This window comes from Triticum aestivum, chromosome 2A (assembly GCF_018294505.1).
Source record: "Triticum aestivum cultivar Chinese Spring chromosome 2A, IWGSC CS RefSeq v2.1, whole genome shotgun sequence".
In the NCBI taxonomy this organism is placed as follows: Eukaryota; Viridiplantae; Streptophyta; class Magnoliopsida; order Poales; family Poaceae; genus Triticum; species Triticum aestivum.
The window spans coordinates 209,681,278-209,752,919 of NC_057797.1; the positions used below are offsets into that span (position 1 = coordinate 209,681,278).

General features: G+C 44.1%; 3 protein-coding genes and 1 long non-coding RNA gene across 15 annotated transcripts; 1 reads left to right on the top strand and 3 right to left on the bottom strand.

The window, feature by feature from the left end:
- Window positions 1-22,554: 22,554 nt before the first annotated feature.
- LOC123188392 (uncharacterized) lies at window positions 22,555-28,822 on the bottom strand. Of its 10 annotated transcripts, XR_006494610.1 has the most exons (7): window positions 28,415-28,818; window positions 27,765-27,949; window positions 27,139-27,224; window positions 26,913-26,987; window positions 26,221-26,327; window positions 26,036-26,114; window positions 22,557-24,105 (listed from the first exon to the last, which is right to left on the bottom strand). It is a non-coding gene; the product is annotated as an uncharacterized lncRNA (long non-coding RNA). The 10 variants fall into 10 exon arrangements; XR_006494613.1 differs by having other exon boundaries at window positions 22,555-24,105; window positions 26,202-26,987; window positions 28,415-28,822; XR_006494612.1 differs by having other exon boundaries at window positions 22,557-26,114; window positions 26,226-26,327.
- A 2,963-nt stretch (window positions 28,823-31,785) lies between these two features.
- Window positions 31,786-39,495, bottom strand: LOC123188393 (pre-rRNA-processing protein ESF1). Its single transcript, XM_044600478.1, has 7 exons — window positions 38,815-39,495; window positions 38,034-38,150; window positions 34,575-34,951; window positions 33,655-33,817; window positions 33,348-33,476; window positions 32,400-33,115; window positions 31,786-32,292 (listed from the first exon to the last, which is right to left on the bottom strand). The coding sequence occupies exons 1-7, from the start codon at window positions 39,427-39,429 to the stop codon at window positions 32,052-32,054; spliced, it is 2,358 nt and encodes a 785-aa protein (XP_044456413.1). The 5' UTR covers window positions 39,430-39,495; the 3' UTR covers window positions 31,786-32,051.
- A 165-nt stretch (window positions 39,496-39,660) lies between these two features.
- LOC123188394 (glycerol-3-phosphate acyltransferase 9) lies at window positions 39,661-48,722 on the top strand. Of its 3 annotated transcripts, none has more exons than XM_044600481.1 (13): window positions 39,661-39,885; window positions 39,992-40,049; window positions 42,827-42,945; window positions 44,864-44,963; window positions 45,718-45,813; window positions 46,177-46,273; window positions 46,365-46,452; window positions 46,522-46,618; window positions 46,978-47,063; window positions 47,156-47,275; window positions 47,365-47,463; window positions 47,593-47,670; window positions 48,507-48,722. In XM_044600481.1, exons 1-12 carry the CDS (start codon window positions 39,800-39,802, stop codon window positions 47,639-47,641), a joined length of 1,095 nt encoding a protein of 364 aa, XP_044456416.1. In that variant the 5' UTR covers window positions 39,661-39,799; the 3' UTR covers window positions 47,642-47,670; window positions 48,507-48,722. The 3 variants fall into 3 exon arrangements, with proteins under 3 accessions (XP_044456416.1, XP_044456415.1, XP_044456414.1); XM_044600480.1 differs by lacking the exon at window positions 48,507-48,722 and adding an exon at window positions 47,781-48,138; XM_044600479.1 differs by lacking the exon at window positions 48,507-48,722 and having other exon boundaries at window positions 47,593-48,138.
- A 108-nt stretch (window positions 48,723-48,830) lies between these two features.
- Window positions 48,831-49,713, bottom strand: LOC123188395 (NDR1/HIN1-like protein 26). Its single transcript, XM_044600482.1, has one exon. The coding sequence runs from the start codon at window positions 49,533-49,535 to the stop codon at window positions 48,831-48,833; it is 705 nt and encodes a 234-aa protein (XP_044456417.1). The 5' UTR covers window positions 49,536-49,713.
- Between the last annotated feature and the right edge of the window lie 21,929 nt (window positions 49,714-71,642).

Here is a 71,642-nt window from a genome sequence, read left to right on the forward strand (position 1 = left end):
TTCCTGCGAGGAGGGAAGTATGGTCAACCTCGAGATCATGTTTCCAAAATGAGGCTGGATTACACACAAGGTGCCAGTTCCCTAATGATGCTGGATTAGACACAAGGTGCAAATTCCCAGATGATGCTAGATTACACACAAGCCAGGTGGAGTCGTCAGTTGTTTGTGTCCTCGTGGCATTAGTAAAGGCTGAAAGAAAGCATGCAACAGCCCTTGAGAATGTAGCTGAGTTCCTGAAGAAGCGAAAAGAGCAATCAGATGCTCTCTTCACCCAAGCCAAAGAAGAGATGGAAGAAGCCAGAAATAAGCTAGCATAGGCAGAGCAGGCTAGGCGTCTCCTGCTATCTAAAACTATTGTCAATACAAAATTTCCTTCATAAAAGCTAGGTTCAAATGTTTATCCAATCAACATGCCTGTTGTGATGTCCGTGCATCTACTGATGTGGCACAAATGTTTTTTTTTGGGTCATGTAATAACAGCAATTACTTTCCAAACAATAACAGACGAAGCATTGGACATGGTATAGTTCACGCGCAAGCCCGACATTCCAAGTTCAACTTCCACATCAAACTCATGTTTACAGATATCTGCACATTCATACATAATGTCCACAACCATGATTCACTTCAAATCCAAAAAAATGTGAGGAGTTATAAATAAAGAAAATCCTTTACTACCTGCTACCTGTGCGAGCACAACAAGTCAAGACCATGCGTAAATTAATTATATTTTAGTCATTTTTTGTGTTCTAAAATGCCTGCCGGCTCGCGGAAGGATGTATTGCCGGCACACGCATGGATTCAATGAAGGCAGGCGGGGCAGTCTTAAGCTGGTTGCACGCGGCGAGGAGGCGTGCTCAGCCGGACCTGCAGCAAGTGCGGCCCTCTTGGCCGGCACGCCGGTTCAATGCCTGTGCTATGAGAGGTCACGTCCGTGTTAGAGCAATCACTCCCTCCAGTCCTTTTTGTTTGGGTATAACAAAATCTCGTTTTCCATTCACATTTTACAAGTAAAATTCGTGGACAAACTTTGACCCTAAGTACGATGGGGACTAGTAAACCAGAATGGAGGTAGTAGTTTTTTAATCAAAGAAGGGTTTCCCCTTCCGATTTTCATTACTGAAAACCAGCATCTAAATCTAAACCATAGTATTTTCCCTAGAACTAGCAGGTTCAACATCTCGCAACATACACCCATACAACCTCCATCGCAAAAAAAACATACAACCATACACCAAGGAGGTACGTAGTACTATGAATTCCATTTTCGCTCCATACCAATCGTTCTAAAAACTACTTACTACTTATAACGCGCCATTGAAAATCGGAACTCTTAACCCCGCTAAAAAACGATATTTTAAACATGGCTACTCGATCTATGGCAACTGGTGAGCCACCGCGCTCCAAGTCGTTCACCTGTGGTCCCGACCATCAACTCCTATGGATCAAATTATCACGCGAGCTGACTATTCCTACAAAGGTGATCCACCACGTACCTGGTACCCGCGAATGCAGCAATCGTGCACCTAGGGTTTTAGGGTTTATTTGTTAACGCCGCCTTTACGTAACACTCATGTGTGCGAGACAGCGAGAAGCTGACTGCATGCGTGCGCCTCTTCTCTTCGTATATGTACTCCACCGTTTGTCTAGTGTCCAAAAAATTATAATAACTACTAGCAATGTGCCAATGCGTTGCCACACGATCAAAGTAGATTAATACATATTCACCGATTTGATCGAAAAAAATTCTAGTTTTGAAATACGTATATCACTAAAAATATGTTATGTTTCACTCAAAATATATTCCTTGGCGGTTTTGATGAGATAAGGGAGGATGTTGGTTTCAAGATTCGATAAGTGATATATGTCTAATTTCTACTCTTACTAGCAAGATGCCCGTGCGTTGCACGGAACATCAAGATCTTGTGGGAGAAAAGGATGAATGAGGGAAGGCCTTATCTGCAAATGTGGTCAAGAGTGCGGGTAAATTGCCAAATTTTCCTTCCTATCCGTCAGATATAAATCGGACGACCTACATTGCAGGATGGCAGGCCCACCATCATCACCAACTCTATTTTTTATCCCTACTCTTATAAAAAGCATTGTCGGTGATGATCGTGTGCCTGCCATCCTGCAATATAGGCCGTCCGATCTATATCTGACGAATAGGAAGGAAACTATGGCAATTTTGCAAAAAGATACCCACACCCCTCTCCACATTTGCAAATAAGGCCTTCCCTCATTCATCCTTTTCCCCCACAAGATAAACTACTCATACAAATGCATCTTGATGTTCTGTGCAATGCATGGGCATCTTGCTAGTTGTTGCAAAAAGCCCATGTGTGTGTGAGAGAGAGGGAGAGTAGAGGAGGACGGAGTGCATGTGTGACAAAGACACAAGGAGTGTGTGTGCGATAGGTATCAGCTTAAAATGAGGCGATAGTGTGTGTGTGTGTGTGTGCACGATCGAGAGGGCGTGTCTTAAGAAGGGAAGAAAAATCTACATAGATACAAGGAGCGGGAGAGAGACATGTATGCGATGGTGGAAGCACGAGTGCGCGGGTGCATAAACCTATCTAGAGGCTAGCTAGTCGATAAATGTTTGTGAGAGGAATACGAGTCGGGGTGCAAAAGCGAGAGTTTTATGTGTGTGAGAGAGAGACGGTAGTTGGGAAGGGGAGTGGAAGCACGAGTTGTGTGTGTGTGTATGAGAGAGAGAGAGAGAGGAGACGGTAGTCGGGGTTGTCTGATCGGTAAACAAATGAATAATGTCAATCTGGGATGGAGACGAAAAGGAAACCGCAACAAATGTTGTGTCTACAGGAGAGAGAGAGAGAGAGAGTAATTTTAGTGGTATGAGTCATATGTAGAGACGTGAGAGATAATGAAAACCGTGTAATGTATAATGATAGGGAGAGTGTGACACTTCTCAAGGGAGACGTCGAGAGACCATGTTTGCGAGGATAGGAGAAACATGAAGTGAGCATGCGGGTGAGCTGGAGAAAAGAGAGTGATAGCTACCTGAAGGAGCATGCATGCGAGAGAGATGGGCGTGAAAGGAGTGAACAAAAAAGGGATTCAAATATTTGAATTCGAGATGATGATACATGTAATCCATACTCGAACCAAAATTGATCTATCAAACATGCATACTCATATGAATTCATGCACATCTATGTTATTTAATATGTAGATATTACTGATCCATACATTTTAGTAGAACATAATTTGGTTAAATTTTTTCGAACTCAACCTTAAGATTTTGAGATCGTTGTATTTGTAAATCATATTATACATATAAAGGAGCAGAATTCTTTGTTGTGCTTTTGAAAGTATATATAAAAATGATGTATATAGAATGTAATTCCAATTGAAAATGGATCACGTCCGAAAAAAATAGAATATAAACGGGATTCGAATTGAGTTGGCACGGTAAATGTGCACTCTGCAAAATTTGAACGAAGGGGGGAAAGTCGCAGTAACCGCCTGAAACCAAAATCTACGAGATGGAAATCACTACTACCTATCCCTGCCACGCAAAGCCTATCTGCTGGATTTCTATAGGTATCGATAGGGGTAGGTTTGTAATTTCACCCAAACGTGACATAACCGCCTCTCACACGGATTCATACACGGTGGGCGCCAAAACACAGTGTGTCCTTGGCCGAAATCGACTCCCTCCCCGATTCATATTCATACAAGGTGGGCTCCAAAAACAAACTCTCGTCGGCAAATATTCGGTGTATGCGAGATTACCGTCCTATCCCCAACAGACTAATGTTACTGTGATGTAGTAGAAATTTGAAACAGGGGCTAAGTTTGTAAATTTCTTCGCGTTTGAGACAAGCGCGTCCTGAATACATGGTTCCCCCTTCCTCTCTACCTCCCTTTTCCCCATTCGTACTCCGTGGGCGCCAAAACACCCTCTCCACCCCACCGTCCTCCGTCCGCCGCTGTCCGCCACCCCATCCACCGCCGTCCTCCTCCACCATGCCGGAGCTGATACCCCGACGTTGCCATCCATTACAAGAGATCGACCTCTCTCATCCACGGCTTCGGACCGGGATCCTTACATCTCGTCCTCTCGCTTCATCCCCATCGTCGTCCACCTTGCCGGTGCCGCTCCTACGACCGTCTCATCCACCACGCCCCGCCACCACCGTCTATCCTCCTAGATCTGCTTCCATGCCGCCAACAGCCATCGCTACCGCAGCACCATCAAATTCTCAGCAGATGCGTACACGGTGCCGCACCAGAGGCGGTACTCTTTTGTATCTGCTCAACTTATTTACCACAGCAAGAAAATAGATCACCACTGCTTTACTCTGATTTCTTGTCTTGGTTGCGAAGTTGCCTTTGTCCGGTTTGCACCTTCAGATCCGCCATGGCACGCTCAACACTATACTCCCAATGCTTATGGTTTTCCCCTTTTATATTCCACACTAGTTAAATCACGGTAGACTAAATTTCAAAATTGGCTCAGTCGATTTTTCAGAGCTCGCCGGAGTTTGCCGATGCGATCGAAGGGGCTCGGGTGGTTGTGGGGCCTCGCCGAACAAAGAAAACTTGACGCGGGTGGGGTTTGGGGCGGGGGTGGGGGTGGTGGAGGAACACAAGCGATGGGGGCCGGTGGTCCGGCCGGCGGCCCGTGCGGTGTTCTGTATGGGAAGAATCAGAGACGAGGAAGAAGAAGGGTTAGGAGACATAGGATCTTCATCCAACCGCCTGAAATGGTCGAGAGACAGCTGGGAGTTGCATTCTTAATGCGCTCTGGTTCATCATGTGTGGGCACTGCGCAACCAACATTTTATTATCGAAAATCTGCTTGCTCTTCTTTACCATGTTCCACTTCCGTTCTTCTTTAATATGTACTCTCTCTCTCCGTTCCTAAATATATGTCTTTGTATAGATTCCACCATGGACTACATATGGAGCAAAATGAGTGAATCTACACTCTAAAATGTATATGGATACATTTGTATGTGATCCATAGTGGAAATCTCTACCAAGACTTATATTTTGGAACGGAGGGAGTATGATAGTAGTACAGTATGCTCCTTGTACTGAAGATGAGCAGGGACATTTGCAGTGTAGAGGTCTATACGGTCGGTTGTGATGGACACTTTGAGCCTCTTTGATTCGTAGGATCTTGTAAACATAGGAATAGGATTTGTAGTGGCATGCCCACTTGAATCCTATAAGAATAGCAAGGAAATGTGGGGAGTTGTGTCGCCTTTGAGAGTTACACTGATATTAACAGTACCGCACCTTCACTTGAAGAGAGCTGGTATCCGAAGCCTTTCTAGCCGTACCGACAATACTAGCACATATATTTCAGCAAGTTCCACTTTGCTGATTTTACTCTGATGCTTAAGGTTTTCCCGTTATATCTACACTATGATCTGTGTAGCTGCTTTGTGTCGCACTAGCAGCAGTCCACTCTTGAAGCTAAACACTACAATGACTTACAAAATTGGCACCAAGGCATTGAGTGCCATTCTGGATGCAATGAAACTCATACGCTCCCCACCAGTTGATTCTTGTTCAGAATATGATCCTAATGACTATTCTAACCTTGAGGAGTCAAAGGCAGATGGCCTGTCCTGTTCACCCATCAAGGTGCATGTTCTAATTTAGCAATGTTTTATTGATTGCGGGTATCTTGCATTTGTTGTCTTGCATTTCTTCTACTTTGTTGCACCACCATCTGCTTAGTTTACTCATCATATATGTCGAGATGCCATGCCCATCCATTATCAATACATATTCCATCTGTCGGCATACCATGTTTTTCCACTCAAATGATATTCTTGTACATTAGATATCAAAAAGAAAGAGGGTGATTGCCGAACCTGAAGGAGCACCAGCAAAGTCCTTGAAAAACGTGGTGGTGCCGGAGAAATCAGACATCACCCCACTTATATTGGTTGTATAACCAGTGACATAAAATGTAGGACCGACTCCAGCAGACTGTACCCATACTTCACTGGCCACACGACTAGCCCCACCACACAGGACCTGCACTCCAGCAAAAGGTATACCGATTTCATTTGCCATAGCACCAGCTGTACCACAGAAAAATCCCACTCCAGCAAAAAGTACAGCAAGTCTACCGGCCGAAGACCTATCCCAACTGCAGAGACGGCCAATTCCTGCAGATTAGAACCCCATTCCATTTATTCCCAGTTTAAAAGACAATGCTTTCAATGTTGTTAGGGACTATGTGCATATATTCCCATCATGGGAAGATTATTGTGAAGACAAACACCATTTTTACATCTTCCTGTCCAACTTACGTGTAAGTGCTATTATTCATGGTTATTATTTTCCTATTTTCTGCTGATTGAACACATTAATGATTTACATTACATTGTTGTAACTAGGCGAGGGTCAATCTGGATAGTCATGACGAGCAAAGCTTACTTGTGCTTTTCAAGGAAGCATTGCAGCAGTATCGGTGTTACCTGAGGAAATCACACTTTGATGGCAAGTCTATAAACGAATTTCTGGTGAAGTCTCCTGTACTAAATTTAGAAGACATTGAATGGAAAAACCTTGTTATGCACTGGTCTCGTTCCCAGGATGAAGTACTGTCTATGAAATCACATGACAATTTGAACTTCTACTTTTCCGCATGTGCCTTACAGATCTTTTTTGCAGGAAGTCTGCTCGAAGAAGAATTCCGGTTTGACAAGAACGACAGGATATCGCAAATATGCTGCCCGCTGCTTTGCTCTTGTTAGTACGTGTTGTCATGTATCACTGTACTTGCATACATACCTAGTTCATTATGTGACAGCAGTATGCATGATAGCTTGCTTATCAATTGTTCACTCCAAATTATCTGATCTGTATGAATGGTTACATTAGTGTAGAATATATCCAATGCCAATGTTTTTTTAGCTCTGCATTGTTCTTGTAAGTACATGTTGTCCTTTATCAGTGTACTTATAATGACAGGTAGTTGTTCATGTACCATCACTCTGCAGCTTATTTTCCTTTTCCCTCCATTTTCTACACATCAGATCTATATTTACTCTTACCATAAGGTTGGTACTGAAGAAGTTTAGCTATGCATTGCTCTTGGCTGTACCTTTTGCCTGTATCGCTGCACTTACATTTATAGCTACTTGGTTATGTAGTATCACTCTTCATCTTATCTTAAATATTCTCCATTTTTTCGTATATTATCACATCTATATTTACTCTTAACAAAATGTAGAATAAAGGCAATGCTTTTGAAGAAGATTCCGTGGTAAACTTCTTGAATTGCCCCCCCATTAGCATGGACAAGGCCTTTATAGAGCATGTCTTCACCAATAATGTAAGTTTGTCCATCTCAAGCCTTCAAACTTTGTTGTATATATTTGGTTAGGCATGACTACAACAGGTGTTTATTTTTGGTGTTTGCATCAAATTGCTTGTTTAAAGTTTATTATGTAGTTCATAAACAAAATTTTGTCCTTTCTCAATTTAAGTTTTCAGTTGTACAACCAAGTTCCTTCTTCATACCATGTAAATTAAACTATACAGAGCAAGTGATCTTCTTTTGCACTGCATGTACGCTTCTGTTCTTCATCCGTAATCCAGTGGTGTGGTGAACCTACCCACTACAGCACAATGTCATATTCTGCAATGTCTTAACTATGAACAATGTCATATCATTCTACTATTATTTAAACCGTCTCTTTATTTGCCAATATGAAATGGTATAAATTGACAGCACACTAACCATTGATACTTATGAGTTCTTGATCTGTAATCCAGTGGTGTCATGAAGCTGCCAACTCCATCACAATGTCATTTCCTGCCATGTCTTGACCTGAACAATACCATATTGTGTTAATGCAATTTTAAACTATGTCACTTTATTCGTCAGTAAGAAATGTGATGAATTGTCAGCACTGATACTTTTATGTGCAAAACATGTCATCTGTCTGCTTGTTATCTTTTAGAGTGAGGAAGATATAAGTGTTGAACAAGCGCAGTCTCATCATCTTGCTCAGCTGCTTGCGCTGCAGCTCCCCAGCAGGGCTAACCTTTCTTGAACTCTATTGAAGTGATGTTGGTTTTGTATATTATTTTGTCAGCGTGTTTATTTGCACTGGTAGCGATCTTTGATGCCCAGTGTATGTAATCTGCTGTCTGCTTGTGCTTTATTATCATAGTGGCGAACTTTGATGCCCAGTTGATGTAACATGTCGTAATTTCTTTATTGTATAGTATAGGTTTTTTCTTATTCACGATGATGCACTTAGTTTACTGTATATATATCCTGTCTTCATAGTAAACCGGCCAAACCATAAAATTATGGTACATAATCGGGTCGTCATGCAATCACGATGTAGGTTGGGCCTAAAACGTGCCGAACAGCTCACGGGCCGGCAGTAGCCCGAAATGAACCCCGGCCCATGATTGTGTGAATCAAATCATGAGCTTTTAACAGGCCAAAATTGTCTCGGTCCTTATTTGGCCTAATCAGATATCGGCTGCGAGCAGGTCGGATACAAACCGGGCCGTAGTTAGGCCCAACTATATGACAGGCTTTTAACAGGCCGAAATTAATATAGGGCCGAAATGTTAAACGGGGCCTTAACAGGCCAAAACTAATATCAGGCAAATTTCTAAGTGGGCCTTTAGCAAGTGGGCCCAAAAGTATAGTGTCCAGTTGACGGGCCGAATCTCATATGGGCCATAATTGAGCCCAAAGCCTCTTAAAGGGCCGGACCTGATCTGGGCCGTAATTTGGCCCAGAACGTGGTAGGCTTTTAACGGGCCGGATCTCATATGGGCCACTATTAGGCCCGGAGCGTGGCAGGCATTAATGGACCGGATCAAATATGGGCCGACATTTGGCCCAAAACATGGCAGCCAGTTAATGGGCCGGCCTACTAGGGTCCTCAAAATCTTGTGGGCCTACAGCTGGGTCGGCCCATTAATGTCGGCGAAATCTCGTGGGCCTTTAGCTGGGCCGGCCCATTATGATCCACAAGAATCTTGTGGGCCTTTACCTGGGCCGGCCCATTATGGCACACAAAAATCTTGTGGGCCTTTAGCTGGGCCAGCCCATTATGGCCCCTAAAATCTTGTGGGCCTTTAGCTGGGCCAGCCCATTATGGTCCACAAAATCTCGTGGGCCTTTAGCTGGGCCAGCCCATTATGGTCTGCAAAATCTTGTGGGCCTTCAATTGGGCCGACCCATTTAAACTTGATGGGCCGGTCCACGTGTCAACATATCATAGGCGCGTCTCGTCCATTGGATGAGTGACACCTGTGCCAACGCGGACCTGACACGTGTCTCCTCCAGCCAATGATGATTTTACACGTGGAAAATCCCCATTGGTCGGGGCTATTAACGGGTTATCGGATCCAAAACCCGACCCAATAGCTTAGCGGTGTTCCGTTACGGTGGATGCCACGTGTCGGTCACCCTTGACGAAGGCACTTCTGTGACGCGCGATTTATCGTCATGGAAGTGGACACTTCCGTGATGATAATTTTGGTAATGTCATGGAACACTTCTACGACAACACAGGTATGACTATCTTGATTCCGTCAAAAAATCGTCATGGATGTACATGCATGACAGAAAACACGACCTACTATGACAAACACGTATCATCACGGAAGTGTATTTTTTTTGTAGTGTGATACACATATTCATAGTATTGAAGCCAAAAGATATAAGTTTAATAATGATAGTGCAACTTATTTGTGGCACTGCCATTTAGGTCATATTGGTGTAAAGCGCATGAAGAAACTCCATGCTGATGGACTTTTGAAATCACTTGATTATGATCACTTGATGCTTGCGAACCATGCCTCATGGGTAGGATAACTAAGACTCCGTTCTCTGGAACAATGGAACGAGCAACAAACTTATTGGAAATAATACATACTGATGTATGCTCTCCGATGAGTGTTGATGCTCATGGCTGGTATCGTTATTTTCTGACATACACTGATGATTTGAGCAGATATGGGTATATCTACTTAATGAAACATAAGTTTGAAACATTTGAAAAGTTCAAAAAAAATTCAAAGTGAAGTGGAAAATCATCGTAACAAGAAAATTAAGTTTCTACTATCTGATCGTGGAGGTGAATATTTGAGTTACGAGTTTGGTCTTCATTTGAAACAATGTGGAATAGTTTGGCAACTCAAACACCTAGAACACCACAGCGTAATGGTGTGTCCGAATGTCGTAATCGCACTTTATTAGATATGGTGCGATATATGACGTCTCTTACTGATTTACCGCTATCGTTGTGGGGTTATGCTTTAGAGACAGTTGCATTCACGTTACATAGGGCACCACCAAAATCCGTTGAGACGGCACCTTATGAACTGTGGTTTGGCAAGAAACCCAAGTTGTCGTTTCTTAAAGTTTGGGGTTGCGATGCTTATGTGAAAAAGCTTCAACCTGATAAGCTCAAACCCAAATCGGAGAAATGTGTCTTCATAGGATACCCAAAGGAGACTATTGGGTACACCTTCTACCACAGATCCGAAGGCAAGATATTCATTGCTAAGAATGGATCCTTTCTAGAGAAGGAGTTTCTCTCGAAAGAAGTGAGTGGAAGGAAAGTAGAACTTGATGAGGTAATTGTACCTGCTCCCTTATTGGAAAGTAGTTCATCACAGAAATCAGTTTCAGTGATTCCTACACCAGTAAGTGAGGAAGCTAATGATGATGATCATGAAACTTCTAATCAAGTTACTACCGAACCTCGTAGGTCAATCAGAGTAAGATCCGCACCAGAATGGTATGGTAATCCTGTTCTAGAGGCCATGTTACTTGACCATGACAAACCTACGAACTATGAGGAAGCGATGATGAGCCCAGATTCCGCAAAATGGCTTGAGGCCATGAAATCTGAGATGGGATCCATGTATGAGAACAAAGTGTGGACTTTGGTTGACTTGCCCGATGATCGGCAAGCCATAGAGAATAAATGTATCTTCAAGAAGAAGACTGACGCTGACAGTAATATTACTGTCTACAAAGCTCGACTTGTGGCGAAAGGTTTTCGACAAGTTCAAGGAGTTGACTATGATGAGACCTTCTCACCCGTAGCAATGCTTAAGTCCGTCCGAATCATGTTAGCAATTGTCGCATTTTATGATTATGAAATTTGGCAAATGGATGTCAAAACTGCATTCCTTAATGAATATCTTAAAGAAGAGTTGCATATGATGCAACCAGAAGGTTTTGTCAATCCAAAAGGTGCTACAAAGTGTGCAAGCTCCAGCGATCCATTTATGGACTGGTGCAAGCCTCTCGGAGTTGGAATATACGTTTTGATAGTGTAATCAAAGCATATGGTTTTATACAGACTTTTGGAGAAGCCTGTATTTACAAGAAAGTGAGTGAGAGCTTTGTAGCATTTCTGGTATTATATGTAGATGACATATTGTTGATCGGAAATGATACTGAATTTCTGAATAGCATAAAAGGATACTTGAATATGAATTTTCCAATGAAAGACCTCGGTGAAGCTGCTTATATATTGGGCATCAAGATCTATAGAGATAGATCAAGACGCTTAATTGGACTTTTACAAAGCACATACCTTGATAAAGTTTTGAAGAAGTTCAAAATGGATCAAGCAAAGAAAGGGTTCTTGCCTGTGTTACAAGGTGTGAAGTTGAGTCAGACTCAATGCCCGACCACTGCAGAAGATAGAGAGAAAATGAAAGTCATTCCCTATGCCTCAGCCATAGGTTCTATCATGTATGCAATGTTGTGTACCAGACCTGATGTGTGCCTTGCTATTAGTTTAGCAGGAAGGTACCAAAGTAATCCAGGAGTGGATCACTAGACAACGGTCAAGAATATCCTAAAATACCTAAAAAGGACTAAGGATATGTTTCTCGTTTATGGAGGTGACAAAGAGCTCGTCGTAAACGGTTACGTCGATGCAAGCTTTGACACTGATCTGTTTGACTCTAAGTCACAAACCGGATATGTATTTTTATTGAATGGTGGAGCTGTCAGTTGGTGCAGTTCCAAGCAGAGCATCGTGGTGGGATCTACATGTGAAGCGGAGTACATAGCTGCTTCGGAAGCAGCAAATGAAGGAGTCTGCATGATGGAGTTCATATCCGATCTAGGTGTCATACCTAGTGCATCGGGTCCAATGAAAATCTTTTGTGACAATACTGGTGCAATTGCCTTGGCAAAGGAATCCAGATTTCACAAGAGAAACAAGCACATCAAGAGACGCTTCAATTCCATCCGTGATCAAGTCAAGGAGGGAGACATAGGGATTTGCAAGATACGTATGGATATGAATGTTGCAGACCCGTTGACTAAGCCTCTCTCACGAGCAAAACATGATCAGCACCAAGACTCCATGGGTGTTAGAATCATTACTGTGTAATCTAGATTATTGACTCTAGTGCAAGTGGGAGACTGAAGGAAATATGCCCTAGAGGCAATAATAAAGTTGTTATTTATATTTTCTTATATCATGATAAATGTTTATTATTCATTCTAGAATTGTATTAACCGGAAACTTAGTACATGTGTGAATACATAGACAAACTGAGTGTCACTAGTATGCCTCTACTTGACTAGCTCGTTAATCAAAGATGGTTAAGTTTCCTAACCATTGACATGAGTTGTCATTTGATTAATGGGATCGCATCATTAGAGAATGATGTGATTGACTCGTTAGCTTAGCACGATGATCGTTTAGTTTGTTGCTATTGCTTTGTTCATAACTTATACATGTTCCTATGACTATGAGATTATGCAACTCCCGAATACCGAAGGAACACTTAGTGTGATATCAAACGTCACAACGTAATTGGGCGACTATAAAGATGCTCTACAGGTGTCTCAGATGGTGTTTGTTGAGTTGGCATAGATCGAGATTAGGATTTGTCACTCTGTGTATCGGAGAGGTATCTCTGGGCCCTCTCGGTAATGCACATCACTATAAGCCTTGCAAGAAAAGTGACTGATGGGTTAGTTACGGGATGTTGCATTACGGAACGAGTAAAGAGACTTGCCGGTAACAAGATTGAACTAGGTATTGAGATACCGACGATCGAATCTCGGACAAGTAACATACCGATGACAAAGGGAAGAATGTATGTTGTTATGCGGTTTGACCGATAAAGATCTTCATAGAATATGTAGGAACCAATATGAGCATCCAGGTTCCGCTATTGATTATTGACCGCAGATGAAGCTCAGTCATGTCTACATAGTTCTCGAACCCATAGGGTCCGCACGCTTAACGTTCAATGACGATCGGTATTATGAGTTTATGTGTTTTGATGTACCGAAGGTAGTTCGGAGTCCCGGATGTGATCATGGACATGACGAGGAGTCTCGAAATGGTCGAGACATAAAGATCGATATATTGAAAGGCTATGTTTGGACATCGAAACGGTTCCAGATGAGTTTGGGCATTTACCGGAGTACCGGGGGGTTACCAGAATCCCCCGGGGAGTCAATGTGCCTTATTGGGCCTTAGTGGGAGAGAGGAGGAGGCGGCCAAGGTGGAGGACGCCCCTCCCCCCAATCCCAATCCTAATTGGGTGGGGGGCGGCCCCCCTTTCCCTCCCTCTCTCTCACCCTTCCTTCCTCTCCTACTCCAACTAGGGAAGGGGTAATCCTACTCCCATCGGGAGTAGGACTCCCCCCTTGGGCTCGCCATGAGAGGGCCGGCCCTCTCCTCCTCCACTCCTTTATATACGGGGGAGGGGGGCACCCCATAGACACACAAGTTGATTGTTTAGCCGTGTGCGGTGCCCCCCTCCACAGATTTCCACCTCAGTCATACCGTTGTAGAGCTTAGGTGAAGCCCTGCATCGGTAACTTCATCATCACGCCGTCGTGCTGACGAAACTCTCTGCTACCTCTTGAACACTGCGTTGGTTTTCCCTTGAAGAGGAAAGGGTGGTGCAGTAAAGCAGCGTAAGTATTTCCCTCAGTTTTTGAGAACCAAGGTATTAATCCAGTAGGAGACCACACGCGAGTGACCTCGTACCTACACAAACAAATAAGAACCTCACAACCAACGCGATAAAGGGGTTGTCAATCCCTTCACGGCCATGTGCAAGAGTGAGATCTGATAGAGATGATAATAATAAGATAAGTATTTTTGGTATTTTTATGATATATATTGAAAGTAAAGATTGCAAAATAAAATAGATTGGAAACTTGTATGATGGAAAATAGACCCGGGGCCATAGGTTTCACTAGTGGCTTCTCCCAAGATAGCATAAGTATTACGGTGGGTGGACAAATTACTGTCGAGCAATTGATAGAAAAGCAAATAATTATGAGAATATCTAGGCATGATCATGTATATAGGCATCACGTCCGTGACAAGTAGACCGACTCTTGCCTGCATCTACTATTATCACTCCACACATCGACCGCTATCCAGCATGCATCTAGAGTATTAAGTTCATAAGAACATAGTAATGCCTTAAGCAAGATGACATGATGTAGAGGGATAAACTCATGCAATATGATATAAACCCCATCTTTTTATCCTCGATGGCAACAATACAATACATGTCATTTCCCTTTCTGTCACTGGGATCAAGCACCGCAAGATTGAACCCAAAGCTAAGCACTTCTCCCATTGCAAGAAAGATCAATCTAGTAGGCCAAACCAAACTGATAATTCGAAGAGACTTGCAAAGATAAACCAATCATACATAAAAGAATTCAGAGAAGATTCAAATATTGTTCATAGATAATCTGGAGCATAAACCCACAATTCATCGATCTCGACAAACACACTGCAAAAAGAAGAGTTACATCGAATAGATCTCCAAGAGAATCGAGGAGAACTTTGTATTGATATCCAAAGAGAGAGAAGAAGCCATCTAGCTAATAACTATGGACCCGTATGTCTGAAGTAAACTACTCACAGATCATCGGAGGGGCCATGGAGTTGATGTAGAGGCCCTCCGTGATCAATCCCCCCTCCGGCGGAGCTCCGGAAAAGGCCCCAAGATGGGATCTCTTGGGTACAGAAGGTTGCGGCGGTGGAAATAGGGTTTCGTGGTGCTCCTGGATGTTTGCGGGGTATGTGAACATATATAGGAGGAAGAAGTAGGTTGGTGATGCTACGAGGGGCCCATGAGGGGGAGGGCACGCCCAGGGGGGTAGACGCGCCCCCTGCCTCGTGGCCGCCTCGTTGATTGCTTGACGTCCACTCCAAGTCCCCTGGATCATGTTTGTCCAAAAATCACGTTCCCGAAGGTTTCATTCCGTTTGGACTCCGTTTGATATTCCTTTTCTGCGAAACACTGAATAGGCAAAAAACAATAATTTGGGCTGGGAATCCAGTTAATAGGTTAGTCCCAAAAATAATATAAAAGTGTAAAATAAACCCCATTAACATCCAAAACAGATAATATAATAACATGGAACAGTAAAAAATTATAGATACGTTGGAGACGTATCAGCATCCCCAAGCTTAATTCCTGCTCGTCCTCGAGTAGGTAAATGATAAAAATAGAATTTTTATTGTGGAATGATTTCTAGAATATTATTTAATGTATTTTTCTCTATTGTGGCATGAATGTTCAGATCCGAAAGATTCAAGATAAAAGTTTATTGTTGACATAAAAATAGTAATAGTCCAAGTATGCTAATCAAGCAATTATGTCTTATCAAAATACCATAGCCAAAGAAAACTTATCCCTACAAAGTCATATAGTTTGGCCATGCTTCATTTTCGTCACACAAAATGCTCTCATCATGCACAACCCTGATGACAAGCCAAGCAATTGTCTCATACTTAGCCTTTTCAAACTCTTTCAACTTTTACGCAATATATGAGCGTGAGCCATGGACATAGCACTATGGGTGGAATAGAATATGATGATTGAGGCTGTGTGAGAAGACAAAAAGGGAGAAAGTCTGACATTGACGCGGATAATCAATGGGCTATGGAGATGACCACCGAATGATGTCAATGCAAGGAGTAGGGATTGCCATGCAACGGATGCACTAGAGTTATAAATATATGAAAGCTCACCAAACAAACTAAGTGAGTGTGCATCCAACTCGCTTGCTCACGAAGACCTAGGGCATTTGAGAAAGCCCATCACTGGAATATACAAGCCAAGTTCTATAATGAAAAATTCCCACTAGTATATGAAAGTAACAAAATAAGAGACTCTCTATCATGAAGATCATGGTGCTACTTTGAAGCACAAGTGTGGAAAAAGGATAGTAACATTGTCCCTTCTCTATTTTTCTCTCATTTATTATTATTATTATTATTATTATTATTATTATTATTATTTATTTGGGCCTTCTTTTTTTGGCCTCTTTTCTTTCTTTTTTTCGTCCGGAGTCTCATCCCGACTTGTGGGGGAATCATAGTCTCCATCATCCTTTCCTTACATGGGACAATGCTCTAATGATGATCATCACACTTTTATTTTCTTACAACTCAAGAATTACAACTCGATACTTAGAACAAAATATGGCTCTATGTGAATGCCTCCGGCAGTGTACCGGGATTGCGATGAATCAAGAGTGACATGTATGAAAAAAATATGAATAGTGGCTTTGCCACAAATACGATGCCAACTACATGATCATGCAAAGCAATATGACAATGATGATGCGTGTCATAATAAATGGAACGGTGGAAAGTTGCATGGCAATATATCTCGGAATGGCTATGGAAATGCCATAATAGGTAGGTATGGTGGCTGTTTTGAGGAAGATATAAGGAGGCTTATGTGTGATAGAGTGTATCATATCACGGGGTTTGGATGCACCGGCGAAGTTTGCACCAACTCTCAAGGTGAGAAAGGGCAATGCACGGTACCGAAGAGGCTAGCAATGGTGGAATGGTGAGAGTGCGTATAATTCATGGACTCAACATTAGTCATAAAGAACTCACATACTTATTGAAAAAAATCTACAAGTCATCAAAACCAAGCACTATGCGCATGCTCCTAGGGGGATAGATTGGTAGGAAAAGACCATCGCTCGTCCCTGACCGCCACTCATAAGGAAAGCAATCAAAGAACACCCCATGCTTCAAATTTGTCACATAACGTTCACCATACGTGCAGACTTGCCAACTTCAACACAAGTATTCATCAATTTCACAATTACTCAACTAGCACACTTCTAATATTATCACCTTTATATCTCAAAACCATCTATCAAGCATCCAACTTCTCTTAGCATTTAAAATTTATAACCAAAGTGAATTACCATGTTGTTCTAAAGAACTCTCAAAATGATATAAGTGAATCATGAGAGATCAATTATTTCTATAAAGTAGAACCACCGCCGTGCTCTAAAAGATATAAGCGAAGCACTAGACCAAAAACTATATAGCTTAAAAGATATAAGTGAAGCACATAGAGTATTCTAATAAATTCCAATTCATGTGTGTCTCTCCCAAAAGGTGTGTACAGCAAGGATGATTGTGGTAAACTAGAAAGCAAAGACTCAAATCATACAAGACGCTCCAAGAGAAACACATATCATGTGGCGAATAAAAATATAGCTCCAAATAAAGTTACCGATAGACGAAGACGAAAGAGGGGATGCCTTCCGGGGCATCCCCAAGCTTAGGCTTTTTGGTGTCCTTGGATTTTGTGTTGGGATGCCTTGGACATCCCCAAGCTTAGGCTCTTGCCACTCCTTGTTCCATAATCCATCAAATCCTTACCCAAAACTTGAAAACTTCACAACACAAAACTTAAAAGAAAATCTTCGTGAGCTCCATTAGTAAAATAAAACAAACCACCACTTCAAGGTACTGTAATGAACTCATTTTTTTATATTGGTGTTAAACCTACCATATTCCAACTTTTTTATGGTTCATAAACTCTATTACTAGTCATAGATTCATCAAAATAAGCAAACAATGCACAAAAAACAGAATCTGTAAAAAACAGAACAGTGTGTAGTAATCTGTAGGTTTCGAATAATTCTAGAACCCAAAAATTCTAAAATAAATTTCTGGACGTGAGGAATTTATCGATTAACCATCTGCAAAAATAATTAACTAAATAGCACTCTCCAGTAAAAAATGGCAGCAATTCTCGCGAGCGCTAAAGTTTCTGTTTTTTACAGCAGGATCAAAAAGACTTTCCCCAAGTCTTCACAACGGTTCTACTTGGCACAAACACTAATTAAACATAAAAAACAAAACCAAAACATAGGCTAGATAAATTATTTATTACTAAACAGGAGCAAAAAGCAAGGAATAAAAATAAAATTGGGTTGCCTCCCAACAAGCACTATCGTTTAACGCCCTTATCTAGGCATAAAAGCATGGATAGATCTAGGTATTGTCATCTTTGGTATGCAATCCATAAGTGGCTCTCATAATAGATTCATAAGGTAATTTAATGTTCTTTCTATGAAAGTGTTCCATGCCCTTTCTTTACGAAAATTGGAATCTAATATTCCTTTCCTTCATATCAATAATTGCACCAATCGTTCTAAGGAAAGGTCTACCAAGGATAATAGGACATGAAGGATTGCAATCTATATCAAGAACAATGAAATCTACGGGCACATAGTTCCTATTTGCAACAATAAGAACATCATTAATTCTTCCCATATGTTTCTTAATGGTGGAATCCGCAAGGTGCAAGTTTAGAGAACAATCATCAAATTTACGGAAACCTAGCAAATCACACAAAGTTTTTGGAATCGTGGAAACACTAGCACCCAAATCACACAAAGCATAGCACTCATGATCTTTAATTTTAATTTTAATTGTAGGTTCCCATTCATCATAAAGTTTTCTAGGTATAGAAACTTCCAACTAAAGTTTTTCTTCATAAGATTGCATCAAAGCATCAACGATATGTTTAGTAAAAGCTTTATTTTGACTATAAGCATGAGGAGAATTTAGCACGGATTGCAACAAGGAAATACAATCTATCAAAGAGCAATTATCATAATTAAATTCCTTGAAATCCAAGATAGTGGGTTCATTGCTATCTAAAGTTTTGACCTCTTCAATCCCACTTTTACCAATTTTTGCATCAAGATCTAAAAACTCCGAATTTTTGGGACGACTTCTAACTAAAGTTGACTTATCTTCAGTCCCATCATTATCAAGATTCATATTGCAAAACAAAGATTTAATAAGGGACGCATCAATAACTTTTATATCTTCATCTTTATTATCTAACTCTTCTGGTTTAGCGGCCATCTTATTAACTAAAGTGGCCTGCTTATCAGAAATTTGGGCAATTAATTTTTCAAGATGAGCAAACTGAGGTTTCAAACCATAAATTTCTTAGACATATCATCGAGCTCTTTATTCAAGAAACCGATAAAACCTTTTTGTTCTTTAAGCTCATTTCTAAAGAAATTATTATGCTCAAACTGTAAGAACATAAAACTTCTAACGTTGTTTTCGATTTCTTCCAACCTTCTAAAGTGAGGATCAACACCTTTTGGTAAAGCCATAAGGGCAACAAGCAACAAGAGGCAAGCAAAAAAGAGGCGAACGGAAAAAAGGGGGCGAATAAAACGGTAAGGGTGAAGCGGGGGAGAGGAAAACGAGAGGCAAATGAAAAATAATGTAATGCGAAGGATAAGAATTGTGATGGGTACTTGGTATGTCTTGACTTGGCGTAGATCTGCCCGGCAACGGCGCCAGAAATTCTTCTTTCTATCTCTTGAGCACTGCGTTGGTTTTCCCTTGAAGAAGAAAGGATGGTGTAGTAAAGCAGCGTAAGTATTTTCCTCGGTTTTTTAGAACCAAGGTATCAATCCAGTAGGAGACCACGCGCGAGTCACCTTGTATCTACACAAACAAATAAGAACCTCGCAACCAACGCGATAAAGGGGTTGTCAATCCCTTCACGGCCACTTGCAAGAGTGAGATCTGATAGAGATGATAATAATAAGATAAGTATTATTCATATTTTTATGATATAGATTGAAAGTAAAGATTGCAAAATAAAATAGATTGGAAACTTGTATGATGGAAAATAGACCCGGGGCCATAGGTTTCACTAGTGGCTTCTCCCAAGATAGCATAAGTATTACGGTGGGTGAACAAATTACTGTCGAGCAATTGATAGAAAAGCGAATAATTATGAGAATATCTAGGCATGATCATGTATATAGGCATCACGTCTGTGACAAGTAGACCGACTCCTGCCTGCATCTACTACTATTACTCCACACATCGACCGCTATCCAGCATGCATCTAGAGTATTAAGTTCATAAGAACAGAGTAACGCCTTAAGCAAGATGACATGATGTAGAGGGATAAACTCATGCAATATGATATAAACCCCATCTTTTTATCCTCGATGGCAACAATACAATACATGTCGTTTCCCTTTCTGTCACTGGGATCGAGCACCGCAAAATTGAACCCAAAGCTAAGCACTTCTCCCATTGCAAGAAAGATCAATCTATTAGGCCAAACCAAACTGATAATTCGAAGAGACTTGCAAAGATAAACCAATCATACATAAAAGAATTCAGAGAAGATTCAAATATTGTTCATAGATAATCTGGATCATAAACCCACAATTCATCGGATCTCGACAAACACACCGCACAAAGAAGAGTTACATCGAATAGATCTCCAAGAGAATCGACGAGAACTTTGTATTGAGATCCAAAGAGAGAGAAGACGCCATCTAGCTAATAACTATGGACCCGTATGTCTGAAGTAAACTACTCACACATCATCAGAGGGGCCATGGAGTTGATGTAGAGGCCCTCCGTGATCAATGCCCCCTCCAGCGGAGCTCCGGAAAAGGCCCTAAGATAGGATCTCTTGGGTACAGAAGGTTGCGGCGGTGGAAACAGGGTTTCATGGTGCTCCTGGATGTTTGCGGGGTATGTGAACATATATAGAAGGAAGAAGTAGGTCGGTGGAGTTATGAGGGGCCCACGAGGGGGGAGGGCGCGCCCAGGGGGTTAGGCGCGCTCCCTTGCCTCGTGGCCACCTTATTGATTGCTTGACGTCCACTCCAAGTCCTCTGGATCACATTTGTTTTGCAAAAATCACGTTCCCGAAGGTTTCATTCCGTTTGGACTCCGTTTGATATTCCTTTTTTTACGAAACACTGAAATAGGCAAAAAAAAAATAGCAATTTGTGCTGGGCCTCCGGTTAATAGGTTAGTCCAAAAAATAATATAAAAGTGTAAAATAAAGCCCATTAACATCCAAAACAAATAATATAATAGCATGGAACAATCAAAAATTATAAATATGTTGGAGACATATCACTCTCCCTTGACCTCAGCTGGATCTAGAGTTCGTGGGACGTCACTGAGCTGAAAACGTGTGCAGATCGCGAAGGTGTCATACCTTCGGTGTTAGGATCGGTCGGATCGTGAAGACGTACGACTACATCAACCGCGTTTTCATAACGCTTTCGCTTACGGTCTACGAGGGTACGTGGAAAACACTCTCCCCTCTCGTTGCTATGCATCACCTAGATGGATCTTGCGTGTGCGTAGGATTTTTTTTTAAATTACTGCGTTCCCCAACAGCTACTTGTACGGGCTGCCCAATTTCTTCGAGGTGCGAAGATTTGTTACGATCGGATGGAAATCTTGCATGGCTTTTGCCGAGACGGCGGCGATGGCACCCGTGAGTGTCGTTTCCCTCCTTGGAGGCGTTGTCGAGGTGTGTTCGACATTTTCCTCGCTCGTGTGGAGTTGGTTGTTGTCTCTCGATAAAAGCCTCGATTCGGTAGGATCGACATGATGGCGGCGTCCTCGACGTCACTCCTCTGTTGGGAGCATCGTGTTTAGAGACACGACTTGGTTCCTCATTGCTTTCCTCTGGTGTTCGCCGTGGTCCTATTTTGATCTTCGGCGGTGCTGTGTACGACCATCGCCAGTGCGTCCAAGACAGTGTCTTCCTCGGAGCTGATCAAGTCTTGTCATTCACTTGCCATTTCTTCTTAGACATTTAGGGTGGATGGTGCGTTGACAAGTAAAGTTTAGTGAGAGCTGGTGGTCTTCGAAGGAGCGGTGTTGTTCTTAGTTAGAGTAGGCGCTTTTGCTTTTTAGTTTTGTTTAGTTGTTGGTGGTTGTATTGGTCTTAGCTGAGTGTGTTGTTTGCTCTACGCTCATCGTTCACAATGAGTGGTAGTATTCTTATACTTAAAATTTTGCCTTCTAGTACGCTAGACGTACTCTCTTAAAGAAGAAAATTCATCCAAAAGGTTAAGCTGATGAGAAAGGTGAACCATGCATTTATACGTCAACAATAAAAAAAATTCTTTTGTCGGACTCGACGAGTGCACGCAGATTTTTATGATGATTCAGAAAACTAATGCATTTGGAGCGCATAGGATATTCTGCAATGGCTTTGGCTTCAGAATTGGCGAACGTTGATTTGCGCTAGGGGCTGCTAGTGCTAAGAGCTACAAAGAGACAGACAATGGAGGCCGGTCGAGGACAGTGACCTCGCCGGGCCGTAGACGCAGGGTAGGAAAAAGGAGCCACGTCAAACGTCATAGGAGAACTTGTGCTGATAGATGGATGGGCGGCACAATAGCGTCAGCAGCCACGGGCATGGCAAGATGCCGGTGCTGGACGGCAAATGAAAGGTGGACTAGAAGCATACGCGGGCCTTGCTGCGTCGTTCTACTTTTCTATTGTTTAATTATTTGATTGTTAATTCACAAATATATTTCTTGCTACCCTATTTGCAGATCGGGGGTTGTTGTTCATTTCATGAGCCTTCTATGTTTTGGCTTTCATAATTTTAGAGTGAGAGCACCCTTTATTGCATTGCAGGATATGTTCAGAGTCTGAGACACATCATCATTTACTTGGTACTATATGACCCGTTGCGCCAATGGCGCAAAGAGCGAGAGCAAACAACTCTTTGTAGAATAGGGAAATAGATACACGTATAATGTTCCTACATAGTGTTATATATTACATTGAAGGTTGGTTCATAGCGACAAAATCCTCACCACAGCTTGAGTCTTAGTCTGGATCATAGGGGTATATACCTTTCTTCTGCTATGGGTATATACCTTCCTTCTGCAGTGAGAAACATGCCGTGCTTGTAACGCTCAGAAGTTCAACCACAACACCATGAATCTTTAGAAGAGCTTGTCTGATATTACAGATAGCCATTGAAGAAGTAGCTCCAGCAAGAACATGGATTTTGTTAGATGCAACACGCGCTTCATCCACATTGTCACACCCTTCCCTAGTCATAGTTGAAATGCGGAAATGCTTGATTTCTTTTCCTTTTAAGAGTAGCTTGTCTGTGACGCTTACATATGCCTTTTATTTCTTCTGCTCATAGTTGAAATCAACATGCACCTTGTGCTTTCTGCATTCCATGAACCTGATGGCTCGAACAGCCGCACGATTCATCGATGACACCCTATCCTTACATACGTGGCTTGACAGCGCAATTCATTCTACTGAAATGTGGAGATGCTCCTTTGTGGGGTAAAACTCAACTACATGCATATCCACCCTGCTCGAGCTACTTACGAAGTAGACTGGTTTAGGAGCAAGAGCTTTTCAAACATTACGTCAGCCAGAAACTTGTTGGATAGCTCAACCAACTCCATGAGGAGCACTTTGAAAAAAGATAAATCCAAAGGTTAGGCACAAGCTGTAAATGGAGTGTATATTAAGAATGATGATCGAAAAAGTTTTAGCATGCATGACCATCAAGAATCTAATAACCCCTGAGCAAACCGATGACATGAGATTACAAGATCATAAATATAACAGCAGAGACATGAAATCAAATGGATTCAGGAATACAATGATACCTATGTCTAGAGGAAATCAAACAGATTTCTATAGCTTAAGTAAATTGAAGGCATTAACTTTGCGATTGTAAGCACAGAATGGAAGAATTGTACATATATTTTAGTAACCAATCGAGGAGGAATCAAGGTCAGGAAATCATATAATCTAATCTGATTATGCAAATATAATTTCCGTTGGCACACACCAGTAGACTTGCGTATGGCGAATGAATATAGGCAAGACAGGCAATCATAAGCATAGTTAAAACCAGAACGAAAAGAGTTGGATCTGGAAGAGAGAAGGATGCTTCAGGGAGCAGGGCAACACATGTAGGAGATCATGGTCAGCTTCGTTGAAGAAGAATCGGATCGAAGACCTAAGAAAAGAAAGAATGGTCAACCAAAATGGAAAGAGAATGAGAGAGAGAGAGAGAGAGATCTACTGCAACCACTGTTAGGGTGTTGCTTCAGCATCTTATCTTCTCTCAGTTGTTTGCTTTTGAAACAGAAACTGTTTGAATGTACAAGGATCCAAATAAAAAAATTCAAATGCAACTAAAACCGACAGAGGCATTTTGGGAACTTCATTTAATTATCTTTGCACTAAATACTCGAATAAGTTCTCAAGTTTGAACTTCACTGGAAAATCAAATAAGATTATGTAATATAATCAATATATCCTTTCTTATTTGTTTTCGTTTGAATCAGAAACTGTCTGAACACATCTAAGGCCTTGTTCGGTTACACCTCTTCTTAAGAGGATTGGAGGGGATTTGGGTGGATTTTGACTTGTGGGAGATTATATCCACCTCAATCCCTGCCAAACCCCTCCTAAATCCCTGTCAACCGAACAAGGCCTAAAGCTTTTCTTAAAAATGGATAGGCCCATCCACTTGTTGATGCTCCTATAAGATGTGTGGGAGTCCCACAAGATTCAAATGCCTCAGGGATCTCCCCGAGTAGTGGGAAGCGGGTATATACCTTTGTATTTCTCCAGTAATGCCACAACAAAGAGCAATTGTTGTTCTTGGACTAATATGCAAATAACATCAGCTCACGATTAATGCGAAAAGGACAAATAATAAGAATAATAAGTGGACAAGATAATCTCCTTACAACAGATGGGTACAAATAAAGCGAGGATCCTATAACATATTCCCGTCTCAAAATAAGTGTCTCAACTTTGTACTAAAGTACTAAGGTTAAGACACTTATTTTGGGACGGGAGTACTACATATCTTTGAAGGATTGCGTCCTTTTCAACACCTTTTCATGTACTAAGGTTATCAGTCCAATATCAACATATGTGCCTTAATTTTGTCATAATACATATGTAAGAGAATCAACATATAGCGCACGATCAGATCTTATTTTTATTGATTAGAAGGTATCTCTAGACGCTATCAGCATACATATCTCACTCCCAAATAAACTACGGGTAAGAGTAACCATCTATTTGAAATTTCCAAGTCATTCTTCTTAAATATTACTCCCTCCGTAAATAAATATAAGAGCGTTTAGATCACTACTTTAGTGATCTAAAAGCTCTTAGATTTCTTTACGGAGGGAAGTGATCTAAACGCTCTTATATTTATTTACGGAGGGAGTATACCGCATGGTATATGTCCATGTCAAAAATGGAAATCAGATGAAAAGAGAGTGGACATTAACAATCTCTAAGATTAGCTTAATCACAGTGTCATTACACACTAAAAACTACAGGAAGGAAAACTCCCACCACATGGCTATGTATTTTCATCAGGTATGGCACACAGTTTATTTTACCATATTAAAATTGGGAGGGATGGCGATGATGAGATTGGTCAGTTCTCTAACCCAATCTATAACGAAAAATTTCTTATTTAGTTTTTTCAAAGTAAATATTGAAGACATGCTTGAAACATAGATTTTGTTAGAACAATAGTTGTTTAACAGCGGAAAATCACTTGAAATTCCCAATAAAATAGATATAGTAAATATGTCTGTTTTGTAGAAGAACTTACATGGCGGCCATATCCAGCACCATCACTAACTGATAGGCGAGCTTGACTATAAAGAGCGGAAAAACCTCTCCTAATCATTTTTGTAGTTCTCTTGAATTAATGGAACAAAGAAATAGGAAGAATAATGAATGGTTGTACACGAGCACTAAATTGGCAGCCTGCACGCTTGTGTTTCTCTAAATTTTATTCCTACTATTCTGAATACAAAACACCTCTGGATTTAGCTATGCCTATAAGAAAAATGGAAGTAGCACAAGCATTTAATGAAATGGTGCAAAGACAAGCAAAAGAACAGTCCATTTACCTGAGCTGACAAGGAGAAGCACACGAGCAAGGCAGGCAAGATCGAGAAGGAGACCAAGGTGGATGTTAGAAAAAACAGGCTGAAACCAAAAAAACAACATGGTCAGCACACAAACATTTCATCGAACGTGAAAACATGAAAACAACAATGATATCATTCGGCCAACCTTATAAAACAGAAGTTACCTTACCATGGCCAAAGGCCAGACCAATTGTTTAATACTTCGAATTTCCAAATCAATATTCTCATCTGCTTCTCCTCGCTATTTAGTCTCCATCTCTAGCATCTCTGGCTGTTGCAGTCCAATGAGCGAACATACATATTTTAGAAAATAAAAAGATTACTTGTGGAAGATCTAGAAGTGGGGAAGAACAAAATCTACAGCAGCCCAAGAGATTCAAATATAATATCAACTCATAAACCCGAGAGATTCCTTTTGGACTACATCACCTAGGCTGGCACCATACCAACTTTTACTTGTGGAAGATCTAGAAGTGGGGAAGAACAAAATCTACAACAGCCCAAGAGATTCAAATATACTATCAACTCATAAACTCGAGAGATTCCTTTTGGACTACATCACCTAGGCTGGCACCATACCAACTTTTACTTTGCGACACTCTGAAACATATCCGTACTCTCTGAAACATATCCGTACTTTCCACTTAGAGCGTCCTCCCAAATATAATAGCGTTACAACCCTGATACATAATATAGTGCAAGAGGGCTCACAGATCGATTGCTGGCTCACAGTACAGGGTGGTATGCCATCGACAAGCTAAGGTGATAAAAAAATTGGTGTATTTTCTCTTATGGGCAAGGAAGCAAGAGTTTCGCTATTACAAATTGTAAGAAACTGATAATTAGAGCAGATTACTTGTCCCCTGCCACTTGCCCTTCTCACCGGCCTACTCCTTCCCCCTGTAGCCGGCCTCCTCCCCCTCCCCTGCAGCTTGAATGGAGAAACAAATTTAACCAATGTATTATACAAAGTATGACAGCTGACAGAAGTGTTGTGACAGAATAATAACAAATAAAACAGCTCATATAAGTTGCCTTCAGATGTTATATAAGGTGTAATTGCTCTAAACCAAAATTCTTACTGCAGACTCATTCAAATTCTTTTTCAGAGTTTCGGTATACTGAGCTGCTGCTTCCTGATATTTTCTGTTGTAGAAGGGTTCATTGCCTGCAACATGCATAGTGGGGTACATTCAGATTCCAGAGAAGAGAGCCTTTGGATTAGCAGGGGACATATTTGCTAGCTAAAATCTGAATCTTGTTAGGCAATTGTTTGTGCAATGTGAATTCACTGTCTGAGTTGGTGTGCAGGTTTGCTATCATTTTTTGTAGCATAGGCATGGTGTTCTGATTGCAAGTGAACGTAGCTGCAAAAGTGAGTTGTAGCATTGTTTGCCTGGCTCAGCTGATGAATTTGTTGTAGCAGAAACGACAACAAAAAAAGCGGGGTTGAACTATCCATGTGTCTCGCTTTGAACAGAATTACCCCCTCTAATTCATCCATGTGTACAAGTGAACTGACACCAAATCCATCTGATTGGAATTCGTTACAGAAGAAACAAAATAAAGGGCATCCGTTTCCATCCATGTAAAGTGAATCCACCTCCAAGGGATCAGATGAGAGCACCCCCAAACCAAACCAATCTAGTGAGCCAGGTGAAAATTAAATCGTTGCAAGCAAGCAAGGAAGGGATGGTCGCCATCTTACCACCGCTGTTGAACTCGATGCTTCAACAGCCAGCGCGGTGCTGCTGTTGATGCAGGGGCGGAAGCTCGTCGGAGAAGGCCGACTGCACCATGTCGTGGTTGTATTGGTTGCTTGCGTACCCGGATGCCGGCACGTGTCCTTGGAGGTCGAAAACAACAGCATCGTTGTATGAGCTTGAACTTTTCCTGGAAGCATGACACATAACAAAATCATCTTGTGTAATGAAAAATGTGACTGGTGTCATCTTAAGTAGTCAATAATATATCTGAAGAAACAAAAGCATGTGCCTAGGCACCAAAATTCAGCAGGTATGTTTTTACTTGTCGGTTATAGCGAGACTGAATAGGATGAGGAGCTTCACTAATAAAAAGAGATGCTACAGCTAAATGGAAGTGAATGTATCGCAAGGAAGGAAGAGTTTTGCTATTACAAATTGTAAGAAACTGATAATTAGAGCAGATTACTTGTCCCCTGCCACTTGCCCGTCTCACAGGCCTGCTCCTTCCCCCTGTCGCCGGCCTCCTCCCCTGCAGCTCCACCCTATCCCTACGGGAGCGCCGCCTGTAGCTCTGCCCCCGCTGATGGACCAACACCAACCCACGAGCAATTACCAAAGGGGTTGAGAAGGGATGAGGCTAGCAGATGCTCACCTCGTGCTCCTCCTGCTTGGCGGAAGAGGCAGCAGTGCACGAACTCCAAACTCCAATCGCCAGGTCGCGCCCGACCTCTCCGGCGCAGGCCGACGCCAGCGGAGACCCTCCGAAGCCACACCTCCCTCTCTCTCCTGCAGATTGAATCCAGCACCGCCGCCGTCACCAGGAAGCTCGCCTCCGCACCGGCGGCGGACAAGATGCGATGGGGGGGAGACTGAGATGGGAGGAGGAGGAGGAGGAGGCGGCGGCTAGGGGAAGCCCGGGAGGCGACTGAGGTGGGAGGAGGAGGAGGGGGCGGCGATGGGAGGAGAAGGGGCGGCGGCTAGGGTTGTGAGGAAGGACGCAGGTACGCGGTGTGAGGAAGGACGCGGGGTCGTTCATTTTTCTTTCGCTCTTGCCCGCTCTCGCCCGAGTCGCTGAACTATTCACAGATGACGTGGATGGCGTGGTTGTGCCTAGCATATCCTTGACCTTTATATGTTTAATGATATTACTCGGTTTTTTATAACTATTGTTCTCCACAAAAATAATATGTTAGTAGCACTGCTAAAAACATATCCAAAGTAGTGGTTGGAGTCACGCATGTTCCAGACCTGCAGGGTTAAATCATACTACTGGATGGACATGATTATATCCATCCGCAAAACTAACTCAAAACTATGATATGCGTAACTGAGGCTTCTGATTTTAGTATTCATCTACAACAACTATACAACTCTATGAGCTAACCAATATTTCATAACTTACTTTGGTCACATACAAATAATACAAAACACCAACAATAATGATCTGCAATAACGGGAAAAGGGTAGTGGAGGTGAGAAATACTTGGAAGTTACAGCACTGCACCAAAGTATATGGCTTCTGATTTTCAATATCGATCATTTAGATGCATAAATAAAATCAAAATAGAAAGACCATATTTGAAATAAAAGCAATGCTTTGCACTGACTAACAACAGAAAAAGGAATGATGCATGTTTATAGCGGCCTCTAAGAGGAAGAGACGAAAATGGGAGGATCAAGAGATAATAGTACAAGTGATTGATCGAAGTTTTCATTTGAACATAACATTATTGATGCATTAATAAGGCAAATGTGTACATAAGCGACTCGGTGACAATTAACCAAATTATCTTCATGGAAAAGCCTAGTTATCACCTTGTCTTATTGTTTTAGTGCCAATTAAATTCAATTAGAGACCGTGCTCCTTAGGCGTGGAACCATATGCTAATTAATACTCCCTCTGTTCTAAAATATAGTACATACTTTGTTTGAAAAGTCAAACGTATCAATGTTTGATTAAGTTTTTAAAAAATCAACATCCATATGTACTTCTATAGTTTATTTATTTAGTACTTCAGATATTGATAGTTTATTCTAGAAACTTGGTCAAACATGGACATCTTTGACTTTTGAAAGACTCATATGCACTGCATTGTGGAACAGAAGCAGCATAAAGCATGTCGTGTATAAACTACCTGAGATTGTTAATCCACAAGCACGAACATGGTACTCAAGCAATGAAGCATGAGGCTTTCATATTGAAACCTTACACGGTATAGTCTGCTACTTGTTTAGCCCTCAAGTGAGCGGGGTTGAATTTGAATCAGCCTACCAAAGAAAGAATGGCAGAGGGAGAGGAATGGGGTATCAAGAGTTGTACTGGAGACCTTGTGGACCATGGCATGTCGATGAAGGTGACCAAGTTCCGAAGACGAGGTCGTCCCTGTCTAGCACCTTTGCTAGCTGAGGCGGCCTACGTTGTCGCCTGCTCCTCTAGGCCCCGAGCGTCGTCGTCGTTGGACGTTAATTACCACATAGAAGAAGAGGAGAAAGATGGAGCGATGGGCGGGGTGTGCGGCCTGGTGATGGAAATGAAAAGCCGGTGCAACCTTGTGGCGCGGAGGAGGCGGTGTGGGCTGGACACCCATGCAACTGTGTGGTACGGAGGAGGCGGTGATGGACTGGCGGCACCCGTGCAACCATATGACGCGGAGGAGCAGGTGATGGGCCAGGTGTATGTGCAACCGTGTGGTGCGGAGGAGGTGGTGATTTGGGCGTACCGCCATGAGATAAGGGGGAGAAATATGAAGAGATGGGCGGGACATGCGGCGTGGTGCTGGACTGATGGCGCCCATGCAACCATGTGACGCAAAGGAGGCGGTGATGGGCCAAGCTGGCAGTGACCGTGCAACTGTGCGATGGTACATCACTTTAATTGGCATGGATATAGTTAGTTGCATTATTAATTCCCTTATACCAGATGTACATGAGTGACACGTAACCCTTTTTTGTCGCAAAAAGTAGTCGCTTTGGTCTAAAATAAATGTAGTGGTTTTAGTTTAGAAAGTGTGACATATAACCCATTAAGTGTTGGACACATGTAGTTGGATGGTTGACCCAAACACTAAACAATACCTATTGTTGGATGGTTAGGAGGACATTGGTATCCCCTGCCAACCGAAGTTTAAGTCCCAAACTAGACATTGGTACTTGCGTTTTTTTGGATTTATTCCAGGTTTTTTGATGATGTGCGTTCAGTGGAAGGAGACGTTCCCGTCGAATACAAAGGCATCTATCATGACTTCATCAATCTTAAGATGATGTGCCGGTTCAGTCTATTAGAGGTGCTCATAGGAGTAAGGTCTAAGGGTGAGTGTATGTGAGCCACTTCGATTGTAGTGTGTTTAAAGAAACAATACCTACTCACCTGGTAAGGGCATCTTCAACAGTTTGTATGTTAGCTTGTTGATAAAATATGTCATGTCATCAGCCAACACCTTAACATACAACAACTTCAATAAATTATATCTAGTTTACCAATAAGATGTGAGATAATAAATGAGGTGATCTCTCATTTTACATTGAAACTTGTGCAAGAAGTGTTGGTTCATGTACATACAACCTTTCTCCCTTTCTTCATTTATTGTATGACACATTATCAAAAATCCTACTCCCTCTGTAAACTAATATAAGAGCATTTAGATAACTACTTTAGTGATCTAAACACTCTTATATTAGTTTACGAAGGGAGTATGTGGCAAAATCTACCAACAATTATCTTATAACCATTGAAGATGCCCTAAGAGACTATGATTCTTCTAAACAAAATTAAGTGATTCTCCTAAAAAAATAAGACAGATGGTCACTTGACCCTCCACAGCCCCGAAGGGCTCACAGTGCTTATATTTGAGGGACTTTAGATATTGTAGTGATATCGGCAAGAAGAAGGTGGGATTAAGACGGATTGCGGTCCACGGGCATGGCAATTTAACCCTTACAGACGCTTCCACCTTGGAAGACATTTGGACTCGACTATATCTGGATTCCAGCGTGCACATGGCTGTAACACGTGCGAGTGCCACAGGATAAATAATCTTTTTTAGCAAAAAGCCAACATTCACTATAGTTGAATACCGTAACAGCCGGTAAACACAAACCTTGCAAACATGCCTGTTGCACATGAACGACTGAGAAAATCTTCAGGGTATTTATCTAGCCTAACAGGGATTTTTTGTCTAGCTGGATCATAGTTCTACCAAAGTCCAAAAATGGCATATCATCAAACCTTCAAACTATTCTGAAGGCTTCAGAGGCATTTTCATCAGCAAGGTTATATCAGGCCAAGACGATCATCTCGTGCTGCTTCCTTTCTTGAACGCTGTGAGGTTCCTTTTGAGAGACTTAACAGCAGATAACATTTGTAGCTTCTCCGTGGACGCCCCGGCATGTTTCTGCTTGATGTTCCTAGTCGATGCATCATCAGGTGGCAATGTACTCCCCGGAGATGACTCCTCCACAGGTGGTTCACTATCCAATGTGCCTGCATGCACGCCCTTCTTCCCAGCTTGCTTTCGTTTGAAGTCGGCACTCCTGTACAAAACCATTCACAGTCAGCATCAATTACAGTTAATGCAGGTCAGGCAGATTATACAATAGTAGTAGGATGGGCAGATGAAGGTGATGGATGCTGGTAGTACCTCTTGTACTGGGGATCAGTAGGATCCAGCGCAAACAGATGAGACGTGAACATGGGATCAAACCTCTTGTCATTGCTAAGATCAATATGAGGATGTTTGTCCTCGACAGAATCCTTGCCCTTCTTGCCCTTTTTACTCTTGCGTTTTATGTTAAAGCCCTTTGCACCATTGCCTGCATCCTGATCAGCAACCAAGAGCTCCAACTCTTCTTTAGTTGCTTCTGGTTCGAAATGTTCCTCTGGAAGCTTGTCCTTTCCTTTCCCTTTTTCTTTACCTTTGGCCTTCACCTTCTGCTTCTTCATTGGCTTAACGTCTTCATCAGACTTTTCATCCTCAAAGAAATCATCATCTTCATCAGCACCATCTTCGTTGCTATCGTCGTCATCATCATCATCATCCTTCGACGACCTCTTCCTAGCTTTCCGCTTTTCCTTCATTTTTTCTTGATGCATCTCCCAGACAGTCTTCTTCTCGCTGCTCTTCCTCTCAAGGATACGTTTGCTAAGGTCCTCAAGTTCCGTGTTAAATGTTATCTCCATGTCCTGGTCATCAGTTTGTTCCTCATCCGATTTATCTCCTTGTAGTAAAAGAGCCAACCGTTCCTTATTTGTTAACTTCCTTTTCGCTACTCCATTTGGTCGAGGCTCATCACCAGAATCATCTATATCATCATCTGACTCACTATCACTCGCTAAAAATACACCAAGGTCATCTAACTGCGACAAAAAAAGAGAAGACGTTAAAGATGTCAAACCAAAGAAAAAAATAGAAGGACAAGAAACAATGACATATAGATTGAAAGTTTTCATGAGAAGAAAAGGGTAGAAAATGCATGTCATCAACATAATTCACAACTGTCCCAAGAAGATAAAAAAAAACAAGAGTCCACTATGACACTTTACTTGCCCCCTTCACATTTATTATTGAGTTTTAAGTAATAGAGCTAACCTGTTCATCATTGAACTTCCGCCTCAGTTTCTTCTTACGCTCTGGCTCATCATCATCCCATGTGAGCTTAACTTTGCTATGTTGCAAAGCACGAGTCTCAAAATCAGGCTCCTTGTAATTCGGAGGTGCCTGCATGGAGTCAAATAAATTATGAACTGAAAATACGACTTAGCACGAGGGGAAGGCAAGTTGTGCTTAAATAACATCATAACTTATTCAGCCACTTCTGAAAAGGGTAACATTTATGCTGCCAAGTGCGAACAGTTTAATATGAGTACCAACAAATATGGGTGCAGCTACAAGATACCTCTGTAGCCACATCGCGAGCAGGATGTTTGAACTCCATAGAGTCCGAAATAAACTGCAAATCGAACACATTTGCTGTTTTCAAGAACTCGGTACCATCAAGAGTCGTGTATAGGTGATTTGCAGTTGTACTGGAATCACACACCACAACTGCATAGTAGTACCTGCAGTAAGAACATAATCACAAGAGAACACAATAAGAAACTCTTGGAAAGTAACTTAGGCTTCGACATATCAGATGTCGGATATCGGATGATATATCGGACGATATGTAGATATATCAGAGAAAATATGTCTAGTCTTTTTTTTCATTATTTTGTTAAATACATTTATTTTTAGTAAAACAAAATATATGATGTCATCTACGTATATATATGCATTTGTACGAAACATTGTGCATGACTTTGATAATACATAATGAACTTGTAAATGCATAATCTTATTTCAGTGCATTCTGATAAATAATTGTTGTCATCTACGTACCATTCTATATCGGTGGACATATCGGGCTAGATATCGGCCATATCGGTCGATATTTCGGTCCATATCAGATGATATGTTTGAAAATGATATTTACAAAATGATATGTTATGTTTATATCAGTAGAGCCCCAAAAGTGATATATCGGTCGTATCAGCCTAGATTTAAAAGCTTGATATGGACTATAGTTCATAAAAAAGATGGACAGACAAGGCTGTTTGGACATACGCACACAATCCCAAAGACCCAAACATGTGAAGTAGAAGCCACCGTAGTTACAATTACATTAGGATTTGAACATTTTAATATTTCAGTTAATAATATGGAGATTCAGATCATGGTTTTAAAATACATGTTCGAACCCATCTCAGTTAGTCCCAGACAAACAGATAAATAAACATGATGACAATCAGCAAAAAATATCTATGTTTTATTCCTAACCTCAGTCTGTTTAGCTCATAAGTACGCAGCTTGTTGTTCTCAGAATCAGAGTCATGCTCATCTTCTTCGTCATCGTCTTCATCACTGTCATTGTCATCGTCTTCATCACCGTCATTGTCATTATCATTGTCATCTTCAGAGTCATGCTCACGATCTTCGTCGTCCTCTTCATCACTGTCACTGTCATTGCCATTATCATTGTCATCTTCCCCACCATCACCATCACTATCACCATGAATACCAAGAAGAGAAGACGGGCCTTGAGTTGTCTCAATGTTCATGCACTCCAGTCCAAATTCTGACGGATATATTGAGACTGATAGAACTCGTCCACCTTTTGGGATGCAAGATGTCATCACCATATACAAGTCCACCGCCTGTTGAAAGGGGCAAAACAAAGGGATAATATCTCTGAACTCAAGAAGCAAAACAGAAATTGCTACAAGCAAAAAAAAGGTAAATCCCAATGAGTCGTTTGTATCCTCAGTTCTAGTAAAAGCAGGATTTCATTCAGTTATCAGAATATTAAGTATCAAAGACATTTGTTGGGTTGCCATAAAAATCAAAGGAAGTGCTTCAATACTTAACAAAAATATTGGACATATTTTAAATGAAAATACAATCATTACAATTTACAAGTGCGTTTGAGTGATGGGGATTAGGGATTTCTTTGGGAAGTTTTACCGCTAGATATTTCACCTGTTCTCAACAAAACAAAAAGAATAGAAACATAAACATCTTTAAGCCAAACAAGATGAATCTATGTATCATACTTCAACCTAACAAACCAGTCACACACTTTGTGGCACGACGTCCTCTACTGAATCTGACTGACTGCTCGTCGGCCCATTCCCAGGGATGACTTTGTGGAGTGGTGGTAGCAAACCATTCTCCAGATGCCCACTGCCACATGCAAGGGAGCTTAATTGGCGATCATGTTTATGTCGTGTTCTTTTTTTGTTTTGTTTTTTTACTCCGGAATCGTTCTATGGTAATTTTCTATTAAGGAAAAGTTCAAATATGTACAAGTAAAGGTAACGAAAAGAGCTAAAGAAACCTAGAGAACAAAGTAGAATGCAATGTAATGGTTCCATCTCCTTGTTTCGTAGAGCTAATGAGATGGAATGGAATGGTTCCGTCTCGGTGTTTGGTTTCGTCTAAATTCAACGCTAATGCTGACAGTAAACATCATTTAGCAACTACTAGTATTAAATTCATGTCAACAAGTACTGGTACTAAGCATCATTTGTAAAAGTAATGCATCACCGTGTGCATCTACACACATCTTCAAGCAGGATAGAAGGAAGCGCCGAGGATTTGATTCCTTGCACCTTCACTCAGGTCAAGGCGTCGCCTGGTCAAACCCGCTGTCCAAATCAGCCTTCCTTGGTGGGCAGCACCAGCGTAGGTTGGGTGACGACGGAGAGCTGTGCTCGGGAGGCGGGGTCACGGCATGGCGTGGTGGAGGTGGAGGAGCAGCTTGTCAGAGCTCGGGTGGGCGATAGGTCAGAGCGTTGACGACAGTGGCTGTTGGGGTCAACCGTAGTGCAGAAAGAGGCGGGTGGCGGAGGCTGGCATGGCAATGACAGTGAGGAGGAGGCGCCTGCGGAAGCCGGTGATAGAGCTGTGCAGAGGCGAGGTCATGGAGGATTGGCTGTCAGCGGGGACACGTTAGGGATACGGCCTGGACCATCAGGAACCCTATTTTGCAGGGTCACGACATAATGAAGAGGCGCTCCCTCCCTGCCTCCCAGGTCGCACAGATGGCGCCGCCACCTCCTGGACACTTCCCCACCGCCTGGACTCGCCGCCACCGCCGCCGGCGCGCCTGGATTCGACCGGCGACCGTCCCCTCCAGCACCAGCAGCAGCAGCAGCAGCCTCTCCTCGCAGCCGCAGGTAACCCAGCTGCATCCTCTCCTCATCCTCATTCTTCTTCAACCTCTTCCACTTTTAATCTTCAGATGCTTGCTGCTTGGTGCTCTACTGCTGTTTGCTTGCACTAAGTTATTGGATCTGATGCTTTCTGCTCTTTGCTTGTGCTGCTGGGTGCTGGCTGCTGCTGTTCTTGATAGGAATTGATTGCTTGTTGTTGGCCTGAAAGGTACCAAACCATGGCATCTGCGAGTGGCACAGCCGGTAGCCAATCATCCGTGGGTGACGCAGGGTGCATGAGTTAGGCACGATCGAGAGGAAGTAGATTGCGGGCAGGGAGGCCACAACACCGGCCGGACGCGAGCAGATGGCGGCTTCGGCTGCACGGCGCTGCGGGCGACGTCCATGGTGACCGTGCAGCAAGGTAGAAGTGGGTTTGGGAGCTCTTGTGAGGGAGCCTGCAGGGAGGAGGGCGATGGACAGGCGGCTCGTAGGCCGGCTGGCTTCGCCGGCGGTGGTCGGGAGGCCAACCGGCAGCTGAGCGCGCGGGATCGGGCCCGTCTCCCCCGGTGGTGGCTGCTTGTTGGGGTGAGACGAGAGAGGGTGAGAGGAATGAGTGCATTCTGCATCTCGGGGGTATATTCCCCTCAGGTGGAATCGGTGCATTCTGTTTTCCTCTCGAGCCAAACGCAGGAACCGAGGTCAGGGACATCACAGACCCATTACATTCTACTTCATTACTGAAACCAAACACATCCCAAAAAATACACATCTATACAATTCCTGATTTCTGCAGCATTGTGATGATTTGCTCTTAAGCTCTGATCTTGAGGTCTTTCTTGAGGATGTTGCACCACCCTTGAACATGTGGGGCAGCATTATGAGTTTTTTGCCATTCCTTAAGAGTACATATGCTCCAGCAGCGCATGATTACTAGTTCAAGAGCAATTGTATTAGGCAAGTCTTGAATGGCTAGAAGAGCCTCATCAAAGAATGATATTCCTCTGTTCTTATTAGGAATGATCATCTGTCAACAGTTTTGATCAAAAGGGCAGTCCCAATATAGGTGGACTGGAAGCAGCACAATGAAACCATCCTAGCGTCGCCAGTTTGCTTGACAGAATCAAAGCTGAGGTCAGATTGTGCGCAGGGACAGTGGTGACGGGCCTTAGACAATTTTGCCTGCAGTGCCTACCACCTAGTGTGTAGCGTTGTACTTTGGGGTGTGGCCTCTCGTAGGCTTGTACATACAACTTCTTCTATCAATACATTGAGACACAAGGCTTTTGCATTCCATCTAAAAGAACTAACAAACCAGCAAAAGAACATATATTTTTTCTTTCCAAAAGTCCTGCTTACCATCATCTATTTTAAAAAATTGCCATCCAAAGAGCCCTTAGAGGTTTATCAAGCAAATGCAAAAGCTGAAAAGGAATGCAAGTGGCCTAATTTTTTTTTTCTTTCGAGGTGGATTCTCAAGCAACGGAAATAACCAAATTGCCGTTTGAGCATGGCTAAAATAGTTTAGGCGCAGAGGATTACTTATCAAGATAATAGAATAGAATTAATGAATTAGTGCACACACCTTAATGTGATCCCAGTCCATGTTAACAACAGCAAGCCTATGAGTTTCCTTATCAATCATAGGTGTATCATCATGCCTCGCCATCAAGTAATGAGCAATGTCACTGCCGACAGAGCACTGCAGAAAAAAGACAGCAGGAATTATAAGGAATGCAAGAAACATGTCTCTCTTGACGACAAGAAAAATACAGCTAGTAAAGTGTCCCATCAAGATAATTTAGTAACCATATGGAAATCCTAGAAATAAAAACATATGACCTACCTAAGAGACCCGTATTGGCAGGCAATAAAACCAACTATGCAGTAAGTTGCAGAAAAAAAATCAGTATATAAGATCTAGAGTCGCAGTTTGAAATGGTTCTTGCAGTCACATATTGAGATGTGTGGCTTACAGACACACGCATTTCTCTGTCTCTAACAAGCATCTCTCAATAAGCTCCACGTTCTAAAGGAAAAAAAGAAGACTACAGCAAGCACAAACATATACCACAAGTTGAAGAAATCCCCATAACTGTGAGTCTGTAGCCTTCATAGTTGGGATTAAAACAGCATCTGTGCTATCGACATGAAAGATGGAATTAAACAGCACATATCAAATAATTACAAACTACCAACCAGACCATACATCTCACATATATACGTATCAACACAAGGACATGCTTTTATAGTTTTATTCTCTCCCAATCACAAGCGAGAGCATAGGCGAAAATGGAGAAGTATGCAACCCCTAGCAGAGAAAGGTAATCAAATGAAACATCATAGAATTGGATGGGAAACGTCACCTCGTCATCGTCCTCCTCCTCCTCTTCGTCATCGCTACTAGAACTCTCTTCTTCAACTTGCTCATCCTCTTCTTCCACCTCATCGTCATCATCTTCTTGGACCAGCTTCACTTTCTCCTTTTCATCCCCCTCCTCTTGTTTGAGATAGTAATGCAGCATGGGGTTCTCCTTGGCGCCCTTCTTGCGGCGCCTGCCGCGCTTGTCCACAGGCGCCTCCGATGAAGCGAACATCGGGTCGGTCAGCATGCCGTTGAACCTCGAGTCCAGGGCGACCTTGGCCTCCTTCCGCCGCATCGGCCTGAACCTCGGGTCGGTCCGCGCCGCCGCGAACCTCTCGTCCTCCATCGCCCGCTTCATCTTCTCTTCTCCCCGCTTCACCTCCGCCCCCATAGCCTCGGCCTCAGCCCCAGCCTTGTTCTCCTTCTTGGGCTTCTTGCCGTGCTCCTTCCCCTCCTGCCCACCCTTGTGCTTGCGCTTGGCCTCGTTGCGGAGAGACGCTTCGTCCGCAGCGGGACGATCATGCTTATCCTTCCGGTGCTTTCTCTCGTCTTTGGAGTTGGATTTCTTGGCCTTCTTTTGACCCTTGAGGTCGACGGAGTCGGCCGTCGGCGCCATGGCGGCTGCTGCTAGGGACGCAGTGGCGGCGGGCGGCGGGGATGTGCAAGGGTATGGAGGGTAGCCGGAGTAACGAACGACCTGGACTATATGGATCCTACGTGGGCCGAGATGGACTACAAAAAGACCTGCCCGATATGCCCGGCACTTTGGCCCATGTTCGCATACAGGCCCCACATGTCAGCAGAACGGTGGTGTCCACTTGTTTATGAGCCGCCCCCTCGCTGTACGTCTGATCCACGGCATCATCAATTCGCTGGACGTACCACGACTCATTGCGCCCAATCTCACACCCGTTGCCCCATCGCCAAGCCTTCCTCGGCGTCATCGCCGTCGCCGTCGTCTCGCCGGCGTCGGCCGCTGGGAGGAGATGGCGTCGTCGCTGGACGCGCCCAACCTCGACGATTACCTCACCGCGGACTCGCTCCCGCAGGAACCCCCCAGGAGTCTCACCCTGTAACAGCCCTAACCCCCTGCCGCTGCGCCTTGCTTGCTTCTCGATCTCGCTCGTTTGATTATCGATTCCAGCTAGATTGTTGAGGCGTTTGATGCGGTTTTACAGGCGCGATCTGCTGGACATCTCGCCGGTGCTCACCGAGGCCGCGGGCGCCATCGTCGATGTGAGTGCCTTTTCTGATCCTTTTACCTTCTCTCTTGTTTCATGTGGGAATGTATGAGGTCAGTAGTCGTTTCTAGGCTTATGATCTGCAAGGTTTAGGATAAGGGGAAACAAGCCTCTTTCACCTTTACTATTTGGTGGAAAGGTGTGTAAGAATTATAATTTTGATTTACAAATGTTTAATTTGTGTGGTTTTGGTTCAGTTCGTGTAGGATTCTAGCATGTTGCTATTAGCTGGATGTCCTGTCATTGGCCACCTTGATTTAAGACCTCTTGAACTTTTGAGGGTTAGCTTGTTGTTTACTGCCATTATTATATCTATGGCTATTCTATTCAACACATCTCCAGCTGTAGTTTACATATTTGGCTTAAAAAATAGTCAATGATCCTGGATTAGATGGAAAGCAATACGGTCAGTCATTCGAAAGGCTGTTTTTGTTTTTTCTGTTTATTTAGGAGGGGTTTTGTTATATTTTCCAAATTTTTGACTCTTGGAATTGCGCGGTTAGTATTCACCATTATGTAATTTTGAAATATTGTTATGAAGGCTTCGGTCTGGCTGAGGCTAACTTAGCTTATGCGAACACCCAATTGAAAGGGCTAACATGTTTCTCTTGCTAGAACCAGTGGTGCTTGGATGAGTATTCCTTCGATATAGTGACTTCATTATAGATTACAGAAGTTCTTGCCATTGTTAAGTTCAACTTTTTGATAGGATGAAAAATTGTCTAGCTGCTGATCATTTTGTTTTGCTCGATAAAGTCAACTTTTTAGGAAGTGATGATAACTCAGTAGTTAGTACTCTCACAACTCTCCCTTAGTGGTTGTTCGGATATAGGGAATTATATGTGAGATTTTAGAAAACGAGTTTTTGGAGGATTTGTAGGAAAACCAGTTTTGGTTTGTTATTCTGTTATAAGGTAAGTACATACAATACCTTGTTTTGATCGGAAAATAGAAAAACACGATTTTGAGTTCTTCATTTTGGGGGAAATAGAAAAACAATTCATGGAGGTGCGGTGCTTCGGCTCGCTCTTGGCACCTACACGCACAGCAGCGGACAACCACACCGTAAACGGCTCTCCGGCGGGGTTGCGCGGCCATCGCCGTGGCCGCCGGGGTGGTAGCGCTGCTCGCCTGATTGTGCTCTGCTTCGTTCGCCGGTGTCATGAATGCTGGTCCAGGTCCCCATACGTCGCTCCAGTGACGAATTCTTTCCGCCATGAAGATGCACGTACATACAGCTCACATATGACAAGACACAAGCACATGGCGTAAAGCACCTTGATTGATTCTCAGGCCGGGCACGCATGTAACACCTAGCTGCTGTATTGATTTGCCGGTAACAGCAGAGCACAACGCACATGCTAGGGAGGAGCGACGACGACGCACAAGCTGGAGCATATGGACGACGACGGTAATTGTGAAGCTGCCGATGGACACAATGGCAGCTGGCCGCAGTCCGCGTCCACCATGGAGGCGCTGGGCTAGGTGGAGCATCGCAACCTGCTCCTGGGTGCCTGACCGAGATCGGCAATGGCGGCTTTTGGCTTTGTCAAGTTGCTGTCAAGGCCGTCGGAGTGTACCATGATCAGCGCGTCGGACTTAATTGATCTCCTGATGCATACAGAAAAGTTGTTTATATAAAAATGGCTATTAGTCGTTTTGTATAAACTGGGTTTTGGGGCTTTTGGAAAACTCAGTTTAGTATATCCACGAGTTTGTTAGATAATCCAAACAATTTTTCTGGTTGTTACACCAGAAATCAGGTTTAAGAAAAACTACTTCTCTATAATCTAGGTATCCAAGCAACCCCTTAATGGAGGTGTAAAATAGAACATTGAACATTCTGTCATCCTTCATGGATATGAACTTGAGCATCTTTCGTGTATGTATATGTTCATAGCCTCTATATTTTGAACATGAAATACCTGTTGTTTGAGGTGCACATAATTTGAATGTGTTTGTTTTCTGTCTTATGGCATAATATTCGCCTTATCCAATATAAGAGGAAGCCAAACCTGCAAGTCTGAGCAGGTTGTAAATTAGAAAATAATAGTGGTTATTCATATTTGGGGAGGTGGAGGCGGGGAGAGGATTATCTCTACTACTTAAAAAGAATGTGAGGTTCCATGTTTCACTTTTCTTCTCACCACCCCTTCGTCTAACCTTCTTTGTATGATAATCAATCATCTTAATTTACTTACTTTTTGAACCAATTCACTTTAATTTACTTACCAAACTTCTCATCAAAATAAGTAAATCACGGGCAGGATTTGATAAACATTTATTTACACAATCGCATTTATTGGCAGGTTAATCACAAGCTAACATACTAGAATATTTATATCACGTTGCGACGCACGGGCATTGTCCTGGTATATTACTATAAGTCTATCAGGGTCCAGTTTGTGTTCAAATAGGTTAAAGAGTCCTATTCTTTCAGTTTGATTCTCACTTGTAAGGCAGCCCCTTTATGTAATGAGGGAGGGACCTGTGATATGAGACCAGCAAAGAATTAGAATGAAATTATCCTTTTATTTGCTCAACTCTCTCTCCTGAGCGTAGGGCTCTCTAGCCCTAACCGCAGAATCTCCCTTGGGCGCCCAATCACCAAATCTTCAACCCTAGCCTAAACCTTGTTCTGAAAGTTTAAGTTCTGACATCTTTATGCCATGTCTCATTGACCACCGAGTATATGTGTCTTAGCTGTGCTATGATTCTTTTTTATGCGTTAGGTGCCTAGTTATGACCTTGCTTGTGTTTGCACTTATGCAGGATTCATTCACACGTTGCTTTAAGTCAAATTCTCCGGAGCCATGGAACTGGAACATCTATTTGTTCCCATTATGGTGCTTGGGAGTAGTCATAAGATATGGACTACTGTTTCCGCTAAGGTACTTATGTCCTATGACCTGAATTTTATACTGAGCTTTTGGGATATTGCTTGTTCTCATATGTAATATTTGTACTTCTTTTTCCTCTTTTGATTTGATATCAGTACTTCTGTTATTCTGCCTTGTTGATTTATTGTCAAAATATATTTGGTTTGATTCTAGGATAATGCAGTAGAATAATAATGGGTTTACATGCTATAGCTCTTTCAAATGATGTTTCACTCTTTGCCCTTTTCTTTTTGAGTGCTGTGTGTCGTACAACCTGCACTAAACCAGGCTTTGCAGTTTGCACATTTTCTGCCCTTCTGCAAGTATTATTTAGCCTATCATAACCATTGTTTTTAAGGCGGTAAGGCGAGGCAAGGCGCTGGGGGGGGGGGGGGGGGGCTCACTGCCTAAGCGCTAAAGCGTAAGGTGAGGCGACGCCTTAGACACATACATATATAATATATGGCAGCCAATTATGAGATTCAACAACTAGCATTAACATAATGAAGTGTACATAAATGGCAGCCAATTTGGAGATTTAACAACTAGCATTGACATAATAAGCTGTTACCAAAGAATGGGCATCATCTTGTGTATATGACAGAACGGTGCCTTTGAACTTCAGATGCATCCTCCTCATCAATATATCGCTCCATAGCTTTAAACTTTCCAGTGTTTAAGGAATTGCGCATCTCTATCCTAATCTCTATGGATGCCTCAGGGCACTTATCCGCATCACTGAAACCCCCAGAAAGGTGCTGCTTCAGCCTTTTAACTCCAGCATGGACTATCTTGCCACACAATGTATTAAAATCTTTCCTATCTAAATCTGCCCAGAACCCATACTTCCAAGCTGGGTCATTGGATAGATCATAAGCATTACCAGCCAAAGGATCCATCAGAGCAGGGACACCTGGCCAGAAAAAAGAGAGAAGAGCCAAATAACTAGAGCAACTAGATTAAGCATGGGGAAGGAGAGAAGCGGTGGTGGGGCTGCTGCCTTGTCGATGGAGAAGCAGATTTGGGAGGAAACAGATGCAGAGGAGAAAGAGCAGAGCAGAGCTGGAAAGCATGGCAAGCTTTGGTGCTGGATGGAAGAAAGAGCAGAGGAGAGGAAGGGGGAGGAGAGAGGGCGGGAGCCATACCTTGCTGTGGTGTTGATCTTGTGGAAGAGGTTTCACTGGAGGAGGATGGGGAGGAGCTGCAGCTGGAGAGGGGTGGGGAGTTGTAGCCAGGGAGGAGGAAGCTGGCGCAGATTTGAGGAGGAAGCCGTCGCCAGGGGAGAGACCCTCTCGCTGGAATCCTGGAGATTTGCACGCTCTGGTTTGATTCTCTCTGTATCTTTCCCCTCCTCATAACTGTTTCGCTCGTGAGCCAACGTTTCCGCGCAGCTCAGTTTTTTCCGCCTTGAATCTCTGTTCCCTGCCTGTCAGACCAGAGCGTCTGATTTGGTCCAAGGCATGTGAGACGGCCGGCCCTAAAGCGGACAACTCAGACGCCATACAGGCCAAGGCGGACGCCTTACTCAATAGTCTAAGGCGAGGACGACGTCTTGCCATCAGGGAGCGCACCCTGACGCAGCGACGCCTTAGGGACGCCTTGAAAACAATGATCATAACCCCATTGGTGTAAAATTGTTCCATGTGCAATTACATTTGTTCCTTTGATGCCTAGAATGTTTTTCATGTTCCCTTTGAGGCTGTAAGTTTTCTTCTCCAAAACTTGTAAAATAATTCAATACAAGTAATGTACTGGAAAATAATTGAAGTTTATGTAAATTTTTGCAGAGAAACATTTGTCTTCTCTGTACTTTTCTTTGTATGCTAGTGTTTACTACTACTAATTGTTTCATCCAGTGTATCTTCTGCTTTCATTGATTTTTCTTCGTAAATATCGAATCTAGTCATCTGATAAGTTAATTGTGTATCAGGTTCTTAACACTTATACTAGGATGGATGGCCTTCTTTACTGCCTTTTTTCCCGTGCGTTTCCTAATGAACGGGAAAAATAGGCTAAAAAGTAAAATAGAGGTGAGCTATTTTATTTTCATGAATCAAGTTTATCTCTTATTGTGGATATGTCCATATTCAGTGTATATGACCTCATGAGCGGTCTGATGTGGAGCTTTAACTGTACTCTTGGTTCCAATGTCAATTATATGTGTTTGTGTGTGCATTCATGTCCGTGGTTCTTTGGGTTTGTGGTTGGGTGAATGCGGTAAATCAGTGCACCTTTCTTAAAGGTTATCTCTTTCTGTGTTGCTTCAAATTTCAATGGAATGAATTAATAACAAACTATGGCAAGGTTGTTTCTGCTTTTTCCGGTGCTGAATCGTGGGGATCAAGATCTTTCCCTTTTCCCAGTGAATACCAATACATAACGTTAATTGGCACTCCATCAGTTAATCCCTTTTTGACATCTTTTAGGGGTTTAGCCCCTACAAGCAATCCAGTTATATCGTATGTTGTACTGTAAGTTAGTTTATTGTGATTGTATCTTTGAAGCCTAGTAAGTTTATTGTTAGATAACCCTTAAAGCTTATTGAGTTAACTAGGCTTATGCACTCACATGTACTTCTACACATAAACTGTTGCTATTGCATTTAGACTCTCTGGAGTCATATAAACCGAGATATAGGTCAGCTGTTTGGTCCTGCCTGACACCATTACTTCTGTTGGTCTTGCACCTTCATGTTTGTTTTGCCAACTTTGTTCACATTAGTGTGGTTTATCTTTAAAACTTCTTGGGTTCTGAGTTCATTAATTTGTTTCGAGCTTTGTGCAGAGAAAGCTGGTTGAAATGATGTGCAGTGTTTTTGTTGCTTCTTGGACTGGAGTGATCAAGTACCATGGACCACGCCCAAGCTCACGACCTTATCAGGTTAACTTTGTTTGCTTCATTTACTAATATCTGAGGTATGTGTGTGGTTGTGAACACAAGAGAAGTGTGACCACCTTCACTTTTGAGGTGTAAACATAACAGGTGTTAAATTAAAGGCTTGTTCCCATGAAATATCACACGGAAAGGTAGCACAAGCCACAAGATATTTTTCTATCACATACTTCTAAATTTTAATTGTGGAACATGTATGTGCTCTGTGCCATGAATACATAATTTTTTTGTTTAGAATCCTATCTGCAGGTCCATGTTGTTCTTATAAATAAGTAACATTCATATCTTTATCACTATAAACTTCTCAGTATGATTGATACCCTTGTATTAATCTTCTAATTATTACAACAGGTATTTGTTGCAAACCATACATCGATGATAGATTTTATTATTCTGGAGCAGATGACAGCATTTGCTGTCATCATGCAAAAGCATCCTGGATGGGTTGGTCAGTTTCCTATTCTTCAGAAACTTCTCTTCTAGTTTTTGTTTAGTTCTCAATGCTAGAATTTTGATTTATTTATTATTTTCCCTCTCAGGATTTATTCAGAAGACTATTCTGGAAAGTGTGGGTTGCATCTGGTTTAACCGTAATGATCTCAAGGATCGTGAAGTAGTTGGAAGAAAGTAAGTTTTTTCCTTTGCAACTCTTTCTGTTTGAAGATCTGTTTATTCAATGATTTTTTTTCTTATCAGGTTACGTGATCATGTTCAGCATCCAGACAACAACCCTCTCTTGATTTTCCCGGAAGGAACTTGTGTTAATAATCAGTACACTGTGATGTTCAAGAAGGTAAAGTTGTACACCTGAAATCTCTTTGAATATTCTACGACAGTACAAAGTTTATGCAAGAGAGAATTCATAATTCCATTCTTTGCAGGGACTTAAGTGATCATATATATGGTATTAGTATAGCATCTTGTTTATCTGTATCGGAGTTCTCTGCATGCAAATCATTAAGACTTGTAATTGAGTTTGGAGAAAAGAAAACGAAAGAAAAATACTTTTCTTTTCACTCAGTACAAGCTGATTAAAACAAACACTGGAAACCAGTCATCTTATTGCGTGGCATATGCTTTGTCATTTTTGCTTGTTGAGCGTGATCACACAACTATCCATTGATTAAATTGTTTCGTTGCTTATATTTTCAGGGTGCTTTTGAGCTTGGCTGTGCTGTATGTCCAATAGCTATCAAATATAATAAAATATTTGTTGACGCCTTCTGGAATAGTAAGAAGTATGGAATACAAACAAATATATACATTTACTTTGTTCACACCTATATACCTTCCTTTTTTCACATGTTACCTCGCTTGAAATGTTTACCAGGCAATCTTTTACAATGCATTTGGTTCGTCTTATGACATCATGGGCTGTTGTTTGTGATGTTTGGTTCTTGGAACCTCAGTATCTCAGGGAAGGGGAGACAGCGATAGAATTTACTGAAAGGTAACACAAAAGTTTTGATAATGCTTTTTTTCTAAGAAAATACCAAGGGTCAGAGTAATCTTTTATACCTGATGCAATGCTTTATACAGAGTGAGGGACATGATAGCTGCTCGGGCTGGTCTTAAGAAGGTTCCATGGGATGGCTATCTGAAACATAACCGCCCTAGTCCAAAACATACTGAGGAAAAGTGCGTAAAATCTCTCTTTTTCCCTTGTTATCTTGATGAAAACTATAATAGAGGATGTTGATTTGGTCAAACTAGCCAGTTAATCATTTTAAGTTTACTTAATTTCTAACAAGCCTTTTCAATTTTCAGGCAGCGCATGTTTGCTGAATCTGTGTTGAGGAGACTAGAGGAAAACTAAATAGCTATCAATCAACTCTGGCGCTCCTGGTTAGTTGAGGGATTTCCCCTTTAGTTGCCTTGTAATTTGTTAATCACCCAAGTGAGACCTGGGGCATGTGGAAATGACCACCGCAGTTTTGCTGTAAATTTGTTTGCAGTTTGACAGAATCAGTAGCATGTGCTTCACAAGAAAGAACTATTGAATCGACCTTGCTATACATGACACTAGTTGTCCGATTTCTGTACGACGCGCTAGATCAAAGCGGTTGATGCGCTGAACAAAACTGCAGTGGAGCATCAGATTTGGGGTCGTACACAAATCGGACCATGAAGCATTGTACGCATAGTGGTTTTGCTATTGAATGGATGTGCGCCTATGATCTTTTAATATCTTATATGATCGGTTAGTGTAACACGTAAGCATTGGTGTTCTTATCAGTAGATGTTGTATTGATATTTGACCTCTTGTAGACAGTCAGTCCTGATCATTCTTATATCACGTGATTATTGGTTTGATATGCTGTGTTTAAGCGAGAGAAACAACTGGACTGCATCTCCGAAAAAACAAATTGGTTAAGAGAGTTAGAGCATCGGTATTCGACTATCCGTATAGTTAGATGCTTTGCACAAAGTTAGAAGAAACAAGAGGTACGGCTGCACCTGCACGGCTTGTTTGAAAAGTGCATATGGTGAAAGGTTAAGCATATGCATAAATAGATGCTTGCACTAAAATAAAAGATCGTGCCCTTTCAGACCATGGTTAACTATATTTCGTATGTTTTGCATTGGATAGTTAGTTGTTAAATATGTCGTCGTCTTTTATGTTTTTCATCAGATATTCCATTGTTAAATACAGTATGATTTGTCTTCTTTTTATTTTGCAGGACATTTGGAACCTTTCGATTCTCACATGCATTCACGCTTCATTACAAATTTACAATGATCACAAAGTTCATGACATGTAGACATCTGGAACCAAATTTCAGCGCCCTTTGATGCTCACGTCATTCTGTTTGCATTAGAAAGATTGCAGTCTATAAAATGTACTAGTAACCAATACATGTACGTCAAGCACATGAATAAAACAAAGGAATTACCAATACCACCCCAAACCCAAATGACAAGCAGTTATGTTCAAGAAGAAAGAGAAGTAATTCAGAGGGAAGGGAAAAATAAGAGAAGAGCAGCTTGAATGATCCACTAGAATTCTAGAAGTAGAGCGTGCACTGCGTGTTCCTGTCCTCCTGGTGGAGGCTGCCGTCCCCGCTGATCTTGAACCCGCAGTCGGCCTTCATGTGGTGCTCCTTGGTGTCCCACAGCTTCACCTGGAACCTCACCGTGGAGTTGAGCACCAGGCGCAGCCCCACGCTGCCGGCGCCCACCTCGCTGGCGAAGCGCTGCCACGCGGGGTCGGTGGGCGTCGGGCCGGAGGCGGCCAGCTCGCCCTGCACCAGCGTGTCGCCCTTGGGCGGCTGGTAGAAGGGGTACATGACGGGGCCCGACGCGATGAGCTCGTCGTCGTAGTAGACGGAGCCGTAGACGGCCTCGAAGTGGATGCCGATCTTCTGGTTGGGGTTGTGCTCGTTGACGGCCAACTTGACGGGCAGGTTGGCGGCGCCCGACTGGCGGTTCACGTTGGGGATGCTGAAGTCGGTGAGCGTGAACTTGGGGCGGTGCGGGCGGAGGCTGAGCCACAGCACGAAGAGGATGATGCCGGCGATGAGGACGAGCGTGAGCAGCACCGCGCAGAGGAAGTTGAGGCACCGGATCGCCGGGCTCTGCCGGTGGTACGACGGCAGGCGGTAGTTCCGCGGCATGGCTGGTCGATCGGTCGAGCGGCGCCGGCGCTGTTCCTGACGCTGGTTGGTGTACGTGATGCGTATGCTTGCGTGTGGCGTTTTATAGGTCCACATGCGCCATGCATGCCACGGTGTGCAAGGCAGTAATATTCTTGCCGTGCGCCAAAGATGGCAGACGCTAGCACGCAAAACTGTTGATGAGGATGAACGTACCGGATGTTGATTCCCGTGAGGCTGGCTCTGACAGAGCTGGGCTGCTGGAAAGTGAAACCGAATAACTCGAAAGGGCGAGCTCTGTTAAGCGGATTGGTGAGCATACGTTCTTCTGTTTGTTTACGGATATTTTTCTCTGTCGTGGTATGATTCTCCCGCATCGTTTCTCTGTAAACGTATCATGTACATGTTGTAAAGCAAGCTCCCTTGCCTGTAAAAGGTAGTACTCCCTCCGTTAGACGTCACGAGGAGTTCCGGAATGGTCCGGAGGTAAAGATTTATATATAGGAAGTCCTGTTTCGGCCATCGGGACAAGTTTCGGGGTCATCGGTATTGTACCGGGACCACCGGAAGGGTCCCGGGGGCCCACCGGGTGGGGCCACCTGCCCCAGGGGGCCACATGGGCTGTAGGGGGTGCTCCTTGGCCTACATGGGCCAAGGGCACCAGCCCCTAGAGGCCCATGCGCCAAGATATAGGAAAAAGGGGAGAGTCCTAAAAGGGGAAGGCACCTCCGAGGTGCCTTGGGGAGGATGGACTCCTCCCCCCCTCTTAGCCGCAACCCTTCCTTGGAGGAAGGGGCAAGGCTGCGCCTCCCCCCTCTCCCCTGCCCCTATATATAGTGGAGGGGAGGGAGGGCATCCATACCTGAGCCCTTGGCGCCTCCCTCCCTCCCGTGACACCTCCTCCTCTCCCGTAGGTGCTTGGCGAAGCCCTGCAGGATTGCCACGCTCCTCCATCACCACCACGCCGTTGTGCTGCTGCTGGATGGAGTCTTCCTCAACCTCTCCCTCTCTCCTTGCTGCATCAAGGCGTGGGAAACATCGTCGAGCTGTACGTGTGTTGAACGCGGAGGTGCCGTCCGTTCGGCACTAGGATCATCGGTGATCTGAATCACGACGAGTACGACTCCATCAACCCCGTTCACTTGAACGCTTCCGCTTAGCGATCTACAAGGGTATGTAGATGCACTCTCCTTCCCCTCGTTGCTAGTCTCTCCATAGATAGATCTTGGTGACACGTAGGAAAATTTTGAATTTCTGCTATGTTCCCCAACATCGAGACCCCTCGTCATGTCCATGATCACATCCGAGACTCCGAACAACCTTCGGTACATCAAAATGCATAAACTCATAATATAACTGTCATCGTAACCTTAAGCGTGCGGACCCTACGGGTTCGAGAACAATGTAGACATGACCGAGACACGTCTCCGGTCAATAACCAATAGCGGAACCTGGATGCTCATATTGGCTCCTACATATTCTACGAAGATCTTTTATCGGTCATACCGCATAACAACATACATTGTTCCCTTTGTCATCGGTATGTTACTTGCCCGAGATTCGATCGTCGGTATCCAATACCTATTTCAATCTCGTTACCGGCAAGGCTCTTTACTCGTTCCGTAATACATCATCCCGCAACTAACTCATTAGTTGCAATGCTTGCAAGGCTTTAAGTGATGTGCATTACCGAGAGGGCCCAGAGATACCTTTCCGACAATCGGAGTGACAAGTCCTAATCTCGAAATACGCCAACCCAACATGTACCTTTGGAGACACCTGTAGAGCTCCTTTTATAATCACCCAACTACTTGTGACGTTTGGTAGCACACAAAGTGTTCCTCCGGCAAACGGGAGTTGCATAATCTCATAGTCATAGGAACATGTATAAGTCATGAAGAAAGCAATAGCAACATACTAAACGATCGGGTGCTAAGCTAATGGAATGGGTCATGTCAATCAGATCATTCAACTAATGATGTGATCCCGTTAATCAAATGACAACTCTTTGTCCATGGTTAGGAAACATAACCATCTTTGATTAATGAGCTAGTCAAGTAGAGGAACCCTAGTGACACTCTGTTTGTCTATGTATTCACACATGTATTATGTTTCCGGTTAATACAATTCTAGCATGAATAATAAACTTTTATCATGATATAAGGAAATAAATAATAACTTTATTATTACCTCTAGGGCATATTTCCTTCAGCAAGCACACCCAAAAATCTTGAGAGAGGAATAATTGGGCTGAACATGAAACATGCGGAACAGGGGCGTGTTCTTGTTGAGAACCGAAGTGGGCATACGGTTGATGAGATAACATGCCGTAAGAAAGGCCTCATCCCAAAACCGGAGTGGGAGAGATGAATGCGCCAATAAGGTGAGGCCGGTCTCGACCAAATGACGGTGTTTGCGCTCGGCAATACTGTTCTGCCGAGATGTATGTGGACATGACAAACGGTGGGAGATGCCCGTGCGTTGAAAATAGCGATGGAGCTTGTGGTATTAGCCACCCCAGTCGGACTGAACGGCCTTGATTTTTGCAATCCAAAAGCCGTTCGCCATGAGCCTGAAAGTTATAGAAGACTTGCTCAACATCAGACTTATGTTTAAGCAAATAAATCCAAGTGAAGCACGTGTAGTCATCAACAAAGCTAACATAATACGTGTACCCCCCCCCCAAGACACAATAGTGGGACCCCAAACATCTGAATGAATTAATTCAAGAGGTACCGTAGTGACATGATAAGATGTATAATACGGTAGTTGATGACTCTTAGCACGCTGACATGCATCACACGCTAATGGTGAAGTATTTGAACTGGAACAGGGAAGGTCATGGCTCCGAACAATGGAGGTGACCACATTATTGGTAGGGTGACCTAGGCATTGATGTCATTGCGACGACGAAACTCGGACACTGGATGAAGCATGGCGAGATGACAAGGACGATGCACGAGCAAAGGGAATCGGGTAGACTGATAGATCTCCAACGTATCTATAATTTTTTATTGTTCCATGCTATATTATATTCTGTTTTGGACATTATTGGGCTTTATTATACACTTTTATATTATTTTTGGGACTAACCTATTAACCGGAGGCCCAACCCAGAATTGCTGTTTTTTTTGCCTATTTTAGGGTTTCGCAGAAAAAGAATATCAAACGGAGTCCAAACGGAATGAAACCTTCGGGAACGTGATTTTTGAAATGAACATGATCCAGAAGACTTGGACCCTGCGACAAGACATCAACCAGAAAGCCATGAGGTAGGGGGCGTGCCTACCCCCTGGGCGCGCCCTCCACCCTCATGGGCCCCCTGTTGCTCCACCTACGTACTCCTTCCTCCTATATATACCTACGTACCCCCAAACTATCAGATACGGAGCCAAAACCCTAATTCCACCGCCATAACTTTTTGTATCCACAAGATCCCATCTTGGGGCCTGTTCCGGAGCTCCGCCGGAGGGGGCATCAATCACGGAGGGCTTCTACATCAACACCATAGCCTCTCCGGTGAAGTGTGAGTAGTTTACTTCAGATCTACGGGTCCATAGTTATTAGCTAGATGGCTTCTTCTCTCTTTTTGGATCTCAATACAAAGTTCTCCCCCTCTCTTGTGGAGATCTATTCGATGTAATCTTCTTTTGCAGTGTGTTTGTTGAAATCGATGAATTGTGGGTTTATGATCAAGTTTATCTATGAACAATATTTGAATCTTCTCTGTATTCTTTTATGTATGATTGGTTATCTTTGCAAGTCTCTTCGAATTATCAGTTTGGTTTGGCCTACTAGATTGATCTTTCTTGCAATGGGAGAAGGGTTTATTGTATTGTATTGTTGCCATCGAGGATAACAAGATGGGGTTTATTTCATATTGCATCAGTTTATCCCTCTACATCATGTCATCTTGCTTAAAGAGTTACTCTGTTCTCTTGAACTTAATACTCTAGATGCATGCTGGATAGCGGTCGATGTGTGGAGTAATAGTAGTAGATGCAGGCAGGAGTCGGTCTACTTGTCTCGGACGTGATTCCTATGTATATGATCATACCTAGATATTCTCATAACTATGCTCAATTCTGTCAATTGATCAACAGTAATTTGTTTACCCACCGTGAATACCTATGCTCTTGAGAGAAGCCACTAGTGAAACCTATGGCCCCCGGGTCTATCTTCCATCATATTAATCTTCCAATACTTAGTTATTTTCTTTGCCTTTTATTTTACTTTGCATCTTTATCATAAAAATACCAAAAATATTATCTTACCATATCTATCAGATCTCACTCTCGTAAGTGAGCGTGTAGGGATTGACAACCCCTTATCGTGTTGGTTGCGAGGATTTATTTGTTTGTGTAGGTGTGAGGGACTCGTGCGTGGCCTCCTACTGGATTGATACCTTGGTTCTCAAAAACTAAGGGAAATACTTACGCTACTTTGCTGCATCACCCTTTCCTCTTCAAGGGAAAACCAACGCAAGTGCTCAAGAGGTAGCAAGAAGGAATTCTGGCACCGTTGCCGGGGAGTCTACACAAAAGTCAACACACCAAGTACCCATCACAAACCATTATCTCCCGCATTACATTATTTGCCATTTGCCTCTCGTTTTCCTCTCCCCCCACTTCACCCTTGCCGTTTTATTCGCCCTCTCTCTCCATCCTCCCCCTCTTTCTCTATTCACCTTCTCTTTTACGCTCACCTTTCTTCCGCTATGTCGGAATCAAAAAGGGTTGGGAGTTCTCTCCCGAGTTTTAGTACTTTGGACAATCATTCTATTCTCTCTAAACTCATAAATAAAGATGCTATGGAAAAACCTACCGGAGTTATCAATGAGAATCTTAATAATTTTGATGAAGATGATTCTGGAATTTTTTGTTATTTACTTGATGAATCTTTGAAAGATACTTGGGATAGACTATTAAGGATCAGGGCTAGCTATGTGCCTCAATACCAAATTGAAATTTACTTAAAAAGCTTTTATGTTGCCCTACCTTCTTCTTTTAAGCATGTCCTAGATTCTATATTTGAAGATGGTTTTCTTGAAGGGGATGTCGTAGACACTTATGAAAAGATGAAAACCATATTTGGGCACCCCATGAATGAGAAAGTTGAATCTACATCTCTTTTGCTCTCTTATCAAAACGAATCTATCAAAGAGATGAAGGCTAGCCTAGACACAAATTTCCATAATGTACCTAATCTTTCTTCTACCATTAATAGCCATGTGCTTTATCAAAATAGAAAGATTAATTCCATATATAGCAATTTTGCTCTTTTCTTCCCTAAAACCAAAGACACCTAGATCTATCTTCGCTTTTATGCCTAGCTAGGGGCGTTAAACGATAGCGCTTGTTGGGAGGCAACCCAATTTTATTTTTATTCCTTGCTTTTTGATCCTGTTTAGTAATAAATAATTTATCTAGCCTCTGTTTTGGTTGTGTTTTTTGTGTTTAATTAGTGTTTGTACCAAGTAGAACTGTTGGGAAGACTTGGGGGAAGTCTTTTTAATCTTGCTGTAAAAAACAGAAACTTTAGCGCTCGCGAGAACTGCTGCCATTTTTATTTGGAAAGTGATATTTAGTTAATTCTTTTTGAAGATGATTAATAGATAAATTCCTCACGTCTAGAAATTTATTTTAGAATTTTTGGGCTTCCAGATCTTGCGTTAGCTACATATTACTACAGACTGTTCTGTTTTTGACAGATTCTGTTTTTCGTGTGTTGTTTGCTTATTTTGATGAATCTATGACTAGTAAAATAGTTTATAAACCATAAATAAGTTGGAATACAGTAGGTTTAACACCAATATAAATAAATAATGAGTTAATTACAATACCTTGAAGTGGTGTTTTCTTTTCTTTCGCTAACGGAGCTCACGAGATTTTCTACTTTAAGTTTTGTGTTGTGAAGTTTTCAAGTTTTGGGTGAAAGATTTGATGGATTATGGAACAAGGAGTGGCAAGAGCCTAAGCTTGGGGATGACCATGGTACCCCAAGATAATCTAAGGACACCTAAAAGCCAAAGCTTGGGGATGCCCCGGAAGGCATCCCCTCTTTCGTCTACTTCCATCGGTAACTTTACTTGGAGCTATATTTTTATTTACCACGTGATATGTGTTTTGCTTGGAGCATCTTGTATTATTTAAATCTTTATTTGTTAGTTTTACACAATCATACTTTCTGTACACACCTTTTGAGAGAGACACACATGATTCGGAAATTGTTAGAATACTCTATGTGCTTCACTTATATCTTTTGAGTTATATAGTTTTTGCTCTAGTACTTCACTTATATCTTTTAGAGCACGTCGGTAGATTTGTTTTATAGAAACTATTGTTCTCTCATGCTTCACTTATATTATTTTGAGAGTCCTACAAAACAGCATGGTAATTTGCTTTAATTATGTTAGGCATTCAAGATTAATAATAAAATTTTCTTATGAGTGTGTTGAATACTATGAGAAGTTTCATACTTGATAATTGTTTTGAGATATGGAGATGGTGATATTAGAATCATGCTAGTTAAGTAGTTGTGAATTTGAGAAATACTTGTGTTAAAGTTTGTGATTCCCGTAGCATGCACGTATGGTGAACTGTTATGTGATGAAGTCGGAGCATGATTTATTTATTGATTGTCTTCCTTATGAGTGGCGATCGGGGACGAGCGATGGTCTTTTCCTACCAATCTATCCCCCTAGGAGCATGCGCGTAATACTTTGCTTTGATAACTTGTAGATTTTTGCAATAAGTATATGCGTTCTTTATGACTAAGGTTGAGTCCATGGATCATATGCACTTTTCTTCCTTCCACCATTGCTAGCCTCTCTAATACCGCGCACCTTTCGCCGGTATCATACACCCACCATATACCTTCCTCAAAACAGCCACCATACCTACCTATCATGGCATTTCCATAGCCATTCCGAGATATATTGCCATGCAACTTTCCACTGTTCCGTTTACAATGACATGCTCAATCATTGTCATATTGCTTTGCATGATCATGTAGTTGACATTGTATTTGTGGCAAGGCCACCGTTCATAATTCTTCCATACATGTCACTCTTGATTCATTACATATCCCGGTACACCGCCGGAGGCATTCACATAGAGTCATATTCTGTTCTAAGTATTGAGTTGTAATTGTTGAGTTCTAAGTAAATAAAAGTGTGATGATCATCATTTTTAGAGCATTGTCCCAAGTGAGGAAAGGATGATGGAGACTATGATTCCCCCACAATTCAGGATGAGACTCCGAAAAAAAAAGAGGCCAAAGAAGCCCAAATAAAAAAAGAGGCCATAAAAAAGGAAAGGCCCAAATAAAAAAATGAGAGAAAAAGAGAGAAGGGACAATGCTACTATCCTTTTACCACACTTGTGCTTCAAAGTAGCACCATGATCTTCATGATAGAGAGTCTCCTATGTTATCACTTTCATATACTAGTGGGAATTTTTCATTATAGAACTTGGCTTGTATATTCCAATGATGGGCTTCCTCAAAATGCCCTAGGTCTTCGTGAGCAAGCGAGTTGGATGCACACCCACTTAGTTCCTTTTGTTGAGCTTTCATATACTTATAGCTCTAGTGCATTTGTTGCATGGCAATCCCTACTCACTCACATTGATATCTATTGATGGGAATCTCCATAGCCCGTTGATACGCCTAGTTGATGTGAGACTATCTCCCCCCTTTTTGTCTCCTCCACAACCACCATTCTATTCCACCTAAAGTGCTATGTCCATGGCTCACGCTCATGTATTGCGTGAAGACTGAAAAAGTTTGAGAACACCAAAAGTATGAAACAATTGCTTGGCTTGTCATCGGGGTTGTGCATGATTTAAATACTTTGTGTGGTGAAGATAGAGCATAGCCAGACTATATGATTTTGTAGGGATAACTTTATTTGGCCATGTTATTTTGAAGAGACATAATTGCTTAGTTAGCATGCTTGAAGTATTATTATTTCTATGTCAATATTGAACTTTTGTCTTGAATCTTTTGGATCTGAATATTCATACCACAATTAAGAAGAATTACATTGAAATTATGCCAAGTAGCATTCCACATAAAAATTCTGTTTTTATCATTTACCTACTCGAGGACAAGCAGGAATTAAGCTTGGGGATGCTTGATGCGTCTCCAACGTATCTATAATTTTTTATTGTTCCATGCTATATTATATTCTGTTTTGGACATTATTGGGTTTTATTATACACTTTTATATTATTTTTGGGACTAACATATTAACCGGAGGCTGCTACCTCTTGAGCACTGCGTTGGTTTTTCCCCGAAGAGGAAGGGATGATGCAGCAGAGTAGCGTAAGTATTTCCCTCATTTTTTGAGAACCAAGGTATCAATCCAGTAGGAGGCTACGCGCGAGCCCCTCGTACCTGCACAAAACAAATAAATCCTCGCAACCAACGTGATAAGGGGTTGTCAATCCCTACACGGCCACTTACGAGAGTGAGATCTGATAGATATGATAAGATAATATTTTTGGTATTTTTATGATAAAGATGCAAAGTAAAATAAAAGCAAAGTAAAAAAGCAAAGGAAATAACTAAGAATTGGAAGATTAATATGATGAAGATAGACCTGGGGGCCATAGGTTTCACTAGTGGCTTCTCTCAAGAGCATAAGTATTCTACGGTGGGTGAACGAATTACTGTTGAGCAATTGACAGAATTGAGCATAGTTATGAGAGTATCTAGGTATGATCATGTATATAGGCATCACGTCCGAGACAAGTAGACCGAATCCTGCCTGCATCTACTACTATTACTCCACTCATCGACCGCTATCCTGCATGCATCTAGAGTATCAAGTTAATGAAAACAGAGTAACGCCTTAAGCAAGATGACATGATGTAGAGGGATAAACTCATGCAATATGATGAAAACCCCATCTTGTTATCCTCGATGGCAACAATACAATACATGCCTTGCTGCCCCTACTTTCACTGGGAAAGGACACCGCAAGATTGAACCCAAAGCTAAGCACTTCTCCCATTGCAAGAAAGATCAATCTAGTAGGCCAAACCAAACTGATAATTCGAAGAGACTTGCAAAGATAACCAATCATACATAAAAGAATTCAGAGAAGATTCAAATATTGTTCATAGATAGACTTGATCATAAACCCACAATTCATCGGTCTCAACAAACATACCGCAAAAAGAAGATTACATTGAATAGATCTCCCCAAGAGAGGGGGAGAACATTGTATTGAGATCCGAAAAGAGAGAAGAAGCCATCTAGCTAATAACTATGGACCCGTAGGTCTGAGGTGAACTACTCACACTTCATCAGAGGAGCTATGGTGATGATGTAGAAGCCCCCCGTGATGGATACCCCCTCTGGCGGAGCTCTGGAACAGGCCCCGAGATGGGATCTCGTGGATACAGAAAGTTGCGGCGGTGGAATTAGGGTTTTGGATCCGTATCTGATCGTTTGGGGGTACGTAGGTATATATAGGAGGAAGGAGTACGTCGGTGGAGCAACAGGGGGCCCACGAGGGTGGAGGGCGCGCCTGGGGGGGTAGGTGCGCCCCCTACCTCGTGGCCTCCTCTTTTGTTTCTTGACGTAGGGTCCAAGTCCTGTGGATCATGTTCGGTGAGAAAATCACGTTCCTGAAAGTTTCATTCCGTTTGGACTCCGTTTTATATTCCTTTTCTTCAAAACCCTAAAATAGGCAAAAAAACAGCAATTCTGGGTTGGGTCTCCGATTAATAGGTTAGTCCCAAAAATAATATAAAAGTGGATAATAAAGCCGAATAATGTCCAAAACAGTAGATAATATAGCATGGAGCAATCAAAAATTGTAGATACGTTGGAGACGTATCAGAGGCCCATCCAGAATTGCTGTTTTTTTTTCCTATTTTAGGGTTTCACAAAAAAGGAATATCAAACGGAGTCCAAACGGAATGAAACCTCCGGGAACGTGATTTTCGGAACGAACATGATCCAGAGGACTTGGACCCTACGACAAGACATCAACCAGGAAGCCACGAGGTAGGGGGCACGCCTATCCCCCTGGGCGCGCCCTCCACCCTCGTGGTCCCCCTATTGCTCCACCGACGTACTCCTTCCTCCTATATATACCTACGTACCCCCAAACTACCAAATACGGAGCCAAAACCCTAATTCCACCTCCGTAACTTTCTGTATCCACAAGATCCCATCTTGGGGCCTGTTCTGGAGCTCCGCCAGAGGGGGCATCGATCATGGATGGCTTCTACATCAACACCATAGCCTCTCCGATGAAGTGTGAGTAGTTTACTTCAGACCTACGGGTCCATAGTTATTATCTAGATGGCTTCTTCTCTCTTTTTGGATCTCAATACAAAGTTCTCCCCCTCTCCTGTGGAGATCTATTCGATGTAATCTTCTTTTGTGGTGTGTTTGTTGAGACCGATGAATTGTGGGTTTATGATCAAGTTTATCTATGAACAATATTTGAATCTTCTCTGAATTCTTTTATGTATGATTGGTTATCTTTGCAAGTCTCTTCGAATTATCAGTTTGGTTTGGCCTACTAGATTGATCTTTCTTGCAATGGGAGAAGTGCTTAGCTTTTGGTTCAATCTTGCGGTGTCCTTTCCCAGTGACAGTAGGGGCAGCAAGACACGTATTGTATTGTTGCCATCGAGGATAACAAGATGGGGTTTATTTCATATTGCATGAGTTTATCCCTCTACATCATGTCATCTTGCTTAAAGCGTTACTCTGTTCTCTTGAACTTAATACTCTAGATGCATGCTGGATAGCAGTCGATGTGTGGAGTAATAGTAGTAGATGCAGGCAGGAGTCGGTCTACTTGTCTCGGACGTGATGCCTATGTACATGATCATACCTAGATATTCTCATAACTATGCTCAATTCTGTCAATTGCTCAACAGTAATTTGTTTACCCACAGTGAATACGTATGCTCTTGAGAGAAGCCACTAGTGAAACCTATGGCCCCCGGGTCTATCTTCCATCATATTGATCTTCCAATACTTAGTTATTTCCTTTGCCTTTTATTTTACTTTGCATCTTTATCATAAAAATACCAAAAATATTATCTTACCATATCTATCAGATCTCACTCTCGTAAGTGACCGTGTAGGGATTGACAACCCCTTATCGCGTTGGTTGCGAGGATTTATTTGTTTGTGTAGGTGCGAGGGACTGATACCTTGGTTCTCAAAAACTGAGGGAAATACTTACGCTACTTTGCTGCATCACCCTTTCCTCTTTAAGGGAAAACCAACGCAAGTGCTCAAGAGGTAGCATAGACCCCCCCGACTGCTACCTTGAAGAATGACGCGCCTGGTTGCTTTGTCCTTAACAAAGAAAAGACGACGGTGAAACTCAACAAACACGTCATTATCACATACAAGGTGTGACGCCCCTGATTCAATCGTACACTAATCATACATGCAAATGTGTACTATCAAGATCAGGGACTCACGGGAAGATATCACAACACAACTCTAGACACAAATTAAAATAATACAAGCTTTATATTACAAGCTAGGTGCCTCGAGGGCTTGAATACACAAGTGTCAGCGGAAGCAACAATATCTGAGTACAGACATAAGCTAGACAAGCCTGCCTTAAGAAGGCTAGCACAAAAGCAAAATCGATCGAAAAGGCAAGGCCTCCTGCCTGGGAGTACACCTGGCCATACCTCGGACCGGGCCGGGCTTCGGTCCACGCCTAGCCAAGCCCGACGCAAAAAACCCAAGCCCGGGCCCGGCCTGGCCCGGCCATCGGGCTTGTTTTCTAGGCCCGAGCCCGGCATGAACATGTAAAAGCCCGTCGTGCTCCGGGCCAGCCCGGCCCGACCTTCATAAAAGTGCAAAAACGACGGGCCCGGGCCCGGCCTGGCCCGGCCATCGGGCTCAAAATGTAGGCCCGAGCCCAGCCCGGGAGCAGCGTCAGGCCGGGCCGGGTTGAGCTTTTTCGGGCCGGGCTGGCCGGGCCGGGCTTCCCATGGCCAGGTATACCTGGGAGCCTCCTAACTACTCCTAGTCGGCGGCGGCCTCCACGTAGTAGTAAGCCCCCTCGGGGTAGTAGTAGTTGTCGGCGTGGCATCTGGATCCTGGGCTCCACCATCTGGTTGCAACATCCGAGAAGAACGGAAAAAGGGGACAAGAGGGAGCAAAGCAACTGTGAGTACTCATCCAAAGTACTCGCAAGCAAGGATCTACACTACATATGCATTGGTGTCAATGAAAAGGGTAGTATTTGTGGACTGAACTGCAAAATGCCATAAGAGAAGGGGGAAAGCCTAGCCTATCGATGACTAGCATCTTCAAGCAGCTCCAAGCATCTTGCAGCATCGGAAGAGATAAGAGTAGCATAAAGTAAAGTAGTAGTAGTGTTATCAACCTCGGCCAGCGATCCTTTTTTGACTCCCTGCGAGAAAGCAATCCCAGAGCCATACTATCCAGTTATCATCTCAAGTATCCAGTTCTAGTTGTATCGATCGGGATACAACTCCAAGTGTCCGTTACCATAGGACAGGCTATCGATAGATATTTTCTTCCCTGCAGGGGTGGACCAACTTACCCACCACGCTCGATTAACTCCGGCCGAACACACTTTCCTGGGTCATGCCCGGCCTCGGCCAAACAATACGCCGCAACCCGACCTAGGCTTAATAGAGAGGTCAGCACGCCGGACTAAACCTATGTCCCCAGGGGTCATGGGCCATCGCCCCGGGAACTCCTCCACGTTGCGTGGGCGGCCGGTGAGCAGACCTGGCTACCTCCTTAAAAAAGGCAGGAGCTTACCAGTCCAACCCGGCGCGCGCCGCTCAGTCGCTGGTGTCTATTAAGCTTTAGTTGATGCATACGACGCAGAACGCCCATACAATGCCCACATGATGGTTAGTGCTATCAAGCCAAAGGCCCCTCGGATCAAATATCCAAATCGTAGTGGATTAGGAGCACGCGGTAACGAACAGAGACTCATGAAAGATGTGACCCCGTCGCCCCATCTCGAGGACTTGCGGCAAGGGCTAAGAATGCCCGGCCATGCCTCGTAATTATCTCGCGGCACACTCCAGGTCAACCCGTCTCCACATCACTCGCGAGTACCCCTCAGGGTCGACCCGCCTTTCCAAGTAACAGTTATAAAGTCCAAGTATCCGTGTGTCCAAACATCAAGGGGAAAACCCGAGGAATCACCCCCGGTGAATTCCACTCGATGTAATCATCAAGGTGAACATAAGAGGGACCACCCTCGAGGTTCACACTTGTGGGGTTGCACGACAGAGTCGTATCAGAAGTGATTAAGGAGGAAATCACCCTCGATGACCACGACCAAATAGCTACACTACAGAGATCTCATCAGGAGTGATGTATGAGGTTCCACCCTCGGCACTCGATGGTAACTTTGCAGAGTCGAGCAACAAAAGGGGCGTGATGTGATGTGAGGTTTCAGGCTCTGGTCGCAGATCACGTTGATCGAGTCGTCGATGATGAAGCAGGGACAACAAGGACCAGGTGGGGGTCACTGATGGATCACTAACCAACCTATACTAAGCAGTTTAGGATAAGCAGGTTACAAAAATAGGTTATGCATCAGAATAGGAGCAAATAATAATAGTAGCAAAATCTAATGCAAGCATGACAGAATGGAATGGGCGATATCGGGATGATCAAAGGGGGGGGGGCTTGCCTGGAAGCTCTGCTGAAAAGGAAGAAGTGTCATCGTCGACGTAGTCGATCATAGGGGCAGCATCGGTCTCGGGGTCTACCGGAGAAAAGAGGGGGAAGAAATAATAAATATAAAGCAAACATAGCATCACAAAGCATAACATGGCAATATGATGTGTCGGGTGTGACCTAACGTATGGCTACACGATATAGGTGAAGGGGGAATTCAACCGGGAATGTTTTCCCGGAGTTTGGCATTTTCGGACAGACAAACCGAAGGGGAAGGTTGCATGTTCGCTATGCTAGAGGTATGTGGCAGATGAACGGACCGCGTATTCGGATTAGTCTCGTCGTTCTGAGCAACTTTCATGTAGATAGTTTTTTCATCCGAGCTACGGTTTATTTTCTATGATTTTTCGAAGTTTAAACAAATATTATGGAATTCCTGAAAATTGGCCGAGTCTGAGGACTGCTCGGTTTTTGAACATTACTTAGCTGTTTTTCGGAGGCTATAGCTGTTGTTCTGTACATCCTATGATCTTGTGCCTTACATCAATTATGAGCATTTTTCTGCGATCTACATGTTAGTAACAATTTCCTCAATATTAGAGTTCATTTGCTTGATCATCAACAGCTTTAAAGTAGCTATGATTATAAAGTTGTTTTTCAGTTTTCCAGCTAACAGAACTTACCATTTTGTGAATTTCATAGGATTTAATCTGCGCATCAAATGGATTTGGTCCAGTAGGGTATATTGAAGTTTGTCAAGTGTACTTCCTTCAGATATTATTTTTACTCATGTTAACAACTGTTTTGCCGGAGTTTAGGGGTTGTCTAGAGGGTTAGTCATCGTAGAATTAGAAAAACTAGCTAGTGCTATAGTAACTTTCAATTACTGTAGCTGCAGCAGTACAGGTAGAGTAGCGGAAGTAGGCAGCGAGCAGCGGCGGTAATGGGGAAGCAGGGGCAGTGCAACAGCGTGGCGCAGGCGTGATGAGGCTGGCCGAAGGGGGGCGAGGCCGGAGCCACGCACACACTACATGCACCATACACACATAGAGCATGCACACACACACACGGCTCGCGGCCATGGACATGGCCATGGCCATCTGCAACAGCAGCAGCAGGCGGGAGCGGCGGCCGGGTCGCGTGGGGGCGGCCACGACCCACGAGCAGGGGCATGCGGGCCAGCGCGGTTGCGGCCAACGGTGAGCGGAGATAGATGGGCGCGTGGGCGGTCGGGGCGAGGTCAGGGCGTGGTCAGCGTGCACAAGCACAAGGAGCGGAGCTCTCATCATGGAGGCGAGCGGTGGAGCGGATGCCAAAGTTCGGCGTTGGTGGTTACGGCGATGTGGGGGCACGTCAAGTGACGCGGGGAGCGGCGTTGGGCTCCTACGAGTTCCATGAGCTCGACTACGAGCTCGGGCTATGCTGGTCACGGCGGCGAGCTCGTCTACGGCGATGAGTACGGCCATGACGTGGTCGGCGACTACGAGCGCGGAGATGAGCAGGGGAGTAAGGGGAGAAGGAAAGGAGCTCACAGCGCCCCTGCAGATGTGCAAAGCGGGCTCAGGGGAGGCTTGGTGTGGGAAGACGGCGGCGGATCGAGCGGCGGGGTTGCGGTGGCCGTGGCGTGGAAGACGACCCGATGACGAAGCTACGCAGCGCTTGGCCTCGATCCAGAGGCAAGGACGAAGAATACGAGGGTGATGAGGCTCCTGGGCACCTTCTTGTAGCTCGGGGAAGCTCCGGTGCATGTTAACGACGGCGACGCGGTGACGGGCGAGCTCGGGCGGCTTGTGCGAGAGGGAGAGGGAAGAGGAGAGGGGCAAAGGAGGGGAGTGGGGGCATTAGGGTTAGCAGGGGATGCGGGGTGTTGGGATCTACGGTAGGGTGCGTCGACTGCAAATTAAAATTTCCTACGTGCAGAACAACCAAGAACATGCTACGGGAGATGGATCACAGTTCGTTACCACTAGACACGCAGTGCCGTGCAGCGAAAGAAGAATTGGGGCAGCGTGTCCGCGTGGATCATCTCCTCCTTGTCCGATCTCCCTCGTACAACCAGTGGTCGGTTCCCACGTACAGGTTCACCGGAGCGGCACAAGTGCACCGCCTCTAACGGTATCCACGCGTGCAGGAGGAACGTCGTGTGGCGGACTGCTAGGTCCGATCACACAACCGGTGGCGAGTGGAGGTGTCTATTCGCAACACATGCAAACCCTAGTGACAGCACCGAAGCGATCAGCCCATGGGTGTGCCGCACCTCCACTATATATAGGCGTCCGTCATGGGCTCAACACTTGGGACTCGCACGGACCCTAAAGCCCATAAGTCTACTCGGTCACAATCCGAATACAGTTCGGATCACATCCGACCATTGTCCTCGGATCCGACCTCGTAGGTTCCTTCCCTTAAGCGCGCGACCCCTTAGGTTCAAGTCGGCTTGGTCGCAGTTCGGATCAACTCCGAACTGCACGGTTGGTAGCGGCCTCTAGCAAGGCATGCCGAACACCAAGTAGACTATGAAGCTGGTTAGCGAACATGTACATCATACTTCCATTCCTTTTTCCACACGATATATGTTGTCGAGCTCAAGGCGAGTCTGTCATCCTTGTGCTAGCCCGACCTCTTTCTCGTTCTAGTGATGCCGACCACAAACCTGATTATCTCATAATCCTTGTCGCATGGCCATGCTTATCCTGGTCGGATCACACGAGGGGCCCAGAGTATATCTCTCCTGATCGGAGGGGCAAATCCCATCTTGCTCGACCATGTCTCGCAGCATGGTTCTGGAAAAACCTGAAACCTACCTTTATAACTACCCAGTTATGGAGTAGCGTTTGGTCGGCCCAAAGCAAGTCTGTCACCATCGTGAGTACATGCGTCAGCTCAGGTCTTAGGACATAGAACATATGTTGTACTAGAGACTCACAGATGACATATCGCTGCGTCTCATAGTTGGGTCTGTCCGACTCGGACCTTATCTCGACTCGGATCCGACTACGTCGAATCCGACCAGATCCTCCCAAGTCCATATTATCCGGTTAGCATCCAATGCTCCATGGCTAGTGAGACCAAGCCATCGACCATGTCATATGCTAGTCTAGTTGGCTGCGCGTCCACACAACCCTTTCGACTAGGGACCTTTTAGGACAGTCATCATACAATGCATAGTCCCACAAACAAGTCACGTACTTGCTGATACACATCATTGATAATGTCCAAGGACTATCTTTATTCATAAACACATAGGAAATATCATCATACATGATTGCCTCGAGGGCATATCTCCAACACGGGGTGGCCTTATCCGTCGCGAGGAACGATGGGGAGGCCGCCCCGTGGCTGATCCGTCCATGCACGACGCTCGCTGCGTCCATGGGGGGCGCGTGAATAGGAGGGAGACGCCAGGTGAGTTGGGTTGGGCCATGCACTAGGCCTGCAACAGGTAAGTGGCCTCTGGCGGTTTGGCCTTTTCTATTTCTCCGTTTTTTGTTATTTCTTTTATTTATTAAACAGAGTGAAAATAGAAGTACTTGGGCATCTATTCCACTTAGGCAAAATACGGAAAGTGACTCTCAATTTCCCTGATGATTCTAAGACACCGCCACCAATTTTGTGGGGACCAGTGAAATTCATTTGTATATTTCATAAATGAAATGGCATTTAATTATGCTGGAATTGCACTGTGTTTGATTGCTACTGTTCATCGTTGCATAAAAGTGATGTTTTTTCCTTAACAACAAATTATTTTGGAATATTTGCTAGATGATGAACATTTTTCCAACAACTTTTGTGCAACTTCAAATTTCACTTTGAATTTGAATAGAATTCAAAGAAGGGATTTGAGTTGAGATATCATCACAACATGATTAAGCTTTGTAAATCAAGATGACTTGGCACTGATCATAAGGGATCACTGTAGTGTGATGCTGGGGATGTTACACAAGGCGATAGACAGAAAGAAGATGCTCTATGATGTGTGGAACATGAAGGATGTCGCATAGTTTTAGAGATGAACCGGGTAAACGGGAATGACCAATGTGTGAAATGGAGAAACCTGCACCATTGGCCACCTGAACCTGATCCTTGCCATCATAGCGCCCGTGAACCTGGAGACGTTCAAGATCACTCGTCAGGTGATCCGTAGCCCCGGCGTCCAGTACCCAAGGATAGTCGACGGTGTCGGTGGAGGCCGAGTTGGCGGAGCGAGTGTTGTGGTCCTGGTCATAGCACTTGCGACAATCATCGGCCTCATGCCCCCAGTTTTTGTAAATTTGACACCAGGGGCGCCAGTGATTGTTGCGACGCCTACCACCTCCATTGTTTCCGCTGTTACCCCCGCCACCTTGCCGACCATTGCTGGCGTAGGAGGGGTTGCGGTCGCGCCATCGTTGGGGCCGCAGTTGCCACCTTGGTGGCCTTGCCCGGGCTGGCCGTTGTCATTGGTCGGGCGACCCCCACCATGGGAGGGGTAGGGCTCCGAGTAGGGAGCACGTCCGCCCTGGCCGTAGGGGCCCGAGCAAGTCACGATGTTGGCCGAGGGAGTCCACCCCTCCGACACACTCTGTTGAGCCTGCAACGCTTCGAACGACAAGACGAGCGAGTAGAAGCTGGAGTAGGGCATGGGTGCGTTACTCACACTCAGGGAGGCGGCGATTGTGTTGTAGGTGGAGCCGAGTCCTGTGAGGATGTTGTTGGTGTCAAAACCGGCGGATCTCGGGTAGGGGGTCCCGAACTGTGCATCTAAGGTGGATGGTAACAGGAGGTAGGGGACACTATGTTTTACCCAGGTTCGGGCCCTCTTGATGGAGGTAAAACCCTACGTCCTGCTTGATTATTCTTGATAATATGGGTATTACAAGAGTTGATCTACCACGAGATCGGAGAGGCTAAACCCTAGAAGCTAGCCTATGGTATTATTGTATGTTGTCCTACGGACTAAAACCCTCCGGTTTACATAGACATCGGAAGGGGCTAGGGTTACACAAGGTCGGTTATAAAGGAGGAGATATACATATCCGTACTGCCTAGCTTGCCTTCCACGCCAAGTAGAGTCCCATCCGGACATGGGACGAAGTCTTCAATCTCGTATCTTCATAGTCCAACAGTCCAGCCAAAGGATATAGTCCGGCTGTCCGGAGACCCCCTAATCCAGGACTCCCTCAGTAGCCCTTGAACCAGGCTTCAATGACGATGAGTCCGGCGCGCAGTGTTGTCTTCGGCATTACAAGGCGGGTTCCTCCTCCGAATACACCACGGAAGAATTTGAATACAAGGATAGTGTTCGACCCTGCAAAATAAGTTCCACATACCACCGTAGAGAGAATAATATTACCACAAATCTAATCTGCTGACACGTTTTGGCAGCATGACATCACGCCACGGCCCGGTAATTATTTGAACCATTTTTCTTTAACCAGCCCCACATATAACGCGAGGCGGTTCTTGACACGTCTTGTCAAAGCAGAGATCATGCTCCCCTTATTACGGGATTCTCATCAATACGGACGTGGGTAACCCAACCGTGCCATCAATTACGGTGCTTTGGGGGGATAAGCGAGTTTTACCAGGCTAGTGGGGGCGCATAGTTAAGTCCGCCCTTATAAAGGGATAAGATCTCACCTTTTTCTACCCACGCCTTCTTCCTCCTTGCTCATCCATTCTCGCGCACTCGAGCTCCAGCGCCCAAGTCCGCATCCTCCTCCTCAACTCTCTCCAAACATGTCCGGAGCGGGAGGCAAGTGGATGGCCTCCTCCGTCGCGGAGGGGCACATCAAAAAGTTACGTAGAGCCGGATACTTAGCCGCGGATATCGCGCACTGGCTGCCAGCCGCGGGGCAGGTCGTCCCTACCCCGGAACCTCACGAAAGGGTGGTTTTCCTCCCCCACTTCGTCCGCGGACTGGGGTTTCCCCTCCATCCATTCATCCGTAGCCTCATGTTCTATTACGGGGTGGACTTTCATGACCTGGCCCCGAATTTCATCCTCAACATCTCGGTGTTCATCGTCGTGTGCGAAGCTTTCCTCCACATCCGGCCCCACTTCGGCCTGTGGCTGAAGACCTTCAATATCAAGCCGAAGGTGGTGGGCGGCCAACAAGCGGAATGCGGCGGAGCCATCGTGGGAAAAATGCCCAACGTTATATGGCTCGAGGGCTCCTTCGTGGAGACCATAAAGGGGTGGCAATCGGGGTGGTTCTACATCACCGAGCCGTGCGACACCAACTGGGTGGCGGCCCCCGAGTTTTGATCCGGAATCCCCACGCGGCTCACTTCCTGGAAGGAGAAGGGCCTGTCGTGGGGTTCATCGGTGGAGCTGGACGGACTCTAGAAGTGTATCCGGAACATGACAAGCAAGAAACTTAAGCTTGTCAACATAGTCCAGGTCATGCTCTTCCACCGGATCCTCCCGTGTCAACAATGGGATTTAAACTTATGGGAGTTCGACCCGGCCCGGCACCAAACTCTAGGCGAGCTCTTCGACACGATGCATAAAGACGTCTTGAGGGTGCTGTTCAAAGGCGCCGAGGTCCCTCCTTATCTTACCGAGGACCGCGGGCTAAGCGCGAAGCATTCTGTGAATCCGGTAAGTTCTGTACATTTGATAGGGTGTCTATTTCCCATAGCTTAACCATGTGCGGGGTCTGAGCTCCCATGCCTTTGACAGGACTGGGTGGAGACATCGGAGTAGATCAACTGTCCGGCCCCTCTGCCGGAAGACCCTGTGGACGCTCTCCTGACGGAGATGCGGACTCCGGCTCCTTATGAGGTGCTGGATAAGACCAAGAAGAAGGCCAAGGGAACCCGAAAGAGTTCTCGGCGCCAGGTGGTATTGGACTCATCGTCCGATAACTCCGAGACGCACTCCTCCCATGAAAATGAGGAGAAGGAAGACGAAGACTCTCCCCCTCCAGCCGGGGGAGACAAGAAGAGGAAGGCCGCCCCAACCGAGGAGGCAGAAGGGTCCAAGAAGCGAAGGACTCTCCTTCCGGACTGGTCCACCACCGCCGCCAATGGCGAAGACGAGTGGCTGCTCAGGGCCAAGCCCCTGGCGAAGTCGTAAGTATTCGGATACCAGAGTAACTCATAGCATACCTTTGTCACACTACTTCTCCTAACGTCGAATATGATTATGCAGTCCGCCCCAAGCCCGTATCAATGTATCATCGTCGGACGGTTCCTTGGACTCATCGAACATGAATAGTGATACACTTCCAACCGCCACCTCTCCTTGCCCTACGGACAATGCCGAGGTACTATCTCAGGGGGCACCAAGCCGGGGGGAGACAGTCCCGGAGGCGCCTCAAGGCGACCTTCCGGACTCCAGGAGCAAAGGAAGCAAGGCTCCCGGGGGCTCCAAGTTCGGCTCTCAGCCGAACACCGCGCCGGAACCTCCAGTGGTTCCGGACTCAGGCAGGTGGCCCCCTTCCAAAAGGGGCAAGATGCCCATGCCGGTGACCTCTGTCCTTCCAGAGGCATCGGACAACCTGCTGGGAGCGCTTCGCGGCGCTTCCATCAACGAAGAACACCACACTATTATGAGTGCGGTGATCAAGAAGGTTCAGTCCGCCAAGAGCGGACTGACAGAAGCCTGTGCCAGCCTTCTAACAGGCTTTGAGGTAAGTATTTAAAATATAGGAAAAATATTACCGCATAGACAGTAGCCCCTGATGCTTTGTTTGGTGTTCACAAAGAAAATCCGAATAGAGAATCAAATAATATATGCAGGAGTCTAATATAAGTATGTCTGTATGCGTATGCAGGCTTCGCTGCTGACCTCTGCCGCACTGACTGCGGAGGTTGCCGCACTGAAGCAGGACCTTGAAGGGTCCGAGAAAGAGCCCGGCCTTGCCAAGAGGCAGCTCGAGGAGAACAAAGGTAAGTAATACCTTGTCTATATATAAAAAAGAAAATGTGGTTGTGAAATGATAGGATCATCATGAATGTGCCATGGGCCACGACCGAAGTGGCAACCCTGAAGCAAGCGATGTCCGAGGCCGAAGACAAAGCGGCCAAGGAGCGCACCAAGCGGTAGAAACAAGAGGCACGGGTGGGCGAGGTCCAGCAAGAGCTCCAGGCTCTCGTGAAGAAGCACGAGGCTTTGGAGCTTGACTCAAAGACGCGAGAGTCTGAGCTTGCCGCGGCCCTCGAGAGCACAAAGCATGCCAAGGCCGAAGCCAAAAAGGCCCTCCGGGAGATTGAGGCGATGAGGAGGATAGCGGCGGGTAAGGCATTCAATATGCAAAGCAAGCATGTGAAAGTAAATTACTTGTTACTTAGCCGAGTCTGGAGCTCTCCAGGAGCATTCGCAGATTTGCCCCGCAGCGTGTTGGATGCCGCGAAATTTTACCAGGCCGAGGAGGGAAGCTCGACGGAGAAGTTGTTCTGGTCTCAGTATACTGGGACCGAACACCCGATGCCTATGAGCGACCAGCTGAAGCAACTGGTCGAGCTGCACAAGGCGGCCGAACAGGCCATGAAGGGCTTTATAGTCCAGATGTGGCCTGGCGACTCCCTTCCCAATAGCTACTTCGGCCTGGTGAGGCGGCTTCTGGATGCCTGCCCG

What these genes read in the sequence shown, in the direction of transcription:
- LOC123188395 (XM_044600482.1), bottom strand. Translation starts at nt 49,535, where the DNA reads ATGTGGACCTATAAAACGCCACACGCAAGCATACGCATCACGTACACC.
- LOC123188393 (XM_044600478.1), bottom strand. Translation starts at nt 39,429, where the DNA reads ATGGCGCCGACGGCCGACTCCGTCGACCTCAAGGGTCAAAAGAAGGCC. An exon ending in AGGAGGAGGACGATGACGAG is followed by an intron (nt 38,151 to 38,814) that starts GTGACGTTTCCC and finishes TTTTTTCTGCAG; the next exon opens with TGCTCTGTCGGCAGTGACAT. An exon ending in CTCGCGATGTGGCTACAGAG is followed by an intron (nt 33,477 to 33,654) that starts GTATCTTGTAGC and finishes GACTCCATGCAG; the next exon opens with GCACCTCCGAATTACAAGGA.
- LOC123188394 (XM_044600481.1), top strand. Translation starts at nt 39,800, where the DNA reads ATGGCGTCGTCGCTGGACGCGCCCAACCTCGACGATTACCTCACCGCG. An exon ending in GGCTAAAAAGTAAAATAGAG is followed by an intron (nt 44,964 to 45,717) that starts GTGAGCTATTTT and finishes AGCTTTGTGCAG; the next exon opens with AGAAAGCTGGTTGAAATGAT. An exon ending in CAAGCTCACGACCTTATCAG is followed by an intron (nt 45,814 to 46,176) that starts GTTAACTTTGTT and finishes TTATTACAACAG; the next exon opens with GTATTTGTTGCAAACCATAC.